Raw genomic sequence first — 69,332 nt, forward strand, 5'->3', positions numbered from 1 at the left:
GGGGGCTGGGGGAGGGGCCAGGATCGGACCCGGACTGGGGGCTGGGGGAGGGGCCAGGATCGGACCCGGACTGGGGGCTGGGGGAGGGGCGAGGAGCGGGGAAGGATCGGACCGGGACTGGGGGCTTGCAGCGAAGGTTCCGGTGACCCGAGCCTTACCCACAGAGCTTGGGGCTCCCTTCTGGCCCCCTCAGGGGGGTGTCCTCGGTCCCCCCACCCCTTTTGCTCCCCGCCCAAGTCCCAGAGGCCAGTACTGAGGCAAGCAGAGATTTCCATTGGAGCCAAGACCCCCACTTTATTGACAGGGAGGCTGGCGCGTGGCGGGCAGCCCCGGTCCTCAGCACAGCTGGATCCCAGGCCCCGAGGGGCCGCGGCTGCCACAGGCTGAAGGGAGACAGAAGGACGAGCTCTCAGCCCCCTCCCCCTTGCAGCGGTGTGCACACCAGTTGCATCCTGGGTGCCTCAGTTTCCTCTTCTGTCAGATAAAGGGCTTTGACTAGACCGTTCTGAAGGCCCAGAATCCTCTGATCACGGGAGAACCTCCGACCTCTCTGCCCCAATCCCTTTCTCTTTTTGCGCTTATTTCTATTCAACACATTGATTAGGCACCTGCTGTGTGCAGGCCTCTAAAGGGGCATGCTGGGCAGGGGAAGGCAGGAGAGTAAGGGGAAGGAGCCCAGACTTTGTACCGGGCACCGAGGAGCACAGAGAGGCAGCCTGGGGCTCGAACCGGGCACCGAGGGGCACAGAGGCAGCCTGGGGCTCGTACCGGGCACCGGGGGGCACAGAGGCAGCCTGGGGCTCGTACAGGGCACCGGGGGGCACAGAGGCAGCCTGGGGCTCGTACAGGGCACCGGGGGGCACAGAGGCAGCCTGGGGCTCGTACCGGCACCGGGGGGCACAGAGGCAGCCTGGGGCTCGTACCGGGCACCGGGGGGCACAGAGGCAGCCTGGGGCTCGTACCGGGCACCGAGGGGCACAGAGGCAGCCTGGGGCTCGTACCGGGCACCGGGGGGCACAGAGGCAGCCTGGGGCTCCTACCGGGCACCGAGGGGCACAGAGAGGCAGCCTGGGGCTTGGGCACAAAGTTGGGAGGAAGCAGTCTCAGAGAACGTACCCCGGGCAGGTGTAGCCCCTGAATTTGGTTCTGGGATTTCCGGCCCTTCCCCTGCGTGCCACGCTCTGTGCCCCTCCCTGACCCACCGCCTGCACTGACCCCCCAAGGGAGAAGGGGCCCTCCAGGAGGCCTGCGGGCCGGGGAGCTGTCCAGACAGGCCAGCTGAGCAGGGACGGGAGGCCCGGGAAGGAGGGGGCGGGCTTACCCAGGAGGCTGCGCCAGAAGGCCGCGAGGGTGGCGCTGCCGGTCACCGCCCCAGGCTCCGCCGGGTTTTCCCTCCGGGTCCGGACGCAGAAGCTCTGGCCGCTGGCCCCCGGAGGTCCCTTCAGCTCCACGTCTATCACGTGCCGGTCGACCAGGCTGGGGTCACAGGGGTGGGGTCATGGGCTGGGGACGAGGGCGGGGCCTGGACGAACTCCCCTCCCCCCGGACCCAGGCCCGGCTCACCTGAGGTCGGACACCAGGATGCCGACCACGCCGTCAAAGCCTAGGCTCGGGGCGGCCAGAGCAGCGGCAGCCATGGTGTTCGAATTGCGGGGGGCCGAGGGGCAGAGCCCCCGGACGGGCCCCTCGTAGAGCACAGTCCGGGGCCCCTCCGGGGGCCTCTCGCCCAACGGCCCCTCCAGGCGGAAGCCGTGAGGGTGCGTGGCCATGGTTATGGAGAGGCTCTGGAAGGGGCACAGGTCACGGCTCTACCTTTCCTTTCCTGTCCCAGCCCCCTCCGGCTCCAGCGCGGGCCCTCCCTTACCTGCAGCCCCCCGGACGCATCCAGCCGCGCTATGTCCTCCGCTCCCCACAAGGCTCCCCGAGCCACAAAAACCCGACGGCCCGACTTCCTCGAGGCCTCCAGCAACCGCCGCTCCGTGTCCCGGTCGGCCAGGGCCGAGGGGGACCCCACCTGGGGAGACCGGAGAGCTGGGGAGGGGGCGCGGGGGCGGGGCCTCAGAACGCAGGGCGGGAGCTTAGCAGGGACTTTAGAACCCAGAACAAAGGGGGGGGGGGCTCAGGGTCCCAGATCTACAAGGGACTGGCCAAGAGCATTAAAGCTGGGTGGGGTCTGAGAACCATCATCAGCTGTTGGGGGGGGAGTCTCACCAAGAGGTCAGCATGGCTCAGGATCTGGGCCCCAAAATCCCGGATGATTTGGGGGTGAGCGACCTCAACCACCAGATCCGGACTCCTGTGGGGAGGATGGGGGAGGGAACAGCCATGTTCCGGCCTTCCGTGTGCCTAGTGCTGTGCCAAGTGCCAAAGATTTCCTGTGATCCCCCTCCCCCGTGAGGCTGCCCATTGGTGGAGAGGCCCCCGGAGCCTCGGCTTCTGCTGCATCAGCGGGGGCTGGATCGGAGGGTGCCCCCCAGTCTCCGGACCCCCCTGAGAGCAAGGTCACTGACCTCTCCCCCAAGTCACTGAGGTCAAGGAGCCTCAGGGCGGGGGGCAGGGTGCTCTGCAGCCTCCCGGGGTCCCGGTTCCAGACAAAGCTGAGTTCCAGGCCGTGCCGCGCCCCCTCGGCCAGCAGCCGAGCCGCCAGGGCTTGACCTGTGGGGATGGGGGAGAGGGCCTGCCGGGTCAGGAGCCTGGGGGAGGGGGCCTGGGGCCAGCAAAAGGGCGGGAGCTGGGCACCTACTCACCAAGGCGCCCGTAGCCCAGCAGGCCGACCTTCTTCAGGCTGCGATCCTGGGCCATTTCTGGCTCTCCTGGCCAGCGCTGACCTTTGGACAGGTGACCTTTGCACCCCGTCCCCGCACTAGAGAGAAGGGGGGCAGATCCCCGAACCTTCCAGACAAGGGCTCTTCCCTCGTGGGCCGGGTCTGGCGGGGGAGCGCCTCCCCGGCTGTGTCGCCAACTCCCCCTTCCCTGGAGGTGCTAAGTCCCTTCCCCCTCCTCATTGCCATTGACGCCTTCGAAGCCTTCTCCTCCCCCCACCCCCTCGCGGGCCCAGCCAGGTTGCCGTGGCAACCTCATCCCATTTAGGGGAGGGGGTTGGCAGTGAGACCCGGGGATGGGAGCTCAGGCTGGCTCTTGCAGGCGTGGGCGCTCTCCTCCGGCCCCTCTGCCCAGCTTCTCCCTTTTCTGACTTTGTTTCCCGTTTGTGTCTGCCCTGGGTGGCGCCCCCTGCCTTGCTCCGAGTGCCCGGGGCTCCTTTTTAGGCTCCCGGCCCTGGCCCGGTCTGGGCCTCCATCTCTGGCCGTCCAGTCCATCCCCTCCCCTTGTCCTTCCGCTCACCCAGCTCCCGCCAGTCCCCTGGCTTGGAGCAGCCGCCCCCTCCCCGGCCCCCCCTCCCCCCCAGGGTCACTGGCTGGAGGAGGACCTTGCCCTCGAGCCACCCGAAGAAGGGCGGGGCCTCGTGCCCTTTGGCCCCACCCCCAGGGCCGGCTTCGAGCCTGGGTCTCAGAAGGCTCTTGCTCCGCCTCCCCCAAGCTCCGCCCGCGGTGGGCTCGGGCCGGCTTCGCTCCTCTCCCGCCAGGGGTGGAGATGGCGGAGGCTGCGGCAGCCGAGGTCCCCCCTCCCCTCTCCAGCCCCTCCTCCCCAACCACCTGGTGTCTGCTGCAGTGTTACCATGGCAACGGGGACTGGCAAGGGGAGAGAGGGAAAGAGAAGAGACGGAGGGAGAGGGATCTAGTCACACACGGGGAAGGAGGGAGGGAGGGAGAGAGATCCAAGGATGGGGAGAGCCCCCCTCCCCCCCATTCAGAGCCTCACAGAGAGAACATACAGGGAACATCACCCGCAGTAACAAGAGATGGAAAAACACAGAGATGGGCGAGAGACAAAAGTTGGAGGAGTCTGGAGGAGAGGCAAGAGTTTTCCCCCAGGGAAGCTGCGTCTTGGAGAGTCCGGGAGAAGAACCGCGGGGCCCCCCAGCCCGAGGTTCTTCTCCACGCTGGGATCTCTTGTCAGCCCCTCCTCATGGGGCTGGGGGGAGGACGGCAAGGAAGGCCATGAGGTCCCCCGCCCATCCTTCCAAGCGGGGCAAGATCCGGCCTCGCAGTGCCTCTCGCCTCCCTCATCCCATAGGTTGGGGAATCTCCGCTATTATGTCTTGGGGTCCCTCTGACTGCGTGCACCTGGGGGTCTCTTCCAGTGACTGTCCTTCAGGGCTTCTCTTAAAAGTCACCCTCTCCACCTCCCCCATCCGAGGGACGGCCCGAGGTCCCGCGTCCTTCCCAGGGCCGGCCGTTTGTCAGGCCCTGGGCCACGGCTGCGGTGCTCTCTCCGGAAGGCCGGGTGGCCATCTCTGAGGAGGCCGGATCTGGACCCAGGGCCTCCAAGGGGACGCCGGGGCAGCCGCCGAGCTCTGCCGCCGAGCGCCCCCCGGGGTCTCTCTGGGGACACGTGCATCTAGAAGCATCTCTCATTGGACCAAAGCTGGAGTCCGACCGTCTCCAGGCTTGTCTTTCAGGGTCCCCTTTTCCCCATCGTCCCTTGCCTGCCGAAGCTGCTTCTCATGGGGATCTGTTCTCAGCCCAACTTCTCTGGTCACACTGAGCACGGGCTACTGCGGATTCTCTCCTTTGTCTCCTGTGTCTTTCTCTCTGTGTCCTCTCTTTGTGTGTCTCTCTCTGTCTCTGTCCCTCTCTCTTATTCTGTTCCTCTGTCTCTGTGCTTCCTCTTTCCTCTGTTTCTGTCTCTGTCCTCCGTGTGTGTCTTTCCCCTTCTGTCTGTCTGTCTCTCTGTTTCTGAGTCTGTCTCTGTCTTTCTCTCTGCCTCTGCCTCTGTATGTATGAGGCTGTGTCTCTGTCCCCTCTTGTCTCTATCTCTCCGTGTTTGAGTCTGTATCTCTCCGTGCCTGTCTCTGTCTCTGTCTACTTGTCCCTGTGGATCTCGGGGGAGAAGTAGGGCCTGGATGAAAAGATGCTGTTTCCAAGCTCATCTTTTGCCCTCCCCGCCCCCCTGATATTTGGGCCCTTCCCTTTCCCACTGAGCGGCCTCTGGCCCTGGTCTCTTCCTCCTTCTTGGTTCCTCTTCTCTCCTCCCTTTCCTACTCCTCTGGGCCCCGAAACGAGGAAGATCGGGGCCCTCCCTTATCTAGGGTCTTCTCCCATCTTTTCCTTTTCCCTTCCTCCCACTGTCGCACGCCCCTCCCCCATCTCTGTCCTCCTCTTTGTCTGAGCCCCACCTGCTGCCTTATTCTCTCCTTTTTTTTCCTCAACAGCCCCTCGACTGTTTCACTCTTGGTTTTCCCATATCTCTGCCCCCTTCTCCCCAACACCACCCACAGTGGTGCCTTCTCCCCCTCCCAATGAGGAGGAAACGCAGAGAGTCGCCAACAGTCTTGAAGAGCCCCCCACGGAGGGGGGAGAGAGGTTGGGCTGGAGAGCCAGTGTGGGAACGCAGAGGCAGGAGCTCTCCCTGGCACCCCGCTCTTCCGTCGGCGTCCTGGGGGGCTCTGGCTGCTCCCTGTCTCCGTGGGGACCTTTGTCATCCACAGACCAAGGGGTGGGGCGACGTCTCTGGGTCCTTCCAACTGCCACGGATTCCAAGGTATGGAGGGCTGGCTCCTTTGGTGTCCCCCAAAGTAAAAGGACTTTTACCAGAAACCCGAAAGGAGGAGTCACACAGAGCTGCACACACACACACACACGCACACACACACAGAGCCTCATTCAAAAGATCTCCTTTCCCTTTCTTCAAACCTCCATCTAAGCCCTGCTCCAAGTAGAAGAATGGACAGGGTCCCGGGGACCCAGGCAGGGAGGGAGCTTCGGGCTCCTCTGGTCTGATGCTCTCTCTTTCCAGTTCGGGAAACAGAGGTGGGCTCAAGGTCATAGAAGGAGAAGGCAGTCTCCAGACAACACTCCCAGTCTGCTCAGCTTCTTCAGCTTAAAATGAGGGGCTGCCCTCAAAGAACTCCACCTTTGCCCTTCTCTGATACTGTACTGGGGGGCATGGGAGAGCCCCAAGCCCAGCGGGTGACCTCACTAATCACCTCATCTTCTGCGGGCTGGAAAGGAGGGGTTTGATAGAGCTCCTCTCTCTCCCTCTCCATTCTCTCTCTCTCTCTCTCTCTCTCTCTCTCTCTCTCTCTCTCTCTCTCTCTCTCTCTCTCTCTCTCTCTCTCTCTCCCTCCCTCATGAATTTTGCATTTCTATTTTCATGACAAAAAAATTTTTTTACTTTTTCTTTTTTTTTTAAAGTAATTACAGAGCAGGGTAGTCATCGACACACACCTCCCTTCAGTATCAAAAAAGTCTATGGAGCAGGTTTGGGGAAGGGAAGGATTTTGGCGGTGGGGGGCAGGAGACTGGGGCTCCCCCTCCCCCCATCCAATGGGCAGGGTGGGCTAGGCCAGGGCTTGGAGCTTAGCATGTGGTAGGGACCAGGCCGGGGGTAGTTGGAGCTCAGGTGATTCGGTCTGTCTCTTCGGTTTGGAGGAAGGGATGGGAGGGGAAGGCATCAAACTGCAAAAATGAACCATAAAAGGGGTTTGTTGGGGGTGGGGGAGGGGGAGAGGGCCCCTCAAAAAAGCTCTCCCCTTGAGGGTTGGCAGGGGGTGGGGATGGGGGCTGGGGAGGGTGAGGAAAGACCCGGAGGGGTTTGGGCCATCTCTTCCGAACCCCACATCCCTCGGGGGCTCGAGAGAGGCCGGAGGGGGGCAGCTCTGTTAGAATCCCCAGCGAGGTCCAGTCTCGATGTGGCTCCCGTCCCCTCCTCCCCCCCAACATTCCTCCCAGGACTTCCCACTACGGGGGGAGGAGTCAGGGATGCAAACCAGGAGTCAAACGGTCAGGGTTCCCCCCCCTTCCCCCTCTCCCCTTCCCCGCAGGGCTTGGGGAGAGTCTCACGTCCCGGAGGACAGGGGCGGGGGTGGGCGAAGGGTCCAAGGGTCCAAGATGGCGCCTTCTCCCCCGCGTGGGGAGCTCGGGGCGTCCGTGTCCCCAGCCGCGTTTCCCCACCCCGCCGCGTCCCCTCGACGCCAGGGAGCTGCCGCCGGGAGGGCCTCAGATCTGTGTCTCTTGCACGTTCTCCTTGGAGCTGCTCTTGAAGAGCAAAGGTTCGTGGATGGAGTTGAGCCCGGGGGGGCCCTTCCCCCCGCAGCCCCCGCCGCCCGGGTTGCTGCTGTAATGGGCCTTGAAGGCAGCGGCCACATAGTGGTGGTGGTTGAGATGGTCACGTTCCAGGGCGGGCAGGGCCAAGTGGCTGTCCCCGCCCCCGCCCACGCCGGACACGGCGGCGGCCGCGGCGACGGACACGGCGGAGGCGGCGGGCAGCTCGTCCTCCACGTTGATGATCTCCACGGTGCGCGTGGGGCCGTGGTGCTTGTGCAGCTGGTGCTGCTTTCGGAGCTTGTAGAAGGCGACCAGCATCACGGCGGCCATGAAGGTGATGGCCACGAAGCAGCCGATGATGATCTTGGTGGTCTTCATGACGTCGTCCAGGTCTTTGAGGGCGTTCTCGGTCACGTCCGTGATGGGGACCGTGAAGGCCTTCTCGGTGGGCCGCGAGGACCTCGGGGCGGGCGCCGTGGTGGAGGAGGAGGCGGGCCCTCCCACGTCGCCGCCCCGGGCCCCGCCCCAGCCGCCGTCCGTGGTGGGCCCCGGAGGTTCCTTCTCCGTCCCGCGGGGCAGGAGGATCTCGTCGCCAGACTGGGTCTCCAGCGTCTCCACCGTCACCGTGGTGAAGTACGTGTAGCCTCCCCCGCTGGAGCCCCCGGGCCCGCCGGGACCGCCCGCCCCCACGGGGTCCACGGCGGAGACGTTGAGGGTGGCGGACGCCGTGGTGTTGCCGGCCGAGTTGGTCACCATGCACGTGTACTGGCCCGTGTCCTGGACCGTGACGTTGGTGAAGTTGAGGGTGCCGTCGTGCAGGACGGAGATGCGGACGCGGTACGAGCCGTGCGTCATCAGGGTCCCGTTGGGGGTCAGCCAGTTGACGGACGTCATGGAGGTGCCCGTGCGGCACTTGAGCTCGGCCGCCATGCCCTCGGTGACGTTGAGGTCCGTGGGCGGCTCCACGATGACCGGCGCGTAGCAGGTGAAGTGCGACTGGTCCAGCTCGCCGATGTAGCGGCCCTTGAGGCCGGCGGGCGCGTGGCAGCGGGCGCAGCACGTGGTGTTGCTGGGGACCGTCTCCTTGAGCCACCAGCTGAGCCAGAGCACGTCGCAGTTGCAGTGCCACGGGTTGTGGTTGAGGTGCACGCGCTCCAGCCGGTGCAGGGGCGTGAAGAGGTCGTGGGGCAGGGACATCAGGTTGTTGTGGGACAGGTTGAGCTCCTCCAGGGACTTGAGGTCGTCGAAGGCGTTGCGCTCGATGGTGCCCACCTGCGCGTGCATCAGCCACAGCTTGCGCAGGCTGGTGAGGCCCTGGAAGGAGCCGGGCCGGATCAGGTCCAGCCGGTTGCCCGACAGCTCGAGCTCCTCGAGCCGGACCAGCGCCGTCAGGTTGGGGATGTCCTTCAGGTTGCACATGCCCAGGTTGAGGTAGCGCAGGTTGACGAGCCCCTCGAAGGCGGCCTCCGAGATGTACTCGAGCCGCTTGAGCTCCCCCAGGTCGAGCCGCCGCAGCGACGGCACCCGGTTGAAGGCGTACGAGGGGATGCTCTCGATGGGGTTGTTGCGCAGCCACAGCTCCCGCAGCTTGGACAGGTACTCGAAGGCCTGCGTGGGCACCGTGGTCAGCCGGTTGTCGAAGAGCTCCAGCGTGTTGAGGCTGGGCAGCCCGTTGAAGGCGCCCACCTCGATCTTCCTCACCAGGTTCTTGCTCAGCTGCAGGATCTCCAGGTGCCGCAGGTGCTTGAAGGTGTCGGTCCGGATCACCTGGAGCGGAAGGGGCGAGAAGCCCGTTAGCGCCTGCTCTGCCCCCTCCCCCCGGGGGGGCTCTCCGGCCGCAAGGCCGCCTCCTCCGGGAAGCCCGGCCCGGGATGCTCGCAGCTCCCCCGGCGGACCTCCCAGCCTTCCTGCCCAATCTACGCGGCCCCGGCGGCTGTGTCGGGGCGGACGCGAGGGCCCCCGAGGACGGGAACCAATCCGGAACCGGCTGGCCTCGCTGCCTGAGGGCTGTTCTCGTGTTCCCCTCCCAGGTCCTTCGCCTGCCCCTCGCTGGTTCTGAGTCTGCTCCCGCCACTGGTCAGCCCCTTCTGGATACTCGCTAACAAGGATCCTAGCGGCAGAGCGGCCCCGCGGGTGTCTGAGCACCCTCCGAAGTTCAAATGCAGCCTCAGGCCCGCGGGTCAGCCTAGGGTACTCTGCCTCAGTTTCCCCAACTGTAAAATGGTGACCCGTACTTCCCAGAGTTATTGTAAGGACCAAATGAGATACTTGGGCAGGGGCGGCATTAGCCCGGCACGTGGTAAGCACGCATTTCCTTCCTCGGAGGTCCCTTATATCTCAGAAGCTCTCGCTCCCATGGCTCGCCACCCTCCAGCCCAGGCAAGGGACTTCTGCTACTACAGCCTCAATCTGGAGAGAGGCAGGGGCAGGGGGACCAGAGAAGCAGCCCGGATGGACGGAATCACATGTGCCAGCGGATGCCAGGCTAGTACGAGGACCCTTATCACAGCCCTCTCCATGAGGTTGGGCCAGCTCACCAGGAAGTGGGCAAGGGGGGGCCCTGGAGAAGGGATGGGCGGGGGAGAGGAGGGGAGGAAATCTGGGATTCTGGAACCTAGAAAGACGCCCTGGAAAGAAAGAGCTAGCCTTGACCCTGACTCGCCACCAATTTGTGGAGGACTCTGGGTAAATCATTTCTTCCCTCACTTTCTCTCATCAGTCAATCCACATGCTATATGAATAGCAGCATGGCCCCGGGGAATGGAGGGTTAGGACTCCCGAAGCTTGTTCAGATCCTGCCTTGGGGGTTATCAGCCGTGTGACCTTGGGGAAATTGCATAAGTAAGCCTCTATTTCCTCTCTGTGAAAGGGCGGGGGTGGTGGTTTGGCCTCTATTATCACCTCCACTTTTACTATAGCCCTGAGCCTCCTTGGAGAAAGTGGATGGGAGGTGTTTTGCCAGGGAAGCCAGAAAGCATCCTCGGGCCTTTGGTTCCCATCCCCATCTCTGAGGGTCTCTCCAACATTCAAGGCCTAGGAGGACTGTTTGGGGAGGAAGGCTCGCAGGCTTGGCAAGGAGGGCCCCGGGGATCTTGGGCCTTCCCATGGGCTGAGCCTTGGGGAGTAGATCTCACCTCCAGACGGGCTCACGGGGAGCTTTCTTTAAACCGGAAAATGCTGCATCCACCACAGCTGCGCCCCAATTTCAGAGAAAGGCTAGAATCTCGGCACTGGAGGTTCAGAGGCCATTGCAGCCAATTGTGCCTGACATTTATGCTAGCTCTGGGACCCTACACAAGTCGCTTTTGAATCCTGGATTTTCTCATCTATAAAATGTGGATAAATGAGGATTATCCTACCTGGATCCTCAGCTTCGTAAGGGAAATGTTTTGTAAGCCTTGATTTACATTATACACACATGTATGTGTATGTATATGTGTATAAACATACACACATGTTATTGTTCAGTTGTGTCCAATTCTTCATGACCCTAGTTGAGGTTTTCAGGGAAGAGACCGGAGCCCTTTGCCATTTCCTTCTCCAACTCATTTTGCAGGTGAGAAAATGGAGGCAGAGGAGACATGACTTTTTCAGGGTCACACAGCTAGGGTCTGAGGCTGGATTTGAAATAAGGTCTGACTATCAGGCCAGTGCCCTCTCCAGCTGCTCACAGAGAGATGGTGGTCCACTCTGGCCCCCAAGTCTTTTTCATAAGTCCTACTGTTGACCCAGTCAATTTGCATTCATCTATTTGAGGTCAATTTCTTGATCCCAAATCTCCATTTGTCTATTGGATTTTTTTTCTCACATTCAGGTGTGGGCTCTAGCTTGCCAAGATCCTTTTGGATTCTGACTCGGTTATCCAGGCTGTTAGTTTTGTGTTATCTACAAATCTGATGATGTACATGCCATCGCATCGTGCAAATCACTGGTAAACGATTTATTCGAATGAAGGATTTTATATCGACACTTACTCAACTTGATCTTATTGGATTTTGCCCGTCACTGTGGCCTGCTGAGATCTTTGGGGGTTCTGATTCTAGCATCCAATTCAATTGAACTCAATAAACATTTACTATAAACCGGCAAATATCGTGCTGGATTTGGAGATATGATGAAGAAAAACTGACTCTTTGTACTCAAGGAACTCAGAACTCATTAGACTGGGAGCTAGCTCCTTGAAGGCAGGCTGTCTCTTGTTTTCCCTTGTATCCCCAGGATTTAGTACAGGGCCTGGCACAGAGCAGACACTTACTAAATGCTTGTTGGAGCAAAGACGGACAATCTAATGACATGTATGTACGATCCCAGAGAGTATTATAGAGTCATCAAATGGACACAAATCCATTTTGTTTCTTGCTTCTGAGCTCATTTTCCATTTACGCAACAAATATCTCGTTTGTATGTATTTGTTTGCTTTTTTTTCTCCCTTATTAGACCAGAATTTCTGTGAAAGAAAGCACTATCTTCTGCCTTTCTTTGTATCCCCAAGGCTTAGCACAGGTCCTGGCACAATGGGGGTGCCCATGCACTGGGAGATCATTGATGAATGTAATGGAATCATGTTGAAAAGGATGATTTCTGAGAAACCTTGGAAGACTTAGATGAACTGATGCAGACGGAAGTTGAGCAGAACTGGAGAACACTCTATATTATAACAAGGACAAACAGCTTTAAGAGCCCTGATAAATGCAAGGATCGCCCATAATTCTCAAGCATCCCTTCCTAAGAGAGAAATGAGACTCAAGGTGCAGAAGGAGACACGGATGGCTAAGATGATAAGTTTTGCTTTCCCACGGATATCTGACGCAAGGCTGTGTTTGTGCATTTTCTAATTTGGTGGGTGGTCTGAGAGAGAAAGGAGATGGGGTGGCAACTTTTTTTTAAAAGCATATATCTATATATATAGATTATATATATATATATATAGATACATATTCATCTAGAAGGAGGAGGAAAGGCTTCCTGAAAATACCTGAAGAAAGAGCAGGATTTCTCATGGCATCATGGAGTCAGAAGAACTTAGATTGAACCTAGTCTTGGACACTTTTCTGGCTTTGTGACCTGAGTCAAATAACTCTCTTGTGCCTCAGTTTCCTCATTTGAAAAATGGGAATCAAATTAATTGTATCATCTACATCTCCCAGTTGCTGTGAGGAAAGCACCAGTGAATTGTGATCATTACGGATGAAAATGAGAGAAATTTCTTGCCCGGATATGGGAGAAAGAAATACAAGATAAGGAAATATTCTGCTGTGTGAGGGAAAGGGATTAACGACAGGCTGAGTTTACATTTCATCCCTCAGGTAAAAAAAGGGGGCATTGAAGGATTAGGGGATGGCATTCCTGTAGCTTGTGTAGACTGAAGTGTCTGGGGTCCATGAAGCCAAGCTGAAGGCTATTACTATGGCGCAGGAGAGAGTGATAAGTGCTGAGTTTAATCTATTGGCTCAGAGAATGGGAGAGAAAGGACTGGACTGAGAGTATCAGGGAGTTTGGATTTAGAAGATTTAAGCCCTCGGAGGTGATGAGAGGTGGGAGTGGGTGAGAGCCCCAGCCCCAGTGGAGGGGAGAGTAGGGAACAGAGACAAGTCCAGAATGGAAAGCTGAGAGTTAAGGGACCAGTAGGTCACAATCCATGATCCGGAGCTTCCAAAAACCAGAAGAGGAGGCTATATATCCCCCAACTCATTAATGAAACTGTAAATAGTCCTCTCTTCCTTATAACTACATTCTGGCTAAATTGAACTATGGTTCAGAACTAAATGGAGAAAGTGATTTGAATGGCCCATCAAGGGACTCTGAGAGTAGCAGCAAAGGCTTGTGGGTACAATAAGGATGAGAACAGGGCAGTATCCAGCAATCCTGGTGGGACAGATATAAGGAAAGGGAAATATCTCGCCTTTCTTCCAAATCTGGCCTTTCTTTAGTAAAGTCTCCCTAGATTGATGCCAGCCAGGATAGCATTCCCAGACTCAGGGATCACCCTCCGGGGCAGGGGAGGGGGGAGGAGGCAACCAATTAACTAGAGCTGGGAGGAACTAGAAGTCAGAGTCTGCCTGAAGTCTTCACTTCTTCGTGGATACCCACTTTATTCTCTGCCTCAGTTTTGCCTCGATGAGTGTGGGAAAGAGATCCTTGGCAGGACAGGGTAGGGCAGGGCAGGGAGGAGAAGCAGCGAGAATCTGGGGAGCGTCTTGGTATCTTTTGTCCTTCTAACTGGGGATAGAGCGGAGGGTAAATGGAGATTTGTAAAAAAAAAAATGGTCAAAGGAGGAGTGAGGAGGGTTAAGAGGAAGGCAGCCGGTGCATCCATATTTCTTCAAAGGAGGAAGGGAAGCTTTGGGAAAGCCGACTCCCCCCTCACTTAAGTGCTCCCACCACCTAACTCTCTAAGCCTCTAAGGCTCCTCTAAGTGGGAGCTGACCAGCAAGGACACAGGGCATTCCTCATCAGGGCAACGTCCTCACTTACCCAATTAAAAGGCCAAGAAATGAGATGCTGGTTAGGGAGCAGCCAGCTGCCACCAGGGAGCTCGGCTCACCTGCTTCGTATGAATGACATCTCAGGGGCTCGACAGAGTGTGGGTGAGCTGCCAGTAACAGAGAGATGGAGGCAGAGAGAGAGACAGAGACAGTAACAGAGAGACAGAGGCAGAGGCAGAGCAATAGAGACACAGAGACAGAGACAAAGGGGCAGAGACAGAGAAATAGACAAAAAACAGAGACAGTAACAGAGGGAGAGAGATAGAGGCAGAGCAATAGAGACACAGAGACAGTCAGAGACAAAGAGGCAGAAACAGAAATAGAGAGGCAGAGACATTAAGAGAGAAAGAGAGAAATAGGCAGAGTGAGAAACTGACAGAAAGAAAACTAGACAGCAATTGAGGAATGAAAGGAGGGAGGGAGAGAGAGAGACAGAGAAAAAGACAGAGACGGAGAGAGAGAAACACAGAGAAAGACACTGAGATAGAAAGACACAAAAACAGACAACAGCAAGAGACACACACAGAGTTTGGCAGAACAATTGCGGCTGATCCTGGCTTAGGAAATTCATTTTCATTATCCCTTCCTCCTGGGATGAAGCCTTTCAAATAGGATGAAAAGATGCTCTCTACCTCTCATCATCCCTTTTTCCTTGTAACTTTTTTCTTGTTTCACTTGCATTCAGATTTCTGAAAGAGTAGGGGGAGCAGCCAGTGGCCAGAGCACACAGGGAGGCGCTAGGAACGACAGTACCAGAGGAACCAGAAGCCAGAGAGACTGAGAAACATTCTCCCCCTGAAGCAAAGCCTTTAAGTTCAGGGGCCCCGAGAAGAGAATGTTGAGAGTTGCTGGGACTGCTGGAATGATGAAGTGAGAAGCCGATTTCTCTTTTAGTCTCTGGTTCTGGACAGAGTTTCAGTGCCTCATTTCCTTTTACATGAGCCACAGGGCTGAAGACCAGAAGGAACTGAGAGGAGCGATAGGAGATGACAGGAGATGGATGTGTTCTATAGGAGAGTGTTAGGCTCTTAGTCTATTCTTTAATCTATGTACAATCAATCAGGACATCTGAGCACCCAGACACTGAATTCACCAGGCAGGGAATCCAGATAGGTTGGGAGTTGAGAGCCGGTTACAAAGAGTAGGGTGTGTATTTTAATATTTAGATAATATTCCATATTTTCTAAATTACATTCAGACCAGAGCCCTGAGAGATAAATCCAAACCATAGTACAGCAGTGTGGTTTGACAGATATTTGCAGAATGAGGGTCCCCTGGGGGCCCAAAGTCATAGTCTCTTAAAGTGTCACCGCTCATGTACTCAGAGTACCTCCTGGTGATCGCTTTCCCCCCTTGCTGGATATGGAATACACGCTGTCTTTCTGGGAATAGTGAAGATGGCTCTCGAGCCACACACCCCGATGGCCTGAGTGACAGCTGTGTCACTGTCTCAGTATGGGATGCCACGTTTTTTGGACTAGGGAACCAGCATGGCAGATTGGGGGAAAGAGCGGAAGTGGATAAATTCGATTTCATTAAGTATTTCACAGAGTTTCTCACACTATCATTATTCTTTACAAGGTGGAGAAACGTGGACTAGAGACGGTTCATTTATTTGGATTTGGAACCGGTTAAAAAGTCCAGAGAGCAGACAGTAAGCGGACAACGTCAGCTTGGAAAGGGGCTTCCAGGGGAGGGCCTTAGCAGTCTGGCCCCTGGCCGCTTTATCGATGCTCTGGGCAAGGCATAGAGAACACGCCGATCAAAGCTGCGGATGAGAAAGAAAACCGGGAACGATGCTAACAGGCTGGCCGATAGAGTGAAGATGTGGAAAGCTCTCGTCGGGCCGGAACGCCGGACGGAATCTAATCAGCTAAAGCTTGAAAGAGATGAAGGGTCCCCCACCCGAGTCCTCAAAGCCCTCTTCACACGTGCGAGTCGGGGGAGAGGAGGCAAGACGACAATATGAGAAAATGGCCGAGCGAGTGGGCTCTGACGCAGCTCAGGGTGAGTGGGCTTGTGGCCAGAGGAGCCGAGCCGGGCTTGGGCTATGCGGAGACAGGACCGGTGCCGGCCGGAAGCAAGAGCTCTGTGGCCCTGACCCCGTTTGGGGCGCCGGCCCTGGCTCTGAGAGGTCACCGGCAAGGAAGTGCCCCACGGTGGGCACTGGTCGGGGCATCCGAGAGCCGGGCGTGTTAAGCTTGGAAAAGAGAGGAGACAAGAGCTGTTCTCCCATATGGCGGGAAGCAGCAGGACCCGTCTACCACGCCCCACAGGGATGGGTGGGGGCTGCAGAGAGCCGGGCTGAGGCCCCATCTCAAGGAAAGCAGCCGTTCCTCGCACTTAGAGCTCCCGCAAGGAGCTGCCTCAGGAGCCGGGGCCTCCCCCTTTCCCGGGGGTCTCCGAGCGACTGCTGGAGGCCGGAGCACCATTTACAGGCTGAGCCAGCCAGCCTCGGAGGGCTGTTCTATGGCAGCAGTGGAAAGGGACGGGGACGGCCTAGAAGGGAAGAAGGGGAGTAGCAACAGTGGCCCCGGGCTGGGGCCTGACAAAGCAGCCCCCAGCTCCTCTCGGCTGATCATCACGGCTCTGGCTGTTGGCGCTCTGGGCCGCGTCACCCTACCTGGAGCTCGGGGATGACCGTACTGTCTCTCCCTGCTCTGGGCATGAAGGGCCTTTATGTAATCCCGGCGTAAAGCGGAACATCAGTGCCCGCTGTTGTTCCCGGTGATCTCATCTGCTCCCACGGGGCTCAGGAGCAGCTCTGCAGAGAGCCTGCTTCTGAATTCCGAGTCCTGCTCCGGGCCCGCGGCCCGGCCGGACGCCGTGGGCTGCACACCTACAAGCACGGCGTGTCCACATGGCCAGACGACCCGGTCCGCCGGTCGCTAACGCACCTCCCATTGTCGAGTCCTCAGCTACACTTGCCTCTGCACCCCCACCCCCTCAAATCCTTAGCTTTTGTGGAGGCCCAAGTCAGATGCTGGCCTCTGGGATGGGGATGGGGAAAATGAAGGAAGGAGAGGGAAGGAAAGACAGGAGGAAAGGAAAAAAAGAGGAAAGGAGAGAGGAAGGAAGGGAAGGAGAGGGGAAGGAGAGAGGAAGGAAGGAAAGAACAGAGGAAGGAAAGGAAAAGAGGAAAGAAGGGAAAGAGGAAGGAAAGGGAAAAGAGAGAAAAGGAGGAAAACAGAGGGAGAGTGGAAGGAAGGGAAGGACAGGGGAAGTAAAGGAAGAGAGGAAAGAAAGGAAGGAGAAAGGGAGCATAGAAGGAAGGGAAGGAAGGTGGGAGGGAGGAAATAGTAAGTTCCTATTAGATGTCGGGTATTATGCTAAGCTCTATTTGTATAATGACTTCATTTGATCCTTACAGCAACCCTACATGTCTAAGTGCTGTTTTATTTCCATTTCACTGTTGAAGAAACTGAGGCAGACAGAGAAGAGGCGCCCAGGCTCACATAGCTAGGAAGCGTCTCAGGCCAGAGTAGGGCTCGAGTCTTGCTGAGTCACTGTGCCCCTCGCCCCCGAGGAGGAAGCTTTCCAAGGTTCCCCTGCCCATTTCAGAGAGTTCCAGCCCCATCTTCCAACCGGCCCGGCTCTGGCGCCAGGACACGGTCCCATCTGGCAGCGAGCGCCGGCCTTCCCGGTGACAAGCGTGCCTCGAACCCTCAGCACGCCGGCTGGAGGCCGCTGAAGGGCCTCGGGCCGGGCCACACGGTAAGTGGCCAGTGAGGTCTGAGCACAAATCCTCTGCTGCCCGTGGGACCTCGCCCCAGATGCTCAATCTCAGAGCCCTCTCTGGCCCTTCGCTCTCCCTCGTCCCACACGTCCAACTCACGGCCCCGTCTCGGAGGTTCTCTTCCCGGGACATCCCAGTCTGTCCCCGTCACTGCGCTCACACGGTGCGGTCTTCAGGCCCTGAACTGGCAGGCTAACTCCCCTCCAAACCAAACTCCCTTCCCCAGTCACCCCAACTTTTTCTGTCTCATAACTCCTGGCATCTGCCCCCTGCCACACAATGCCCCTCCCCTGGCATCTTCCCCCTGCCACACAATGCCCCTCCCCTGGCATCTTCCTCCTGCCACACAATGCCCCTCCCCCTGGCATCTGCCCCTGCCACACAATGCCCCTCTCCCTGGCATCTGCCCCTGCCACACAATGCCCCTCCCCTGGCATCTTCCCCCTGCCACACAATGCCCCTCCCCCTGGCATCTGCCCCCTGCCACACAATGCCCCTCCCCTGGCATCTTCCCCCTGCCACACAATGCCCCTCCCCCTGGCATCTGCCCCTGCCACACAATGCCCCTCCCCCTGGCATCTGCCCCTGCCACACAATGCCCCTCTCCCTGGCATCTGCTCCCTGCCACACAATGCCCCTCCCCTGGCATCTTCCCCCTGCCACACAATGCCCCTCCCCCTGGCATCTTCCCCCTGCCACACAATGCCCCTCCCCCTGGCATCTTCCCCCTGCCACACAATGCCCCTCCCCCTGGCATCTTACCCCTGCCACACAATGCCCCTCCCCCTGGCATCTGCCTCCTCTGTAAGGTTTATATGGTCCCCTCCTCATATTCCAGGAGAACTGAATTTCCGCTACTTTTCATCCATGCTGTTCCATCGCCCTGCCTTTGCCCAGGCAGTCCCCCACACCAGACACGCCATCCTTCCTCACTGCTGTCTTAGAATTCCCAGCTTCCTTCCCATCTCTGCCTGTCGCCCAGGAGCTGCATCCCCCAAGAGACCCTCGGCGCCCTCCACCTGCCAGCCACTCGTGCTGTCCCCTCAGTGACGCACCGTGACCTTCACACACGATGTCTGCCCCCCATCACAGGGTCCAGGTGGTTCCCCAACAGAGCGGCGGCTCCCTGTGGTGAGGGCCTGCTGTCGGTATCCTCAGAGCCTCACACAGAACCTGATATGTAGTTGATGCTCAACAATTGCTGGCTGGTAAACAAGAATCCTGGTTGTCTCCTTCTTGCCACATGCAGTGTCCTCTTCTCCATCCTCCTCATCCTTGGCTCCCTGCAGCCTCCGACTCTCAACCCCCCTCTCTCCCTCCCTGGGCCTCTGGGGCGTCCCTTTCTCGGGTTCCCTGCTCTCCTCTGCCTTCATCCAGGTCACGCCCCGCACTGCCCTCCGGGCTCGTTCTAGGTCCTCTCCTCTCTGCCTTCTCCATCCTTTCTATCTACAAGGAGCCCATCCCGAGCCTTCTCAGCCAGCCCGAGGCAGCATCCCACCAAAATCGGACCCGGTCCCCTTGTCTGTATCGGTAGTCCGGCTCCTCCGATCCCGAGCCTCGAGGCTCCCCGGCCTTCCCGCCTCCAGCGGCCCTGATGAAAACAGGGAAACAGAAAGCTGTCCCACTCTGTCCCGGTGTCGGGCCCGCGGAGTGACTGAGACCTGGAGTCCAGGCTTCTGGGCTCTTGCCATCACACCGCGCCCGTGAGCCTCGGGTTCCCATCCCGTCGGGCCGATTTCGCGCTCTGGGAACGGGGCAATTCTACGAACCTCTGTTTGCGTGTCTGTAAAATGGCAGCAATGAAGGTGCCCAGCACGGGGATCCCACCCAGCTCCAGGTTCCGGTCAGATAGTGTCCTTTGCCTTTTTCTAGCAGCGTTCCCACCTGGCTACAGCCGGCTCCGGCCCACGGCCTTGGCAGCGTCTGGATTACTTAGAGCTCGAGGTTTGCCAAGTGCTCTCCATGCAGGCTTCCCTTTGATCCCCTCGAGGAGTGACTGGGAAGGGAAGGGAAGGCCCGGTGTGGACCCAGCTGTTTCAGAGGATTTGAACCCAGATCTTCCTGCCCCCCAGTTCGGCCCTCGCTTTGCCATTAACTATTCCCCACAGTGTCCGGCCCATAAGAAACTTCTGCTAAACACGAATTCTCACACGCCTGACCCCAGAGGCTGTTACAAAATACACCCTAGAACACAGAGCCTGGAGCCCGGATCGGGAGTCAGGAACACCGGCACCTCCCGTGGCGCAGCCCCGTGGGCTCCTCGGCTGTAAAAGGAGAAATCCTCTCCCCTTGAGTTCTAGGCTCTTTTTCTCCTCCTAGTTTTCAGGAAGCCTCATAATTCCTGGGTGGCCTCTGTCTTGTCCAGGTCACTTGTTTTTCCAGGAGCTAGTTTACATTTTCCTCCCCCTTTGGGTTCTAGGTTCTTTTTCTCCTCCTAGTTTTCAGGAAGCCTCATAATTCCTGGGCGGCCTCCGTCTTGTCCAGGTCACTTGTTTTTCCAGGAGCTAGTTTACATTTTCCTCTTCCTTTTTCCTGGTTTTGTTGGATTGTTGAGGTCTCATGGAGCCGTTCATTCCCATTTGTCCAAGTCTAATTACCTGTTGATTTTTAAAGTCATTAAAGTCTAAAAGCTCAGAAGTGGTGTTATTTTTGGAACTTTCATGGTGCGGTATCGATTTAGAATACAGAGACCCGAATTCAAGTTCTCCTCTGACTTTAACATCTCTCTTACTCTGGACAGATCACTTAACCCCGTCACCTTAAGCTTTCTCATCTGTAACATGGAGGAGCTGGGTCCCTTTGTGGACCCTTCAGCTGATCCTCAGAGCGCATGGATTAAACTTATTGTTTGTTGGTCTCCACGGAAACGGGGCGAAGTGACCGGGCGAGATGGAGCCCCGGAGCCCAGCGACAAACACGGAGCCGCAAAGCTACCGGGTTGCGCTTTCTGGTAACAATGTATCATCGCCCCGAGCCAGAAATCCGATTTTCAAGGGAGTCAGAAGCCTGCCATTTGTCCCATGTTCTGCAGGCTTGGTAAGGGGCTGGGGATTAAGGGAAGGGGGGCAGGCATTTGGGACCAAACCCAAAGGTTCTGAGGACCGCAAACGTTTCCAGAATCCCTGCTTTGCTTGCTTTATAAGTGTCACATGATCTCGGCTACTACTCCTATTTACCCACATGACTGCCGGATCTCCACCTCCAGTCCTGATCTCTTGCCCGGATTTCCTACGTCCATTTGACTATTCCTCCAGTCTCTGACCAAGGGTGTGCTAGTAAATGTTTAACGACTGACTGGGCGGGGAGGGGGGAGGGGGGGGATGTACGCACAACATACTTTTAAGTTTAATCTGCATTCCACAATTTTCTCCAGTAGTCTTAAGTCTAGTCGGTGAACAAAACAATCAATCAGCCCGAATTTATACCGCTTGCCAATTTCCAAGATAGAAATGCTCTCACTGAAAATTTAACAATCAGCTCTCTGCAGCCCATATAAGGTGGCCCCGGCACATTGCTACTCTCAGAACCGAAACCTCTCTACCGCCACCAACGGAAACTTCAGCCCATCAGAATTGCACAGACCTTACAGTCCCAACTTAGCCAAATGCAAAATGGAAGAATCCCTTCAACCACAATTCAGCGAAGCTTCTGCTTGAATACCTCTAATGACAGGGTGCTTACTACTGTACCAATCATTTAATTTCTAGAATCATGGAATTGAACTTCAAAGGAACAATTCGAAATCATTTTGTCCAACACTAGAACTTAACCTGTAAGAATCTGAGTTTATCCACTTTTCCCCATGATTGTCATGGCCCCCTTCCCCCTCCTCTCCCTTCCCCCCCCCCCCCATCATCCTGGTCCTTTCAGGCTTGAAACCTCAGAATCTGTCACCTTTGAGTCCTGCCCTCTTCTTGTTCCTTAACAACCCACTAGAAAGTCCCACTCTTCTTTCTTTAGGATTTCACACCGGCTTTCCCTCAGTTTCCCAAATACCTTCATGAACACACTCCTTAGTTGCATTCCAATCCCTCCACAATCTGGACCCATCCTGCTGATTTTATTTTCTATTTCTCTCCACTATCTGGTGAATGTATCCAGAATTTCCTCCATTCTTCAGTCTACCCTTGCTTAAGCCTTGTGTTCTTGACAAACCTTCCCCCAACTACTTCGGCTCTCGCTTCTCCGTGTTCCCCAGCTCCAAACTCCCACGATTCCGTGATCTTCCTTCATCTGTCCAGACTGTGCCCTAATCTCCGACAAAGCTTTCCCCAGCTACTTCAACTCTTGCTTCTCAATGTTCCCTAGCTCCAAACTCCCACAATCCTGTGATCTTCCCTCATCTGTCCAGACTGTGCCCTAATCTCTGACAAAGCTTTCCCCAACTACTTCGACTCTCGCTTCTCCGTGTTCCCCAGCTCCCAACTCCCAACTCCCACGATCCCGTAATCTTCCCTCATGTGTCCAGACTGTCTCCTAATCTCTCTAACACTGGCTTCCTAGTTTGTTTCCTAGCACCTCTCAGAATCTGGGATGAGGACGTGTTCTATAAATAGCAAAGTATCCGGCTGTTATCTCATATTGCTTGCTCAGGGATCAAGACTGGAATCTCCTTGAAGTCAGGGACTGTCTCCTAAGCCTGCCAGGCCCCCAGAAGGCACCGGCTTAGTATCTAAGACTGCTCGACAGTGTCCTCGTTGCTCTCCAAGTCACCTCCTATATCACTGCCTTTCTCAAGCATCTCCAAGGACTCCTTGGAATCATAGGAACTCGGAACTAGAAGAGCGCAGAATTACCTCAACCCATCCCCACTGTCAGAGCAGCCATTTATCCGAGGCTTTTAAGCTAGATAAGACATTTCATGTGACTCTCACAACAGTCCTGTATAATTGGGAGGCTGGAGCTTGGGTGACTTGCCCCAAACCATGCATCTGGAAGGTGCAGAACTTGAACTCAGGTTCTCACTTGAACTCCACAATCAGTATTCTTACGACTGTACCACGATTGTTCTCCAGGGTATTGAGAAATGTTTTGTTTGCACAACTGTGGGGATGAGGAACTCCTCAGTGACCAAAGAGCCTGTTTTTCCTTAGGTGGAATCGAGATTCCTTATGTTGGCAGGGTGGAATTGGCCGAGGTGAAATCTTCACCTGAGGTGGAATGACATTACCAAGTCTGTCTCTTTGCACCTTCCCTCCCTGGATCCGTCTCTTCCCTTGATGGTACAGAATAAACAGGTGCATCCTCTTTCACGTGATTGAGCACTGTGTCTGTGTTTCAGATCTAAGGAAGGGCTATCTCTGCTCCTCCTCCTCTCTTACCCAACCGAAACATTTCCAGATCCTTCAGACATCTCTTTAGCAGAGTTGGGAGTGCTCTCACCAGCCTGGCTGTCCTCCCCAGACATGGTCCCGCACATAAATTCTCTTCCTACAATACAGTGACCAGAAGTAAATACAATCTTCCATCAGTCGATCGCCAAGCATCTATACGCTCTTGCTACTGACCGGTCATTATAAGCTGCTGAGGTTGGGATCCAAACACAGAACAGAGCCTGCCCTCAAGGAGCTTGCACTGCGCTGGAGAAGAAAACATGGGTGTGAATGTACAAGAGACACAAAGTAGTCAGTGGAAGGGCACTAGCGATTGAAAAGTCGGGAAAGGCTTGTGAATGGTGAGCACAGACTCCAGGCGGCCTCCGTCCAGGACAGAGAATGGCAGACCTATCCTCCCTGGTTCTGAACACTAGACCCTTAGTCCAGCATTCAGATCGGCTCACCTTGTTTGGCCTGTTTGCCTCCCGCTCTATGCAAACTCCTCTGAGCCTCCTTAGCACTCCACAAGTAGCTCCATGGGAGAGGACCTGGAGCAGCCTGAGCAAAGCAGAATGTGGTGGCTCTGCCTGTAAACTCCAGACCGGCCCTCCCCGTCAGGACCTCCTCTGGCCTTCCTCGCTTACTCTTCTGCTCCTTGTTTGAAAGACTCTCTATCCTCCAAAAGTTTCTCCCTCTCTGTGCCGATCTCCTTGGTTGTCTGCTCTTCCGGGACTTCTTCATTGAAATCCTGGCCATTTGCTGAGGTCTGAGATGAGTCTCAAGCCCTTCGGGGCTCCCAAGTCTCTAGGAATTCTTCCGGCTTCCTACAGTCGAAACTGCTCATCCCTCTCACCGATTATTCATTATACGCTGCCAGCCGCTGTCTTTTCCGAGGTTTGTGTCCTATCTCCCCAATTTTCCTGTGAGCTCCTTGAGGATAGTGGCTTTAATGTTCCATTTAGAGGCAGCTGGGTGGCCAAGAGGGTAGAGCTGCTCCTGGGGTCAGGAAGACCTGAGTTCAAATGTGGTTCTTGGTCTTTATTATCTGGGACTCCCATCAGGTCATTTAATCCTCTCTCCACCCTTCCTCTCTTCTTTCCTTTCTCCCTCCTCCTTGCTCCCTCCCTCCCTTCCCTCTTTCATTCCATGTTGAGCACTAGGCCTCAGACTCAGGAAGTGATCAGTATTTGCTGAATAACTAAAGAGACAGATGACACCCGGGAGTTAAAGAACTGGGTCAGCTGTGGAAGAGGAAGGAATTTATGACCAAAGAAGAACTAGAGATCATTACTGATCACAAAATAGAAAATTTTGATTATATCAAACTGAAAAGTTTTTGTACAAACAAAACTAATGCAGACAAGATTAGAAGGGAAGCAATAAACTGGGAAAAGATTTTTACAGTCAAAGGTTCTGATAAAGGCCTCATTTCCAAAATATATAGAGAACTGACTCTAATTTATAAGAAATCAAGCCATTCTCCAATTGTTAAATGGTCAAAGGCTATGAACAGACAATTCTCAAACGAAGAAATTAAAACTATTTCGAGCCATATGAAAAGATGCTCCAAGTCATCATCAATCAGAGAAATGCAAATTAAGACAACTCTGAGATACCACTACACACCTGTCAGACTGGCTAGAATGACAGGGAAAGATAATGGGGAATGTTGGAGGGGATGTAGGAAAACAGGGACACTGATACATTGTTGGTGGAATTGTGAACACATCCAGCCATTCTGGAGAGCGATTTGGAACTATGCTCAAAAAGTTATCAAACTGTACATATCTTTTGACCCAGCAGTGTTTCTACTGGGCTTATACCCCAAAGAGATATTAAAGAAGGGAAAGGGACCTGTATGTGCACGAATGTTTGTGGCAGCCCTGTTTGTAGTGGCTAGAAAGTGGAAACTGGGTGGATGCCCATCAATTGGAGAATGGCTGGGTAAATTGTGGTATATGAAGGTTATGGAATATTATTGTTCTGTAAGAAATGACCAACAGGATGATTTCAGAAAGGCCTGGAGAGACTGACAGGAACTGATGCTGAGTGAAACGAGCAGGGCCAGGAGATCCTTACATACTTCAACAACAATACTATATGATGACCAATTCTGATGGACCTGGCCATCCTTAGCAATGAGATGAACCAAATCAGTTCCAATGGAACAATAATGAACTGAACCAGCTACGCCCAGCGAAAGAACTCTGGGAGATGACTAAGAACCATTACATTGAATTCCCAATTCCTCTATTTTTGCCTGCCTGCATTTTGGATTTCCTTCACAGGCTAATTGTACAATATTTCAGAGTCCGATTCTTTTTGTACAGCAAAATAACGGTTTGATCATGTATATTTATTGTGTATCTAATTTATACTTTGATATATTTAACATCTACTGGTTATCCTGCCATCTAGGGGAGGGAGTGGGGGGAAGGAGGGAAAAAATTGGAATAAAAGGTTTTGCAATTGTCAATGCTGTAAATTACCATGCATATAACTTGTAAATAAAAGGCTATTAAAAAAAAAAAGAAACATTAAAGATGCCCCTGAATTATTAAAAAAAAAAAAAAGAACTGGGTCAGAAAGCCCACCACATACTGCCTGACTCAGTCTCTCTGGAACTCCTTTTTTGCTTCTGTCAAGTTGGGATTCTAGCACTTGTGCCCCCCTCAAGAGCCTCCCTCCCGGGGTTATAGTGAGTTTTCCAGGGTAATATTTACAGAGAAAGCACCGCACTTAGATCTCATTAAAGTCTGGAAAAGGTCCTTGAACAGGTCTACTGCTTCTTTGCCTCTCCTGTCTCCGGAAGCTGCCCAGAATCCGAGAGCTTCGGTGCCTCCTTGAGCTCAGACAACCAGGAAGGCTCAGAAGTAGGGCCGGACCGCAGATCTCCTAGCACCATGGGCAGCGCTCTCAACGCCAGGACCGCCTCTTCCTATATAGCTACCAGGCATGGAAAGCACTAGGTAGGGCAAGTAGGTGGGAATGTTTAAGAAGGTAAATCTGCAAGGACTGTGTGCACCTTCTGAGAAAAGGGGGGCCGTGGGGCAGCTAGGTGGCGCAGTGGATAGAGCACCAATCCTGAAGTCAGGAGGATCCGAGTTCAAATCCAGTGTCAGACACTTAACACTTCCTAGCTGTGTGACCCTGGACGTGTCATTTAGCCCCAATTGCCTCAGAAAAAAAATGAAAAGAAAAGGGGGGCCATACTGGCAGTGGAATAAGAAGTCCTCTGAAATTCCCGCTGGTCTAACAGGCTAATTTTTTTTTGTTTTTTTCTGGAAACCTCCAGTGGCTCCCTAATCCTTCCTATTCTGATACAGTTCATAGACCAATCCATGCTGAGCTGGGAATCTGGAGTTCGAATCCTTCTATCACTGACTAATGGCAAGACCCAGGACAAGACCATTTCTTCATCTAGCCACCATTGTTATGATATTCAAAGGAGATAGTTTATAAAGCCTTGGGCAAATCTTAGTCAGCTAAGGGGTGCAGTGAATCAAATGTTGGCCCTGGTTCTAGGTTTCAAATCCTGCCTCAGACACTTAGTAGCTGTATGACCCTAGGCAAGTCACTTTGGCTCTGCCTGCCTCAATATCCTCATCTGCAAAATTAGGAATAATAGCTTCTATGTCCCAAGAGTTTTGAGAGAATCAAACAAAATATTTGTAAAGCACTTGCAAACTCTAAAACATAGAAATATTCTTTATAGTATATATGATTATAGTAGAAGTATTGGCTATTATTATTGCTATAGAAATGTCAGTGATTTGCATGATAACCAGACATGCCAACCTGGCATTCAAAGCCTCCCACAATCTATTGCCATACCACCTCTTGCCTTCTGTCCCAGTATTCCCTTGCTAAAGTGGATAACTCATCCTGAATTCTCCTCCTGCCCTCTCCCACATTCTACTCTAGCTTAAATCATTCCCTCTTGTCTAAAGCTGACTTCCTATTCCTTTCCCTCACCAAATTTCCATCTTTTGAAATCCACCTTTCATCTCTAGGTTCCCATGTCCTCCAAGAAGCCTTTCTTAATTGCTCAAGCTACAAGCGGTTCCCTTCTTCTCTGAACTCTTTTGTTGCTTCCAGTGTGGACTTTACCTTTCACTTCTCATTGTTTGTCAATGTCTCCACCAAACGGTTCCCAAATCCCAGGACGAGATAAATGTAGGGTCCCTCCCAGTTCTCCACGTACGAGCCTGCTCTCGCCAGTCAGAGTGCAGCAAGATGCTCACTTCAGCCTCTCTAACGCAGCCCAGACTCACATCAGCTTTTAGGTTATTCCATGTCATGCAGACATCTCGTGCGATTTTTTTTTCAGAACTTCTAACCATGTTTCTTCCATCTTGAATTTATGATTTTGATTTCTTGAACCCAATTGTAACATTTACATTTATCCCTACTAGATTTTACCTTGTTAAATTCAGCTGCTGCGCAGGGGTGTGTGTGTGTGTGTGTGTGTGTGTGTGTGTGTGTGTGTAAACATGCATGCCTTTAGCTTGAATCCTCAGTAATAAGAATGAATTTTGCACTTCGGAGCTGCTGAACAAATACATGAAAAACCATCGATTTGGTTCCATTTAAAAATGCATGAGTCGCTGTGGGTAGGACCCTGGGCAGACTCAACGCTTGGGTAAGACAGACCCAGGTCCTTTTCTCAGGAGCTCAGAATTTGTAAGCAAATGTGGGAGGTACGTGGGTCACTAGGGCACCCGGTGATTCCAGGTATTAAACACACGAGCGCAGAGTTCTAAGGGAAGGCTGGGGGAGGTAATGCTGTCAATGACTCTGGGAGTTCTGGGAAGGGACCTGCAGACGGTGCCTGAGGAGACCCTCTGTGCTTCAGTAAGAATTCCACAGGAAAGGAGTCGGGGGAGGCGGACAACATGGACAAAGAGCTGGAGGCAGGAGATTTGGTTGTGACTCCCAGGTTGTGCGTGAGAAGCTTCAGTTTCCTCAAATGTAAATGGAGAAAACCATCCCAGAGGTAATTATGAAGAATATTTTACAAATTTCACACAGCTACCAGAATGGGAGGTGGGGGATGGGGTTCTGACCTGTGGGGAGTTCTCTCCCAATCTTGACATTGCCCCCTAACAAAAGCACAGAGTAGCCCCTGTTCTGCTAAGTGCTTCACAATTATTATCCGATCCTCACAATGATTCTAGAAGGGAGATGCTGTTTTATTCCCATTTTTACAGATGGGGAAACTGAGGCAAACAGGAATACAGTGACTTGCTTAGGTCACACAGCTACTAGGGGTCTGGAGTCATATTTGAACCCCAGACCCCACACTCTAGCCACCTAATTAGGTCAGCTAATTGCCTTATGTCTAGTTAAGTTCTGATCCTGGGCAGGCCAGGCCCTGGGATCAGGGAGGAAGCCTCAGGACCCTCAGTGCCACAGAGACCAGGCTTTTCAGACATTACTTTTCTCCTTCTGCGTGTCTGACCTGACATTTCCCCAAAGTGTTAGACTACGTGCACCACAGCCGTGGAGGGCCCCGCCTCCCGGCCCTCTCTCTCCCTCCTCTCTGGGCTTGAAATGGGCAGTGACACCGGCCAGGAGATCAGAAGGCTGGGTTTGAATCCCAATTCTGAACCTCTATCCACACATCTGGCTGGCCTTGAGCAAAGGCCTTCTCATCTCTGAGACTCCATTTCCTCCCATATAAAATGGGTGCAATCATTCTGAGCTGTCTACCTCCGAGAGCTCTTGGGAGAGGAGTACTCTGGAAATATCCAGGTGCTTGAGGCCGTGCGAGCTCCCTGAGGTGAAGCCACCAGCAGAAGCTACAAGGCTAGTGAGGGTGATGGGCAAAGCTGCACTGGGCTGCTGCTCTTCCTTTCTGGATTCTTTGTTACAAGGGAAGGCTTGATGGGAAGGAAGGAAGGAAGAAAAAGGAAGGAAGGAAGGAAGGAAGGAAGGAAGAAGGAAGGGAGAAAGAAAGGAAGAAAACAAACAAGGAAGGAAGGAAGGAGGAGAGGAAGGAAGGAACAATAGGGGGAAAGAAAGAAAGAAGAAAGAAAGAAGAAAGAAAGAAAGAAAGAAAGAAAGAAAGGAAAGAAAGGAAGGAAGGAAGGAAGGAGGAGAGGAAGGAAGGAACAATAGGAGGAAAGAACGAAAGAAAAAAGAAAGAAAGAAAGAAAGGAAGGAAGGAAGGAAGGAAGGAGGAGAGGAAGGAAGGAACAATAGGAGGAAAGAAAGAAAGGAAGGAAGGAAGGAAGGAAGGAAGGAAGGAAGGAAGGAAGAAGGGAGGGAGGGAGGGAGGGAGGGAAGGAAGGAAGAAAAAGAAAGAAGGAAGAGAGGGAGGGAGGGAGGAAAAAGAAAAGGAGAAAGAAAAAAAGGAAAAGAGGAATGAAGGAAGGATGTAGGAGAGAGGAAAGGAAGACAAGAAGGAGAAAAGGAGGAGGGAGGAAAGGCTAAGTGGCTGCGATGTGCGGGGCACCCTGCAGTCACCTTGCAGACATTGGCTCATTGATCTTCATGCCGACCTGGGGGTAGGTGCTATTCTCACCCCCATTTTACCGATAAAGCCACCAAAGCCCAGACTGGGCGAGGGCCACCCAGCTCTTAAGCATGTCAGACTGAATTTGAACTCGGGTCTTGCTGGCTCCTGAGAGGGGAGAAGAGGTTTAGAAAGGAAATGGAGGGCGCCGGGATCCCAGAAGATGCCTCCGAACTTTGTTTTAGAACCTCCTGGGGGGTCCGGCACAGATCGGGAGGGGGCGGAGGCTCTGTCATTTACTAACTGTGTGGACTTGAGCAAGTCTTCTTCTGAGGGGGGGGGGGGGAATGGGAAGGGCCTTTAGGTCTAATCCAGCATCTCAGATCCAGAAGGGCCCAGAAATCTCCTCTCCAGGATGGCTCAAGAGAGGCTCTCCAGCCACGTGGAGTCCTTCAGGAAGGGGCAGCACACTCTGCTCTGGATAGCCCTCAGCCCCCTAGGCCCCCAAAGGACCCTGGAAAGCCACCAGCTCCCTGCCCCCCCAGGCTCCCAGACAGCCCCCAGTCCCCTAGGCCCCCCCAACCCCCAGACATCCCCCACCCCCTAGGCCTCCAGACAGCTCTCAGCCCCCTAGGATTCTTTGGAGCTCCCCCCAGGCCCCCGGACAGCCTCCAGCCCCCTAGGCCCCCCCAAGCCCCCAGCCAGCCCCCAGCCCCCCCCAGCCCCCAGGCAGCTCTCAGCCCCCTAGGACTCTTTGGAGCTCCCCCCCCCCAGCTCCTGTCTTCCCTCTGGGGCGTTCACAGGCCATTCCTGGAGCACGAGCACTGCAGCAGGTGCCACGGCCAGAGTTTATAGGCCCCGTCGTCTTCCATTTTGGAAACCGGGACATTCGCCCTCCTCCAGTCCTATGACCCTCTCCCATTCTCCAGTCTTTCCCCAGCTGGCCCTGACGGTGGCTCGGCAAACCTTGCCAATTTTTTTGAGAGAGGAGGGTAAAAGTGTTTAAAAAGTGCCTACTATGTGCCAGGCACTGTGCTAAGCCCTTCATAAATGGGACCATTGAGGTGGGTGCTGTAATGATCCACATTTTACAGTTGAGGAAACTGAGGCAGAAGCAGGTTCAGGGATGTGCCTAGAATCCCATCGCTAGGAAGTGCTGGTGGGTGGGTTTGCACTCCGGGACCGACTTAGCTCTGTTCACTGGGCCAGCAGTTGCTTTGTAGGAACTGAGCAAAAACCTGAGGTAAATGGTGGGGAGGACCTCACAACCTGTAAGAGTCTGCGACTGGGTCTGAATCTCTGTCTCCTAAGTCCCACACGCCAGGGTGCCCCGGCTGCCCCTCTGGGCCATCCACCGGCCACCCTGGTTCCCCAAGAGCCTCCCTGTCATCTCCTCAGCCTGAAGCTCCCTCCTGACCACCCGTGCTCCCTCTCCGGAGCAGCGTCGCTCCTCTTTACGAAGCCCTGGCTCCATCCCGTTAGCCTCCCTGGCTTCTGAGGAGTCTGGCCTCCAAGTGAGCTGTGCTGGAGGCCTGTGGGCAGGATCCTTGGCTCTGGGCTCATCTCACTTAAGTGCCCAACAGGACAAACCCGGGACGTGTTACTTCCTCTCCAGGGCCGGCGCCTCCACGTGAACAGCCCCTCCATGACAGCCCCTCTGTGGCAGCCCCTCCAGCCGCTCCGTGACAGGCGCTCCGTGACAGCCCCTCTGTGGCAGCCCCTCTGTGGCAGTCCCTCCGTGGCAGTCCCTCCGTGGCAGCCCCTCCATGGCAGCCCCTCCAGCCACTCCGTGACAGCCGCTCCGTGGCAGCCCCCCCCGTGACAGCCCTTCCATGGCAGCCCCTCCAGCCACTCCGTGACAGCCGCTCTGTGACAGCCGCTCCATGGCAGCCGCTCCGTGGCAGCCACTCCATGACAGCCCCTCTGTAGCAGCCCCTCCAGCCGCTCCGTGGCAGCCCCTCCGTGACAGCCCCTCCGTGGCAGCCGCTCCGTGACAGCCCCTCCGTGGCAGCCCCCCCATGGCAGCCCCTCCAGCCGCTCCGTGGCAGTCCCTCTGTAGCAGCCCCTCCAGCCGCTCCGTGACAGCCGCTCCGTGGCAGCCCCTCCGTGGCAGCCCCTCTGTGGCAGTCCCTCCGTGGCAGCTGCTCCGCAGAAGGTTTGTAGACAATCTTTGGACTCTGCAAAGATCACCTCGTGCCGGGGAGCCAGGCGTAGGGCAGGCCCAGGCCGGGCTCTCTGACGCTGTCACTCCCAGGACGCCCCCTGCCTCGGGCAAACGCTCGGGTGCTCTCTCCTCGCTGCCGGCGGCAGTGGCATCTGGCATTTACACGGCACCTTAGGCCGGGCAATGCGCTTTACGAATAGCTTCTCGCTGGATCCTCACAGCAACCGGGGAGGAGGGGGAGTGCCATCCCCATTTTCTAGAAGAGGAACCCGAGGCTTGGCCGGATTAGGCTACTTGTCCAGGTCCCACAGGCACCGTCTGAGACCGGACTCCCACCGTGGTCCTCCCGACTCCTGATCCAGAAATCCACCTCCCACCCAGCAATCAATGGCTCCCCGCACTTCAAGGGCTGTGCATCCGAGGAGGGACGGGTTCCAGGGAGGCAGATTTTGGCAGGGAATCAGGAGGACCTTGTTATCGACTATAGCTCTCCGAAGTTGGAACAGCTGCCTCAGTGGGTAGTGAGCTCCCCGTCCCTGGAGATCTCCCAGCCGCGGCCGGAGGGCCCCTTTCCTGGAGCTGTGCGGTGGGTTCTCCTCGGCTCCGATTACAGTCTCTGAGATCCCTGCCGGCTCTGGTGATGGCGGGCACCCTGCGCGGGGCACCCCGGGGCCCCTCCACCCTCGGCCACCCCCGCTTTCCGCAGCACTCTGGAACGCTCCCCAAACGTTTTCACAGACGTTCTCGCTCCAGCGGCCGTCCTCCTCTCTGGCCTCCTCGGGGCTGCCGTGGGCCCTGGGCTCCTGGGAGCCCATGCCAGCTGAGCACAAAGTCCTGCGGGCGACCCCCTCCTGGCAACGCCTCCCAGGCTGGCGTCCCAGCTCCCCCTCGCTCTGATCCTGTCACCCACAAGGCAGACTCTGGCCTGGCATTCAAGGCCCACTGTGGCCTGGCCCCACATTCCGGCCTCCTTTCCCGGGTCTCTTCGCCACGTCTCGGACGAAGCCCCTCGGAGCCACAAAACCAACCGCCTCTCCCCACACGCGGAATGGCCGGCCGGCCAGCCTTGGCCTGGAGGCCTCCGGTGAAGGCCGGCCGCCGCACCTGGGACCGCTCTGGCCCTCAGCCGCCTCCTGCACCTCCTTCATGGCTTCCAGGCAGGACAGGCCGGGCCTTTCTCCACACGCTAGCCTCCAAACACTCCAAACTCAGCTCCTCTGAGTCTCCTGCCTCCCACTGCCTCTCCCATGGCACACCCTAGGGAAGATCCCGTCCCGACCATAGCGTCCACAGCCACACGCCGCCCCCCGGATGGGGCCTGGCCACAGTCCCAGAATCCTCTTATCTTTCCCCCATCATCCTTCACGCTGTGACACTGCCCCGTTCCCCTGAAGAACCCCCGACTCCACCCCAAAAAACTCAAGGCCCCCTGACTTCTGGTCCGCTCGGCCAGCCCAGAACAACCCACCCTCTTTTGCCTGAAACTGTCTTAGGCACAAATTATGTGCTCTAGGGGTGTGTGTGTGTGTGTGTGTGTGTGTGTGTGTGTGTGTGAGAGAGAGAGAGAGAGAGACAGAGAGACAGAGACAAAGACATGAAAGACACAAATGGAGAAAGGAGAGAGAGACAGAGATAGAAAGATAGAGACAGATAGGAAGAAAGACACGGCAACAAAGAAAAAGACAGAGACAGACATGAGAGAGAAATACAGAAATAGAGAAAGGAGAGAGAGAGACAGAGAGAGACAGAGAGAGACAGAGACAGAGACAGACAAGAGAGAGAGTGAATGAGTGAGTGAGAGACAGAGACAGAGAACAGCAACAAAGAAAGACAGGCATGAGAGAAAAACAAATAGAGAAAAAAGAGAGAGACAGAGAGACAGAGACAAAGACATGAGAAAAACACAGAAATAAAAGAGAGACAGAGAGAGAGAGAGACAAAGAGAGACAGAGACAGAGAGAGACAGAGAGAAAGACATGAGAGAAAGACACAAATGGAGAAAGGAGAGAGAGACTTAGAAAGATAGAGATAGAGATAGGAAAAAAGACAGCGACGAAGAAAAAGACAGAGACAGACATGAGAGAGAAACACAGAAATAAAGAAGAGAGAGAGAAACAGAGAGAGAGAGACAGAGAGACAGAGAGCAGAGAGAGACAGAGACAAAGACTTGAGAGAAAGATACAGAAATAGAGAAAGGAGAGACAAAGACAGAGACAGAGACAAGAAAGAGATTGAATGAATGAGAGACAGAGAGAGAAGACAGCGACAAAGAGAAAGACAGGCATGAGAGAAAAACACAGAAATAGAGAAAGGAGAGAGATACACAGAGAGACAAAGAGAGACAGAGAGAGACAGAGACAAAGACATGAAAGACACAAATGGAGAAAAGAGAGAGACAGAGATAGGAAAAAAGATACAGTGATAAAGAAAGAGACGGAGACAGACACGAGAGAAAAACAGAGACAGAGAGAGACAGAGACAGAGAGGGTGAATGAGTGAGTGAGAGAGAGACAAAGAGAGACAGACACACGGAGAGAGGGAAGAGCCAGAGCCAGAGAGGTTTCCATGCTTGGCAGCTCCGGGAGAGCCAGGAGGGCCTGGATCCTGCAGCGGGGAGGCCCCGCTCCCGGGCCGATGGGGGACAATCTGGGTGGTGGGTCCGGCCTTCCGGCACCCAGACTTGAGTCTGCCCTTCCTCCTGCCTGTTCCTCCCTCAGCTGTCAGCCTGTGACTCGATACCCCGACCTTGCCGTATAACCTGAGCCAAGGAGCCTTTCCTCCCAGGCCTCGGTTGCCCCCTGTGTGGGATGAGGGAGGTGGGCTCGCGACCGTGGGTCCGTTGGGAGCCACTGAAGTCTAGACAAAGCGGGAGCTGGAAGGAGAAGGGAGCAGAGCGCCGGGGACGGGACCTCCCGCCCTCTGCTCCACAGGGAGCTTCCCGGGAGACCTCCCTACTCCCCAGCCTGACACCCAGAGGAAAAAGAAATAGGCCCATTAAGGCAAAAAGTCTGGGGATCACTGAGCCTGCCGGGGGGCGGTGCCGAGCGGCGGAGGTCCCCGGGGGCAGGGGCCGCTGGGAGGGGCGGGGCTGGCCTGCCCTTATGGGAGGGGTGGGGCTTGGCCCCACCCCCGCAATCCCGGAATCCGGGAGCCGGGCTCCCCAAGAGGGAGGCGTCGAAGGCCCGGAGAGGAATCAGAGGAACACTGCCTCCAACCGGGAAGAGACGGATCCTCTCCCCATTTACAGATGGAAAAACTGGCCCAGAGAGTGGAAGGGCCTTGCTTTGCGGGAGGCAGCTGCAGGTCCCGGAAAGAGCCTGTTTCTGCTGGCACTTGGGGGGGGGGCGGTCACCAATGCCAGGGGGACAGGGCAGGGAGGAGGAGGAAGGCTTTCCTTTCTGGGACCTAAGCGGGTCTCCTTTTCTGTGCTTCTCTCTAGCTTGGGTGAACCTGGGCACCCTATTTCCCTTCTCTTCGTGAGCCTCAGTTTCCTCATCCATAAAAGGGGGAGAACCTTGTCTCCCGCACCTCCCTGGCTCGCTACAGTGGTTGAGGTCCACAGTCTCCTCTCCCCAAAATCTTCTCTTGTCCAGGTCACCTCCCCCCCCACCCCCCAGCTCCGCCCCCGCCCACCCCGCGGCCCGCTTCTCACCTGGATCCCATTCTCCTGAAGGTTCAGGTAGCGCGTGTTGACCGGGATGCTGGCCGGAACCTCAGCCAGTTCCCGCCGAGTACAGATCACCCGGCTGGCCTGGTTGCTGCAGGAACAGGCCGCGGGGCAGGACGTGGCGGGCGGGGCCCCCCCTCCGGCCGCGGCCGCGAGGGCTGCGCCGCTCCCGCCGCCCCCCAGCTGGGGGGAGCAGAGCCAGAGGAAGAGCAGGGCCCCTCGGGGCCAGGACATCCTCCCGGGGAGCAGCAGGGGCCACGGGGAGCTGCAGGGACGAGCCATCCTCAATATTCATGCTCTGTGGGGTGGGCTGCTGTGCTGGGGGGCTGTGGGAGACAGAGACAACAGGAAGGGACCGGGTTAGCCGCCGCCCCGCGCAGAGCCCTCGGGAGGGCGCTCCTCCCCGCCCGCCCGGAAGGTGGCCAGGTGGCCAAGTGAGCTCCCTCCCGCCTCACACCAGAAGCCTGAGATCCCGGGGCCGCCGTGGCGGTACCTGGGCACGTGCTCGCACACGTGTGTGCTTTTGTGAGCACACGTGCAACCGCCTGATCTAGAACCTGGACCGAGTTCTGTCCGGAGAAGGGGGAGGAGGACAGAGATCCCGGGATGGACAGTCAGGGGGACAGAGGGCCGTGTCCCCAACGGGGTGCAAGCCCCGAAGGGGGGCGGAGAGACAAAGACCCGGGCAGGAGAGGAGGGGAAGTGGGGCAAGATGCAGGCGCGGGTGTGCAGGGGGCAGGACAGGGGAGGGGAGGGGAAGGGGGGACAGCTCCAGGCGCAGGTGTGCAAGGGGCAGGACAGGGGAGGGGAAGGGGGGACAGCTCCAGGCGCAGGTGTGCAAGGGGCAGGACAGGGGAGGGGAGGGGAAGGGGGGACAGCTCCAGACGCAGGTGTGCAAGGGGCAGGACAGGGGAGGGGAAGGGGGGACAGCTCCAGGCGCAGGTGTGCAAGGGGCAGGACAGGGGAGGGGAGGGGAAGGGGGGCAGCTCCAGACGCAGGTGTGCAAGGGGCAGGACAGGGGAGGGGAAGGGGGGCCAGCTCCAGATGCAGGTGTGCAAGGGGCAGGACAGGGGGGGGAGGGGAAGGGGGGACAGCTCCAGGCGCAGGTGTGCAAGGGACAGGACAGGGGAGGGGAAGGGGGGCCAGCTCCAGATGCAGGTGTGCAAGGGGCAGGACAGGGGAGGGGAAGGGGGGCCAGCTCCAGGCGCAGGTGTGCAAGGGGCAGGACAGGGGAGGGGAAGGGGAAGGGGGGCAGCTCCAGACGCAGGTGTGCAAGGGGCAGGACAGGGGAGGGGAAGGGGGGCCAGCTCCAGATGCAGGTGTGCAAGGGGCAGGACAGGGGAGGGGAGGGGAAGGGGGGACAGCTCCAGGCGCAGGTGTGCAAGGGGCAGGACAGGGGAGGGAAGGGGAAGGGGGGACAGCTCCCGGGCACTCCGGGCCTTCAGCCCCCTGGCAGGTACCCGGAGGCCCCGCCTCCCCCCGGCCCAATGTCATTGGGAATAGGAGTGTGTGTGTGGGGGGAGAGCAGAGGACAATGGCCTTTTAGTCTTCAGTATCTCAAGGTAGAGTAGAGGGACAGGGAAAGTGAAGGGGACATGATGGTCCCGATTTCAGAGAGGAGAGGTTCTGTAATGAGGAAGGGGCATGGGGGGTGGGGTAAGGGATGGGACAGGAGCATTATGGGAAAACAATAGTTAAAGGGAAGAGGGGGCAGAGAAGAGAAGGAAGGAGAAGGGAGGGGGCATTCGGGGGGAGGAGCAGGGGAAATAGGAAGGGGGAGGGAGGGAGGCTTATAGGAAGGGGAAGGGGCTGGGGGGGTTGAAGGAAGGTATCAGTAGGGAATATGGCATGGGAGAAGAGCAGGGGAGGGAGGAAGGGAAGGCAGTGGGGGCTTAGGTGGGGAGAAACAGGAGGACAAGTGAAGGGAAGGAAGGCCCGAGGGGCCAGGAGACCCCGGGAGAGTTGGCTCAGGCCCCGCTGGGGCCGGGTTCTCTCTTTCCTGACCCGGCCACCTTCCAGAGAGGAAGGAAAACCAGGAGCCCCAACTGGCGTTTGCTTCCAATCTGCCCATTCAGTGGTTCTGGAGCCCTCCCTGCCCCCCCCCCCCAGAGTCTGACCCTCCCATCTGGATGCCCTCGGTCCCCCCCCCCCATCAGCAGACACCAGAGACCAGGCCCGCTCAGAGACACAAAGATCTCTCCCCTGACTCTCCCCCCCCATACATAGATACACTTACACACAGATATACACACACATGGATACACTTACAGAGATACACACACAGACATAGATACAGACACACACAGATAGATACACACATGGATACACTTACAGAGACACTTACACACACACAGATACACTTACACACAGACACACACATAAATACACACAGACACACAGATACACTTACACATAGATAAATATACACAAATACATGCAGACACACAGATACACTTACACACAGAGACACACACAGATACACTTACACATACATACACAGATACACACAGAAAGACAGATACACTTACGCATAGATAGATACACAGATACACTTACACACAAATAGATACACACAGACACAGATACACACACACAGATACACTTACACATACATACACAGATACACACAGAAAGACAGATACACTTACGCATAGATAGATACACAGATACACTTACACACAAATAGATACACACAGACACAGATACACTTACACACAGAGATACACAGATACACACACAGATACACTTACACACAAATAGATACACACAGATACTCTTACACACAGAGACACAGAGACACACACAGATACACTTACACATACACAGATACACACAGATACACACAGACACACAGATACACTTACACATAGATAGATACACACATATATGCAGACACATAGATACACTTACACACAGAGACACTAACACATAGATACACAGATACACACAGACACACAGATACTCTTACACACAGAGACACAGAGACACACACAGATACATTTACACACAGAGACACACACAGATACACATACATACACAGATACACACAGACACATAGATACACTTACACATAAATACACACATATATGCAGACACACAGATACACTTACACACAGAGACACACAGATACACTAACACATAGATACACAGATACACACGAATACACTTACACAGATACACACAGACACACAGATACACTTACAGAGACACACACAGATACACATACATACACAGATACACACAGACACATAGATACACTTACACATAAATACACACATATATGCAGACACACAGATACACTTACACACAGAGACACACACAGATACACATACATACACAGATACACACAGACACATAGATACACTTACACATAAATACACACATATATGCAGACACACAGATACACTTACACACAGACACAGAGACACACACAGAGCCACCCCCCAACACCAGCCCAACCCAACAGACGGCCACATGGCAGATCCTTGGTCCAGAGCAGTCGGGGACCTCAGAGATCACAAAAGTAACCCTTTCATTTTAGGGATCAGGACGGGAGGGGACCTGGCCACTGGCTAGAACTGGGACTAGAGCCGGGGGAGGAGGGGCTCTGACTCCACTCTGCTCATAGGCACTAACGCCCCCCCCCAAAAAAAAAGGCTGGCCCAGCTCTGCTTGAACACACAGATGTGCAAAACCACGCACATCAGAGCCTACTCAGGCAAAACTCCCACTACATAGTAACACAATGAACTCACAACAGACACCACGGAGAGGCTCCCGCCAGCCCCACATGGTGCCCCCGACCCCGGGCCTTCAACGTCGCCCGTCCACGCTGGCACCCGGCTCCTTCGCGACCCAGAGCCACACACAGCGGGGCACCCTGACCTCCCCTCCCCTCCCCCCGCACACCGGGGCTGTGCCTGACGGCCCTTCCTCCAGCCTCCCCAACAGCCCAGACTGGGCTCCCCAGCACCTGAGACAGAGACACATCGCACTGGACTTGTGCATCTGCTGGCACAACTACTCCCGATCCCCCGGGCGAGCCCACCCCCACACGCTCACACACACACTCACACAGGCAGACACTCTCTCCTTGGCTCCTCTCTCGCACACACACCACAGTCACACTCTCACCTAACACAATCACACACACTGTCCCTCACACACACATACACTTCCTTACACACGCATTTCCCTTCACATACACTCTCTCCCTCACACACACTCCTATACACTCTTCCTCACACTCACACTCACACACACTCTCCCTCACACACCCTCCCTCTGTCTCCTCTCTCACACACACTCATTCCTTGCACACACATTTCTCCCCCCCCACACACACACCTCTGCGATTCTCCGAGCCATGCGCCATCTCGGCCTGCCCCCCACCCCCCACCCCGAGTCTCTGTTCAGCTGCAGATCTCCTGTTCTGGGGATGACACTTAGGTGTGTCGCTGGTCTCCCCCATCTGGAGCCCTCGTGGGGGGAGAATGAAACTCCAGACTTGCAGGGGGTGGGGGTGGGCTCGGCCCTCCTGCTGACCCCCCACGACCCCCCCCCCCCAGCGTCTCCGGCTCATCTCCCGCCCTCCTTCCCCGCCCCATCTCTAGCCGCTTTCTTCAGCTCCCGCCGCCCTACCTGTCTTCTCCCCGCCTTGCCTTTCGCCACCCAGCCACCTGCCGCCCCCACAGTGAGGTGCACTCACCCCAGCAACTCCGGCTTCCTTCGGGGCAGGAGGTCGCCCTGTCCCCGCCCCCGGGCCCCCCCGGCACATTCCTTCCCGAGGGGTTCTTTGCGCTTCCCTCGAGCTCCGAGGAATCCCCACTCGGTGGTGGTTGGGGGGAGGGGCGCAAGGGTATCCTGGGTCTCCCCACGCCCCCCCCCCCCGGTCGGATGGGAGACTTGTGGATACTGCAGCGGCCCCTTTCTTTCTCCTCCTCTGCCCCTCGCGGCTCCTGCCGCCGCTCAGGGGCCCCGCTTCCTCTCTCGCCCTGACCCCCAGCCACCAGCCGCCCCCTCCTTCTCTCTAGCTCCGGCTCCCTTTCTCCCTCTCCTTCCTCTCGCTCTCCCTTCCCCCTCTCCTCCTTCCTCTGTCCTCCCTCCCCCCTCCTCGGGCTCTCCCTCCTCAGTGGATCTGCCTCGCTCTCCTCCCCTCGGCTTCCCCTGCTCCCCCCGCCCCCTCCTTCCCTGTCCCTCCATCTCCCCGGAGCTTGTCCCTGAGCCTCGGCCCCCTCCCCTGGCCCGGCGGCTCGGGGCCCCTCAGGGCGCCTCCCGGGCCGCGCTCCCCCGCTCCCCTCCGCCCTCCCTCCCCGCCTCCATCTCCTTCTCCTTCAGTCCTTCCCCAGCCCTGGGCTTCTGGGGGGCTCTGGGCTCCTCGCCGCCTCCCTCAGCTGCCGCCGCTGGCCCTGGTCCCCGCCCCGCCCCCACTCGTCCCTGCCTCCTCCGGCGCCCAGCCCGCTCTCCCTCCGCCGCTCGCGCTCTCCCTTCCTCTTTGTGCAGTGATTAGGGTTTCTGGTCACACGACAGTGCAGAGCCAAGCCGAGACCCAGTTCTCTCCCTCCCCTCTCCTCCCCCTCCGGCCCCCTCCCCCTTCCTTGGGGGAGGCTCGAAGGGGGGAGGGCCCGCGGGCCCCCCCCTCCTTCCTCTGGGGCTGGGGGGGGGGCGGCGGAAATAACAGGAGGAGAAACCTTCCCAGTCCCCGAGCCCGCCCTCCCTCCATCCTTCTCCGCTCTAATCAAAGACCCTGTTATCTAATTAACCCGTTGGTTCTGGCTGGGCAGCTGAAGAGAGGAGGAGGGGGCGGGGCGGGGTGGGGGTGGGGGCCGCCTTCAGGCCTGTGCCGGGCCTTCCACAGTGGCTCTGAGTGGGCTCTGCGGATCCCCCCCCCCCCACGCTGGGCTGCGAATGAGAGCCCCCTCCCCAGTCCAAGGACCCCCCCTCCATACTGTACTCTGCAGAGTGTAGGCGCGTACACTCTCACACACACTCACATACAGGGGCAGCCCCCCCCAAGCATCCTCACCCACAGTACTCCAGGGAACACTTCCCTCCTCCTTCCTCACTCCCACCCCCCTCCCCCGGCAAAAGATTGCTCCTCCACCCCAAGAAAGCCAGACAGTGCAAGTCCTCTGCCCCCAGCCCCTCCAGGTTAGCCCCCAGGCCCTCTGGGCTAACCCCCAGTCCCCCAGACTAGCCCCCAGCCCCTCCAGGTTAGCCCCCAGCCCCTCTGGGCTAACCCCCAGTCCCCCAGGCTAGCCCCCAGCCCCTCCAGGCTAGCCCTTCAGGGTCCCATACTCTGTGGCCCAAAGATCTGCCCTGTCCACTGGGCTCCCACAACCCGAAGCCAGCAGAGCTCCCTCGGGGGCTCCCCCAGGCCAGAGGGCTGCACATCCTGCCTGACATTGCCCAGACCTTGGTAACCCCACCCCCAAGAAGCCGCCAGCTACTACTAGTGCACAGGGCATCCAGCCATCCCACCGGGCTCTCCACAGACCCCCGAGGGCAGACGCCCCCCCAGTGGGTTCCCCTCTCCCCCTCCTCCCGTGGATCCGGCCCCGGGCCCCTCTTGAGCTCTGGAAGCATTCTTCCAGAACTCCCCCCCCCCCCCGCAAGCCTCCGAGCTCTCCCCCTGCACCCTAAGATGGCCTCAGTTTTCTCATCTGTGAAGTGAGGGGGTGGGACTAAATGATCTCAAAGGTCCCTCTTGGCTTTCAATCCTATGATCCTATTATCACAAATTAATTCGCCCTCCTCTGCAGTAGACCTCTCCCAAGTGGTGCCCCACGCCACATCCCCACCCCCTTCCGAGCAAGACAGGGGAAAGGCCGCGGTCCCAGGACCCCCCAAACCTCCGCATCCTGGGCACGGATACTCAGCTCCTGCCACACCCGGGGATGGCCAAAGCCCGTCCTCCCCGTGTCCCAGACACACACACTGACACACTCACACACACACTCACATACACACTCAGACACGCACACAGATACATACACTCATACACACATGCACACACATTCACATATAGATACATACACTCAGACACAGACACACAGACACACACACAGATACACACACAGACACACTCACACTCAGACACAGACACACTCACACTCAGACACACAGACACACACTCACACACAGATACTCAGACACAGACACACTCACACTCAGACACACACTCATACACACAGACACACACTCACACACAGATACACACACTCAGACACAGACACACTCACACTCAGACACACTCACACACAGACACACTCACAAACAGACACACACTCAGACACAGACACACTCACACTCAGACACAGATACACACAGACACACACTCACACACCAATACATACACTCAGACACAGACACATACACACAGAGACACAGACACACACACACTCACACCACACACACACTCACACAGATATACTCACACACACGCATACACTCACACACTCATACACATACACTCACACCACAGACACACACACACACACATCTCCAAGTCCCAAATTCATTCAGACATCCCACAGAGACACTCTTTCCCTTACACACGTCCCATGGGGGTACTCCCACACCACAAATGACCCCCACTTCCCAGCACTCCCTGCACACCCAACATAGCCGTCCCCAGGAATGCACGTGGCCACATCCTAGCTGCAGCGGGAAGCTCCAGGGACCTGTACAGCTGCCCCCTCCCCAATGACCTGTCCTCCTCGCTGGGGTCCCGGGCCCCATCTCCAGGAGCCCAAGGGGCCCCGTGTCTCTGCCGAGGCCGAGTTCTCCTGCTCCCGAAGGAGGGGAGCCCGGGGTCGGCTCATGCCTGGCGCCTTCCCTCCCTGCCCCTTGGTCTCTCCTGGGTTCTAAGCGGCCTCCGGCTCTGAGCAGGCAGAGGTGCCAGGCACTCTGGGCAGTGCCCCGCTCCCCACGAGGACGCCGCTACCTGCCCACGCTCCCCTCCACGCCGCAGTGTCCTTGGCTTCCCAGCTCTCCTAACGGGGTCTCCCATAACCCCAGTGCCTTTCCCCTTTCTTCATCCCCTGAGAGGAGAAGCAGAGGGACCGGGATGGGAGAGGGGACAGAGAGTCAGAGACCTCTGAACCCTGAGCCGGAGGGAGCAAGGCCTAGAGACGGGAAGGAGACCCTTCTGGAGGCGCAAAAAGGAAGAAATAGATAACGGGGACCCAGAAACAGAGGTGGAGGGAGGGGGCAGCAGAAGAGAAGGGAAAGACCAAAATCCCAGAGGAAGAAGCCAGATCGAGCAGGAGGAGAGGGGGGACCCCAGGCTCTCAGAAGGATGGTGGAGACAGTGGGGTGGGCCAGGACTGGAGCCTGGGGAGGACCTCAGGTTTAGTGCATTCAGATCTAGAGAAGCTGGGCGGAGTCAACAAAGGAGGGCCAGGGGGCGAGGTATAGACCCTCAGGCTGGCAGAGCACTCGGGAGAACAGACCTGTCTCCTCCCTCTCTCTGGACCTCCTGTCTCCTCCCTCTCTCTGTTCCTCCTGTCTCCTCCCTCTCTCTGGACCTCCTGTCTCCTCCCTCCCCTTGACTTTCAATACTGACCTGAGGATCCTCACTCTTGCATTCGTGACCCTATGGCTTCCCTAACTTTAGGGGAGCCCCACCTCCACCAGTGACCTCGAACTGACGAGTCCGATGGCTTCCCCGCTTGGGACACTGCCCCCTTGGATGCTGTTGGTCACTCTCCCTTCTCTCCAGGTTTTCAGGAGCCTGCTCCTCCTCCCGGCTCTCCTCCCTCTCTGACCACTGCTTCTCTGCCTCCCTTGCTGGGTCCTCTTCCCGTATGCTCTCCAATCAGGGGTCCTCCTCTCTTCCTCGAAACTAGGGGATCTTCTCCCCTCCCACAGACAGAATGCCCAAGTCTGGGCTGATGATCCTCAGGTCTCCCTGTCCTGTCCCAGTGTCCAACCGCCTTTCGGGCATCTTGCGCTGGATATCGAGCTCCCCTCTCCAACGCCCCCTTTTCCCTCGGCTGCTCCCACACCCCGGGGCAGGCCCCCACCCCCTCGTTTCTGGATTAACGCGCGGGATCGGTTACCCTGTCTCAGATCTCTCTCCATCCCCGATCCACCCAATCCCGGAGCAGGCGCCGTCATTTCACCTTCCTACTCAATGAACTCCAGTGGCTTCCCCCTAATTCTAGCGTCAGATAGAGTCCTCTGTTTGGCATTCAATGCCTCTCCTAACGGGGCTCCCTCCTACCAGTCTTCTTACACCCCGGTCCCATGGACAGCCCCGGACTTTTGGATCCAGCACCCCCAGACTGTTCCCCAAGCCAGCTCCAGGCTCTCTCTTTGGCCCTCCCTCCTGCCTGGAATGGTCTCCCTTTCCATTGCTGCCTCCTGACTTGTGTGGCTTCCTTCAAGGTCCCAGGTAAGGTCTCCCCTCCTCCAGGAAGCCGCCTGGGCTCCTCTGGGCCCCAGCCCCTCCCCTCTGTTCTTTCTTTCCTATTTGTCTCGCTAGATTTGGATATATTTGTTTATACGCTGCCTCCCCCATTCCATTGTGAACTCTCCGAGGGCTTCTTTTGCCTCCTTTTATATCCCCAGAGCTTCGCTCAGTGCCTGGCACATAGTAGGTGCTTCATGTTTATCGACCGCCTTTAGAATAAAACATAAATACAAGCTGGCGTGTGCAATCTGGCTCCAACCTCCTTGTCAGCCTTATCTCTCACACGCAGAACCGGGGCGTTCTCCTGCTCTTTGTTCTTGTCCTGTAGTTTTTTAAAATTCCGCTCTTCACCCCCCCCCCCCCACCATTCAATTTTGATCTGCCAAAGCCCCTCCCTCCCTCCCAAGTCCAGCTACAAGGTTCCTTCCTTTCTGCCAAAGCCCCCCTCCCCCTCAACTTCTCAAGTGAGGTCCATTCCTTCCCAAGTAAGGTCCACTTCTCCCGGTCCTCCCCTCCTCCCGGTCCTCCTCCCCTTCTCCCGGTCCTCCTCCCCTCTTCCCGACCCTCCTCTCCTCCTCCCGACCCTCCGACCCTCCTCCCGGTCCTCCTCCCCTCCTCCCGACCCTCCTCACTCCTCCCGACCTTCCTCCACTCCTCCCTCGAGGGCCAGAGGTGGCTCCTGGGGCTGGACGCGGAGCTTCCGAGAGCTGGCTGTCCCCAGCCTGGACACGGGACATTATGCGCGATGACAACCCGAGAAGTGTGTGTTAAGTTCAATGAAATGTCAAAGCCGGAACGGGCTCTGGAACGCGGAAGGTCACGAAGCCCCAGAGGAGGGGGTCTGGCCCGGGGGGCGGCGCTAGAATCCGGGGGAGGGGAGGTCCCCCGAGCGCCAGAGCCCGAAGGAGCCTCGGAACCGAGGCGGGCAGGGCCGGGCCCCGGGAAAGGGAGGGGAGAACGGGAGGGATCCCAGAACACAAACACAGAGGAGCACGAACGGGCCGGGAAGGGCGCGAGCCGCCCGGGATGTCGGAGCCGGAGGGACCGCGGAGCCCGGATCCCAGAGCTCCAGGCCCCCGCGACTCCTCGCTCGGGACTGAGTCTCGGTCCCTAACCACCAGCTCTTTGCGGCACCACATGGAGCTGGATGTCAGCGCGGGAAGGGCCGCCGGCACGCGGGACCCACGTGGGAAAGGGCCCGGATGTGGAGCGCGGGAGCCGGGCAGAACCTTCCCACAATGCCCCGGGAGTCTTCGCGCTCTTCTCGGGTGAGGGAGGGGGAATTCGGAACCGAAAGAGGAAAATTAAGTTCTGAGTAAAATGACCTCAGACACACACATTAAGCAGAACCCGTGTGCCCGGAGACCTCCGGAGGGCGCACTAGCACACAGAGACCCAAGAGAGCATCGGTGAGACCCGAAAAAGACTGGGCCAGACTGGAGGGGAGGCGGGAGGCCGGGAGGCCGGGCTTGGGGGCTTCCTCCGACAGAACGGGCTCCACAGGAGCCGCAAAGCTTGCCCGGGTCCCGCAGCCCCCAGGGCTGGCTTCTCCGACCCCCGCCTCCCCTTTTCAGAGAGGACCCCCTCCCGGGGGGCAACTGCCGGTGCTCGAGACGGAACAGCGGGGAAACCCCTCCTCGGGGGGGCTCGCGCCTCCCTGTCCTCAGTTTCCCCATCTGTAAAATCCAGGGAGTGGATCGGCTCCGGAGCGCCCTTCCCCCCGGAGATTCTAAGTAAGGAGCCTCATTACCAAGCCCACTTCTATAATTAGTGGGTCAGATGAAGCTGGGAAAGAGAAGGAAAATATAGAAGTGTTTGTTCATTCAACAAGCGCGGAACAGGGCTGAACCCGCCCCCTGGACTCGGCCACCACGGGAGGGGCTGCCGAGGCAGCCTGTTCTGAACCTCAGTGTCCTCATCTGTAAAATGGGAGAATGGCCCCGGTCCCGAGGCTCCATCTCAGCTCCAGCGGCCTCTGTCTGGGGGCTCTGCCTTCCTCCCCTGTACCGTGGGGACACTGGCCTCCGTGGCCCTGAGGAGCACCCCAAGTATACATACAGAGGCAGAGAAAGGCCGAGCTGGCCTCGGGGAGAGTCCGGGGAAGGATGCCCCCTGGTCATCTGCACCCAGCCCTGCCCCCGGTTTCCCTCTCACCCCAAAGCCTCTTCTCCCTCCTTCCCGTGCCCTCCCCTGCTCACACAGACCCCAGTGGGGGGGGCTCATCTACTCCCACCTGCCCCTGAGCAGGAATGCTCAGTCTGTGAGGGTCCGACAAGGCCCCGCCTGTATCTTCCCTCCCCCATCTCCTTCTTCATGCTCAGGTGTGTTCTAAGCAAAGGAGAGCCCAGAAGCCCCGGACCCCCGCCTGGGCGTGCAGTAGGCACTTCATGTTTGCCATGGTAGCAGCTCATCCTACTGTGGGAAAGCTCTGGCCCAGAATGCTGGGAGAGGGACCCCTGACATTTACAGGCAGGGTGACCTTGGGCAAATGGAACACTCACACACTCACGCACACACATACACACACTCATTCACAGTCACACTCATTCACAGTCACACACACACTCTCAGTCACACATACTCAGTCACACACACTCACACACAGTCACACACACACTCTCACAGTCACACTCACTCTCACACACCCTCACTCTCACAGTCACACACTCATTCACACGCAGTCACACACACTCTCACAGTCACACACACTCACTCTCACAGTTACACACACTCACACACAGTCACACACACACACAGTCACACACTTACACACACTCACAGACACACTCTTGAGGGACCACTTCCAGCCCCTTGTTCCCGGACTCCTCCTTCTCCTCAGTCCCGCGGCTGCCGCGGATCCTGCCTGCGTTTCCGTCTCTGTCCCTGTCCCGCTTCCTCAGGGCTCAGCTCACCCCAGCTCCTCATGCCCTCTCCTGTCCCCCTCCCCCGCCTCTGATCACCCCAGGGTAGCCTCTGTCCCCAGCCCCCTCCCCACTTCTCCCAAGAGCCCACACTGGTTCCTGACTCTCTACGGCCGGGCCCAAGGAGTCCCCACATCCAGCTTTCTCCTCTCCAACTCCTGATGCAGCTCTCGGGCTCTCACTCTGAGCTGCCCCTGCTAGTGGGCCGTCTGACCTCCTCCTCTCTTCCTCCAGACTGGGTCCGTCTGATTTCCGGGTCACTGGCAAGTGGCTCAGGTTCCTAACTCGTCTCTCCCCATTGCCAACCTGCCCCCACCCCAGGCGGATAGTGAAGGTGCTGGCGGAAGAAGGAGAGAGTGGGGGATGCGGGGAGATGGCCAGAGGCCACAGATTACCCGCCCCATCCCCCCCATTGGATCCCATTTATCCAGAGGGCACAGAGCGGCCTTCCCCGTTAATCAGACCCCGTTAATCGGACCCCATTTATCCGGGAGGCTCCTGTGCCTTTGTTTGTAGATTAGACCTTGAGCTCCTTGAGGGCAGGCCCAACACACGCGGTGCTTAATGCCTGAGGAGGAAGCTTTCCCGGAGATCCAGCCAGCATCCTTGGGGAACTCCCCCTTCTCCCACAGAGAACGGACCCTTCTCCACGGGGCTCCCGAAGGCAGTGTCCGGCCCTCTGGGTCCCCCCTCTGTCGTTCCCTCTTGCAGCTGCGCCCCCCATGCTTCTCCCATGAGCCTCTGACTGCTGTCCAGCTCCTCCACTTCCTGGGATGTGGCCCCGGAAAGGGACACCTTAGGCTCTGGGCAGTCCGGGGTGCCCCCATCTGTCCCAGCCTCTCCCCCGCCCCTGCTCCCTCCTTCCAGGACCAACCTGTCTTCTCCCTCCCAGCTGGGACAGGGACATTCCCACCCCACCCCCTCCATTTCCTAGGGCAACACCACAGCCCCCTCCCAACTTCCTCCTCTGTCTCCAACTGCCATGACAACACTCCAGCAGGTTACTAGGCAACCGAGGGGGGGGAGAAGGAACTGCCTGCTTTTCTCCAAACATCCCGGCCGCTCCCCCCCCCCCCAGTCTGGCAAATTCACCCTGCCTTGCAGGGTCAGGGACTTGGGAGACCCAAGGAACAGGGGGAAGGGCAGAGGGCCACCCGCGTCCCCACCTGGTCCCGAGTGAGGGCCCGTCCGTCACCTTGGACCAGACATGGCCTGACATTCCCACCCTTGCATGGCGGGGGAGGTTGGGGAACAGACCTCCTAGAGAAGTGAGGGGGCCCAGGTCCCCCAGGCCCTCCCAGCTTCCCCTCGGGGGCCCTGAGCTATGCCCCCTCGTCCCACCTGAGCAGAAGTGTCTAACCTGGGCTCCATGAATGCTTTAGGGGTCAGACTTCAGGAAGTCCATGAACCACAGAGAAAATCCATTTTGATTTCAATAAAATCAGTGTCCTTTGTAATTCTGCATTTTAAAATCATGGTTCTGAGAAAGGGTCCCCGGGTTGCACCAGATTCTAAAAAGGTTCATGACATGCAAAAAAGTCAAGAAGTCACAAGTGGGGGCTCCTCCCCCCCCCGCCCGTGACCTTATGCAAATGGGGTGAGGGAAGGAAGGGATCTGTCCAAAAGTCCCCATCAGGACCCCTATCTCCCACCCGGACTCAGGGACACCCTAGCCAGAGAGCAAAGCACCCGAGATTGTCCACCTCAGATGAGTCTCCTAGCCCTGCCTTTGGAGGTCCTGTAGGAATTCTGAGCCTCTTCTAAAGAAGAGCCGCAGGTGGGGGACTTGCCTCTGTTCACAGCAGCAGGAAGTGACCCGGGGGTGGGAGGGGAGGTAGAGATCTGAACTTCTCTCTTCCTAGCTCCAAGTCCAGCCCTTGAACCCACTTGGCCCCGAGCCGCTGTTCTGCACTGCTCTAATTATTGGGAAATTCTCCTTATATCTAGGTGAAATCTGACTTCCTTCAACTCACACAAATGTCCCAGTTTTGCCTTTTGGGGCCATGAAAATAAATTTTAATTATAATGAAGGGAGTGAAGCAAACAGAATTAGGAGCACAATAGACACGAGGAATATCAAAAACGTGAGTGGAGAGAACAGCAACCACAGAAAACCCTGATGATGAGCCCCATAGAATTCTCATGACCAAACTTGACCCAGAGGAAGAGATGAGAAAATGACCTTCCCCTCCGTCTGCCCCTGCCCCAGACTCCTTTGCAAGAGTGGGGCTCTCTGAGTGTGAAAGACCGCGTGTATCGTCAGGTGGACTTGATGGATCGGTGAGTTTTGCTGCGATTAATTTTCCTTCGCTTCTTTTGTTACAAGAGCTGGTTCACTGGGTAGGGATGGGGCAAAGGCAGCGATGCGCTTGAAAATAAGGGTCATGTAAAAACAAAAGCTACCAACAAAACACAGAGAAAAGTAAAATTTCTATTCCCTAGCAACAGGGACATGACCAAGACTTTGGACTCAGAAGTCAAAGGAGCGGCGGTCAGCCAACTGTGACCTGCCACCAGGAACAGCAGCTGACACCGAGACAGAGGACGGTGGGGGTTTTATGGGGCTACAAAGCCCTCTCCATCCATCAACTTGTCTGATCCTTGCAATAACTGACTGTGAAGTAAGTTCTCAGTGTCTTTTTTCCTTTCCATTTAACAGATGGGGAAACTGAGGCTTGAGTGGTTCATTGGATTTACCGTGATCGCACAGCCATCCTCGGAGACAGTATCTGAACTAGGGTCTTGCCTAACTCCAAATGGGACACTCTACATTGCTTCTCTATTGCGGTGTAAGCAAGCTAAGGGAATCCCTAGATTTGGAACCAGAAAACATGGGTGCAAAAACCGGCTCTTCCGTTTACTGAATGATCTTGGGCCAAACTTGTGGGGCTCAGTTTTCTCATCTGGAAGATGAATCTTCCAGAGGAACCCCAAGGCGCTCCATCCCCATTCTAATTCCACTATTCTGTGACCTGCACCTGGACAAAGGGGTAAGTCCTTCCAGGAAGGAAGGCCCTACAGCGTGTCCTGAGAGAGAGAAGGGCAGGCAGTCCCTTGGCCCTGGACACAGGGAGCCAGTTAGCAACTTTCTGACCCGAGGAAGTGGATTGTCACCTTCACCCAGCTGACGTCTGGAGCTTGGCTGTGGAAGGGAAAGGGAAGGCTTCCTTGACAAAGGCAGTCTGCCAGGGCTCGCCTCCTCCCGGGGCTCACGGTCTCCCCCTTCGGGAGCGCTGTCTCCCCCAGATTCCCTTGTCGCCTCTCCTCTGACAGTCCCCTGAATGCCGGTGGAGAACCAGGAGGTCAGCTCCTCCGCCAAGAAAGCTTGCCTGCCCTTTAACATGACCAGAGAAGCAGCGGCCGCAGCCTATCACCTCGGTCTGACAAGAGCAGGAGTGAATCATACAGCTTCCCACCACAACATCCCATCATCTGCTCTGTTCGTTCATTCATTCATTCAACAAGCAGTTATTAAATGCCTACTGTGTGCCAGGCACCAAGTCAAGCCTTCTGTAAACGTTTCCTGATTTGGTCTTCATCTACCTGGAGGCCGGCTCCCATTTTACGGAGGACAAACTCGAGGCAGCTCAGGTTAAGTAATAAAAATCATAAAAGCTAATGCTGACAGAGCACTGAGCCTTTCCCCATGAGCGTCTCATCTGATTCCTCTGGGAGGGAGCACCTTCATTGTACTTTTTTTTTTTCAGATGAAGAAACTGGGGCAAACAGAGGTGAAGTGACGCCCACAGCTAGTGAGTGTCTGTACATGGATTTGAACTCAGGTCTTCCCCCCTCAAGGTCCAGGGCTCTATCCACTGACCAACGCTATGCACCGTTGAGAGAGAATCAGTTGTCGGCCGTGACACTGGGCATCCAGCAGCACGGAGCCCAACAGCCGTTCTGCCACAGATCACAGTCACACCTCCCCTAGATCACAATCACATCTCCCCAGATCACAGTCACATCTCCCCCAGATCACAATCTCATCTCCTCCAGATCACAGTCTCATCTCCTCCAGATCACAGTCTCATCTCCTCCAGATCACAGTCTCATCTCCCCCAGATCACAGTCTCATCTCCCCCAGATCACAGTCTCATCTCCTCCAGATCACAGTCTCATCTCCTCCAGATCAGTCTCATCTCCCCCAGATCACAGTCTCATCTCCTCCAGATCACAGTCTCATCTCCTCCAGATCACAGTCTCATCTCCTCCAGATCACAGTCTCATCTTCCCCAGATCACAGTCTCATCTCCTCCAGATCACAGTCTCATCTCCCCCAGATCACATTGGCTAAGAACGGACCCCTGGGAGTTCCTCATATTTGCTTGATTACTCTCTGGGGGCACTTAGGGTGCCTCAGGCATCTAGACTGGTCCACTCCACCCCTAGACTAAGTTCTCTGAAGGTAAGAGCCTATCTTACCTCAGTTTTAGATCTGCCCCAGAACCCCAGAGCACCCTGGTTCTTTCTGGTTTGGGGCCAAGTGACAGCGACACAGAAGAGTGAGAAAGAGAGAAGGGAATTGAAGGGAAGAATGGTAGAAGAGGTCGAGAAAGACAAAGACCCAGAGATGGAAGGGAGGTCAAGAAGGGCAGAAGGACCACAGAGATGGAAGGGAGGTCAAGAAAGGTGGAGAGACCCACAGATGGAAAAGAGGTCAGGAAAGGCAGAGAGACCCACAGATGGAAGGGATGGAAGGGAGTCACAGAAGAGGAAGGAGAACAGAGAAAGAGGGGCAAGAAGACCGGCAAAAAGGAAGCCAGGGGGCCAACAGCGAGACTGAACTGAAGGCAGTGTCCTGAGATGAGAAGTTTCAAATGGGGCTAGAGGAAGGACCAGCAAAGGATGGATGAGAAAAAGGGAGCAGGGCCAGCAGGGGAAGGGTCCAGACCAAGGAAGATGGCTCAAGGAAAAGAGCAGCAGGAACTGGAGAAAGGGAGTGGGACCAGGGGATGGAGAGTGGAGGAAGACTGACAGAGCCAGGCAACTCAGGATGCCACATTGAGACAGATGGGCGATAAGAAGGGAAGGATGAGTGACAGAGGTGAAAGAGGGGATGAAAGATGGAGATGGATGATGAAGAGGGAAAGGGGAGGGGGGAGAGAGGGAGAGAGAGAGAGAGAGAGAGAGAGATCAATAAAGTTGAATTGCAGAGAAAAAACCAAGGCAGACAGACCTAGCAATGAATTGGAAGAAGCCCAGAGAAGGGAGGGAGGTCACTGAATGGGTTGGGGGTGGGAGGCAGCAGGGGGCATCCAGCTCCTCCTCCCAGCAAAGGCTTCTTGGACCCAAGCTCCAGGTCTCTCTCTACACAGCCTCGGGAGAGGGAAGGCCCCCCTCCCTCCCCCCTCCCTCCCCTCTCCCTCCCCCTCACCTCTGTATGTGTGAGCACCATGGGCAGTGTCAGGGCCCTCAGCACCAGGGCAGCGCTTTCCTGGGTCCGAGGAGCCTCTGCCCTAGTGGGCTGCTTCTCTTAGCTGAGCATGGCGGGCTGACTGCTGTGATTGGTTGTCTCCCTGGGATGCTGGGGTGTGTGTAAATGTGAGTGTGAGTGTGTCTGGGGTGTGTGTGTGATTGTATGAGTGTGAGAGGGTGTGTGTGATTGTGATTGTGTATGTGTGTGATTGTGATTGATTGTGTGTGAGTGCGAGTGATTGTGTGTATGAGTGTGTGTGATTGGTTGTGTGTGTGTGACTGTGTGTATAAGTGAGTGTGTGTGATTTTGATTGTGAGTGTGTGTGATTGTGAGTGTGTGTGTGATTGTGTGTGTATGTGTGTATATGAGTGAGTGCGGACACCAGGTCTGGCTGCAGTCTCTCTCTGATCCTCCCCCCCTCCCATTTTATGATCCCTCGCTATTTTTTCTGTGACTCAGGGTTGTAGGAAGGAAAGGGGCCGAGCTCCGAGCTGAAGGATCCGGTTCCCAGTTGTGAGTGACGGGGCCGCGGGCACACCTGTAAAATGGACTTACCTCCAGGCTCATTCTGAGAATATACTGTAAATGACGCCCCTTCTAAAAGCTGGGCTATTGTCTACCCCATCATCCCTCCCAGGCGGGGCATGATTGAGCGCCTGCTGTATGCACAACCGCGCCGTTCCGGCTCTGTCCCCGTGTCTGGGCCCGTGGATTTCTTCCACTTTGGCGGGTGCGTGTTTGCTCCCTCAGAATGTCTCCAATGCTAAGCATGTCCTTTCTGTGTGTGCGTGAGTTTGCGGCACGGAGAGCCGGCCCTCCCATGTGGGGAGGCTGGGGGCAGAGGCCGGGGGGCGGCCGGGGGCCGGGGCGAGCTCCCTCTGGAAGCGCGCAGCCTCTGGGGGCCCTGGCCGAGTCCGGGCGGCGGAGCCGCTGCCGGGGGCCGGAGGGAGGCGCTCCCACTCCTCCCAGAGGCTGCTGCCGCTGCCTCGGTTCCTGTCTGGCGGCTGCGCGGGCTGGGACTAGGGATGTGAGGTGCATAGCAATGGGGCGATGCAGAGAATATGACTGCAGCTCCTGGCCCGGGGCTGGGGGGGCTGGGGGCTCGGGGAGAGCCTGAGACTCCCCTCCCTTGGGCCAGCCCCTCCTCAGGGGATTCCCCACCCCAGCAAGAGATAACTGTCCGAGGCAGAGGGAGGAGGAGGAGGAGGGCGTCATGGGGAGGGGGAGGGGGAGGGGCCGTGAGGAGGCTGGAGGAGCATGGGGGACAGAAGGAGCACTTTGGGCGGCTTGGGTGAAGGCCATGGGGAAGGAAAGGGAGCAGAACAGGAAGATCTAGGAGGAGGAGGGGGTGGTGGTGCAGTGAGGCACAAAAATGGGGGAAATGGCCAAATGGGGATGGAGGGCCCGAGTCTGGGGCCCTGGGAGGACCTTGGGGAGAGGCGGATGCTCCTTCTGGGGAGCAAGGACGGGGGCTCTGAGGAGGAGAAAGATTGTGGGGGGAAGTGGCCGCGTTGGGAATGAGGCCTGGGCTGGGGCGGGAGCGGCTGCAGGCTCTGGAACCAAGGACGGGTCCTCGGGAGAGAACGGAGCAGAGAGAGGGGGAGACGCAGGGCGGATCTGGGGGAGAGGGGCCCTATTGTGGAGGAGCTGGAGGCCTGGAGGAGGGGCAAGATCCCAGGGAAGACCGAGCTGGGAGAAGGATGGAGCCGAGCCATAGGCTAAAGGAGGGACTGAGGGACCAGGAGGAAGGATGGGAAGAGCAGCGATCATGGAGAGCTGGAGGAGGGTGGAGGAAGGGAGGGAGGCTCGAGCAGAAGGCTAAGTGCTGGGAACGGAACGGGGACATAGGGACATACAGAGAGATAATGAGCGAGGCAGGTACGGAGAGAGGAGGAGGAGGCGGCCCAGGGCCGCGCCGAAGGCAGGCTCGGGCAGGGCTGGCAGGAGTGGGAAGATGGATGCGGATGGAAGGGAAGCGGCGGGGTTTGTGGAGACGTGGGGAACGGGCAGAGCAAGGAGGATGAGGGAGAAGGGAAAGGGTCGGGCCGGGGGGGAGGGGAGCCTGAGGACGGACCGATCGGATGCGGCCGAGGGGAGCAGATGGGGACTGGGGGGGGCACAGGGCCAAGGACTGAAGTGGGGAGAGCAGGTTGGGCCCTCTCTCTCCGCATTCACCCCCACCACCTTTTCCATTCTTACTTCCCAAACTCCCCGGTTCTCCTCGGTTGCCGTAGCAACGGCTCCTGCCAGGCACGGTCACCAAGGAAACCCCGTGCCCGCCTCTCTCCTCCCCCCTCCCCATCACCGGCATGGCCCCCCCAACCCCCAACAGCGGCGGCGGAGAGGGGACTTCGCCGCCCGCCCCGGAAGAGGGGGGCGCGCAGTAGCCCACATGTGTTGTCCTCAATTCAGGCCCCCCCTCCCCGAGCTGGGCTCGCAGCCTGCCCCCTCCCAAGGACGAGGAGGGTCCCCCTCCAGACACACACACCTGGCCCCGAATCACCCCCTTTTCGGTTCTCTACGGAGATCCGCCCCCCCATCCAACGCCCCTCCCTCATGATAAAGAACGGGGGGGGCACAGGGCCCCCTCCCCAAGCTACTCACAGCGAGAGGCGGGGCTCCCTCGGGGACGCTGCATGGCCAGCCCCGGAGGGGGGGTGACCCCCCAGAGAGGCGCAGGGGTCTGGGGGCGGGGCTGCGGCGGGGCCGGGGTCTCTCCTCCTGCTCTGGCTCCTGTTCCTCGGTGCCCCCTCCCCAGGCGGGGCGGGGCGGGCGCGGAGGTACAGCTTGGGGAGGGGGGCGCTCTGAGCCTGCCTTCCTGGCCCCCCCCCGGGCTGGCTCCTGCCTGCCTGCCTGCCTGCAGCCTCCCTTCTCGTCTCTCGGCCGCCTGCCTGCCTGCCTGCCTCCTGCCCGCCTTCCGAGGGCCCCGGCGGCTCGGCTCTCCCCCCCACCCCACCCCCCAGGCCCCGGCCCCGGCCCCGGCCCCCGCCTCGCCTGCCTCGGACGGTGCGGTGCGGCAGCCACGGAGAGCAGCCGAGAGCGGAGGAGACGGGAGAGGAATACTGATGAAGGGAGAGACGGGAGGGAGGGAGGAAGGGAGGGAGGGAGACAGAGAGAGGGAGAGAGAGGGAGGAGGAGAGAGGAGGGAGGAGAGAGAGGGAGGAGGAGAAAGGAGAGAGAGGGAGGGGAGACGGGGGAAAGAGAGAGAGAGAGAGAGAGAGAGAGAGAGGAGAGAGAGAGAGAGAGAGAGAGAGAGAGAAGAGAGAGAGAGAGAGAGAGAGAGAGAAACAGAGAGAGAAACACACAGAGAAACAGAGAAACAGAGAGAGAAACACACAGAGAGAAACAGAGAGACAGAGACAGAGACAGAGAGAAGGGAGAGAAAGAAAGAGAGAGAGAGGAGAGAGGAAGAGGGGGGAGAGATGGGGAGAGAGAGAGATAAGAGAGAAAGAGTCAAGAGAGAAAGAAACAGAGAGAGCGAGACACAGACACACAGAGACAGAGACACAGAGAAACAGAGACAGAGAAACAGAGAAGAAAGGGGGGGAGAAAGAGAGAGGGAGGAAAGGAGAGAGGGAGAGACACAGAGACAGAGACAGAGACAGACAGACAGACACAGAAAAACAGAGAGACAGAGAGATGGACAGAGACAGAGAGAGGTAGACAGAGCCAGGAGAAAAGAGAGAGAGAGGAGACAGAAGAGAGAGAGACAGAGACACAGAGTCAGAAAGACAGAGAGACAGGGGGGAGAGGGAGGGAGGGAAGAGAGATTATGTGTAGAGAGACGGGGAAGGGAGAATAATTCAAAGGAGAGAGGGAGGGAGGCAGAGCAGGAGGGAAGACCAGAGGGAGGAAAGGGGGTGGGCTGGGAGAGATAGGAAAGGAGAAGGGGGAGGTAGGAGAAGGAAGACTAGGAAGTGCGAAGACAAGGACCAGTAGCGTGCAGCCTGAGGGTTCGGGTCCAGTCTGGGCTACAGACTGACTTGTGACCTTGGCCAAGTCCCTTTACCTAATCGGGCCTCAGGTGCTTCATCTGTAAAATGCGAGGGTGGGGACTGGGAGATGGGGACAGAAAAGGAGGAAATAAAGGAGAAAGGAAAAGAAGGAAAAAATAGAAGAGGGAAGATAGGACCAGAGCTTTAAAGCTGGAAGGGACCTTTGAGCCTCCTCACTTCACAGCTGAAGAAGCTGGGTCTGGTCCAGGGAAATGACTGGTCCAAGGTCACAGCATCAGCCTCAGTTAGAATCTGCAGCCGGGGACCCCAGGGTCAGTGTCTTTCTGCAGCACCTCAGGGAAGAAGGCAAGGGCAGGGGGAAGTGCCGGCACAGGGGAGGGAGAGGAAGGATGAGGAGAAAGGGGAGGTGTGGAACAGGGAAAAGAGAGACCAACCTACCAGCATTTATTAAGTGCCTGCTGTGTACCAAACACTGCAAATCAGGACCAGTCCCCGCCTAATCTCAAGAAGCCCCAAGTCTAATGTGGGTAGGCAGAGAAAGGAGCCTGAGAGACTGGGGAAGGGGAAGGGGGGAGAGAGGAGGGAAGAGAGGGGGGGCTGGGAAGGGGGTAGAAGGCGGAGGAGCCAGAGAATGGGCAGCCCAAGGAGGGAGAGAAGGGGGGCCCTGCAGCTGAGCGCCCGTCCCCGTGGCTCCGCCTGCACGCCCAGCTTGGGGATCCTCAGCAGATGATGGGAGCTCTCGGGAGCCCAGACATCTCTCAGAGAGGGGCTGAGCTGCATTGGGGAGGGACTCCCCACAGCTGGGAGCTCCCAGGGAACCAGAGCTGGGCCCTCCTCCCCAAGCCTGGCCAGATCCTTGCAGCCCGGGGCCATCTGGAGTCAGAAATCTAGCCTCACTTAACTCACAGGACACTCACTCTGTGCCTCAGTTTCTTCATCTGTAATATGGGAATGGGGAGAGCAACAGCAGGCCTGTGGAGCAAGGATCAAAAGAGAGCACTCTGCCAGGGCCTCGCACATAGTGGGTGCTTAATGTTTGCTGTTACTCTTGATAAATATTGGAGAGAAGGAGATTTAGAGAGAGGAGGAGGAGAGAGAGATGAAGGTGGGGAAGGGTCTGAAGCCGCTTTCAGGGAAGCCCAGAGAAACAGACCTGCATCTCCCCGGAAGCCGAGGGGTCCTGAGCCCTGGCTGACAGAGGGGTTGCCCGGGGCTCTCCCGGGCTGGCCCCAAAGGTCAGGTCTGAGCCGGGAGGGAAGCCCCCGAGGCCGAGCTTGCACCGGGTCCCCCGACTCCCAGGCTCACCCCTGTGAGGGGGAGGTGGGGGGGTGGAACTCCTGCCCCCCTTGCAGTGCTCTGAGGGTCCCCGGGGACTGAGGGGGGGCTCGGGTGGGGTGACCTCCAGAGGTCCAGGACCTTCCTGCTCTAAACCTCTTTGGAGATGATGGTGTAGACGAGGGAGAGTGTGGCCAAGAGCTCATTTCCCCTTCCTGGGCCCAGGTTTTCCTCCTGTACAATGGGCTCAAGATGACAAGAGGAGGAAGGTCCTTGCAGCTCTGGGGGGTGGGGCGGCAGGAGCCGAGGCCCAGGAACCCAGGACCCTGCCCCTCCCCGCCTTCTCACTTCCCGGGGTGCGGAGGATAAATATAGAGGCGAGAGCTTGGCTCAGCAAGCGGGAGGTGGGGAGGGGGAGGGCACTCTCAGGTCTGCAGGTAGGTCACGGTGACCCTCCCCCACCTCTCCCCTGCCCCAATTACCAGGAGCCTGAGAACGGGCAGGGGTGTGTGTGTGTGGGGGGGGGGCTAGAACCCTGCTTTCCTCCAGCTCTCCCCCATCCCAGACCCATCTGACCAGACACCCGCCTCCCTCCTAACCCCCCGCCCCAACCGGGGGCCCAGGTTCCCTTGCAGTGACAGAGAAACCCAGAGACAAAGCTCCCATCTGGGTCTCCCACTTCTCGTCTCCGTGGTCACCGTCAGACAAGGAGGGCGCCGGCCAAGTGACCCCAAGGGGCGGCTCGGCGACCTCGGGGGCCCCTCCGGCCTCTTCGTCTGGGGCGGCAGGAGCCCGTGCAGCTGGTGCTCCTAGAGGCTCCCGGCGCGCCCCACCCCCACCCCCCCGCAGCTGCCCCGGCCTCCTCTGCAGCCCCCTTCCCCGCCCTTCCTCCCTGGGCGGCACACAGTAGGCACTTAATAAACGCGCAGTCGTAAGTACACCCTGTACCGGATTGCTCATTGTATGGGGGGGAGGGGAGAACTTGGATCTCCGAAGCTAAAAAAGTAGTTTTAGTGAGTGGCCGGGAGAACCTGGAAACCGTCGGGGCGGCCGAGTCACGGCCAAAGCTAGGGCCTCCCTCCCTCCAGCCCCAGCCGGGGGGCGTCCGGCGAAGGGAGGACCGGGAGTTCCGGGGGGCACAGAAATGGGGGCCAGGAACCCTCCCTGAGGGAGTCCCGAGGATGGGGACCCCCTTCATGACCCGACAGCCCTGCGGCTGAGTCCGGCCAGCCCGCCCTCCTCCCCCTCCGCGCCCGAGGGTAACGGGCTTGGGCTCACAGCCCACGCGAGGCCCGAATCAGCCTCTGAGGCTCCTCCCCGGGGCGGGGCCTCAGCCTCCTCTACCCAATCAGCGGCTCCTGAGGTCCCGCGGGCCTGCGACCCAGCAGTCCCCCAGCCTCCTCCCCCTCGCTCCCACTGCCCACCGGCAGGCCCGCTGCCCAGAGCCGCTCTCTGGCCCTAAACAGGAACTCGCTGGGGCTGCACTCAGACCCCCCCTCCCCCGACCTACCAGGTGGGTGACCCTAGGTGCAAGGGCCTAGATGGGCCTCAGGGGAAGGACTTCCTCGCTGGGAGTTCCGGGAAGTCACGGGTCCAGTCCCAGCAGAAACGATCGCCCCTCTCCCTCTGATCCTGAATCTGGGTCTCCTGCCTGTGGAGATCACCTCCGCGACTGGCCCAGCTGCCCACGGGGCTCCCCTCACCCAGTGCCAGGGGCCTGCCCCCGCCGGGGAGACCCTCCCCGCCTTCTGTGGGCAGCCATCGGGGCATCCCCCGCTCCCCCTCGTGACCTGCCCGCCCCGCACTCGCCCGGACACCCCTCTGGCGAGCATCCTGAGCGCTGGGCGTCCGGGTCCCTTCTCTGGGACACCCGGGGCGAGCAGGAGCACTGGGCGGCCAGCCTTGCCTGCACCCGGCCGCTGCTGGTGAGGGTCCGGCCCTTTGCTTCAGGGAGATGCTCCAGATGATGCCGAGAACTGTTCCCTCTCGGAAAAGCGCTCCCTCCCTCCCCCTCCTCCCTGTCACTTCTGGGCCTGGCACCTCCACCCCTTGTCCGGTCCCAGACGGCCCATTTCTGTGGCCCACTCAGCCATGCCCAAAGTCCCCCAGGGGATGGAGGACTCGTGTGGAAGGCTGCTGGATGTTTCAGGGCCCAAGGCAGCCCCTCAGTGTCACCGCGGTGCAGGACGGTGCCGGACGGTGCAGGACGGTGCCGGACGGTGCAGGACGGTGCCGGACGGTGCAGGACGGTGTAGGACGGCCTCCTCTGCAGGGAAGCTCCTCTGCATCCAGTGAAAAACGCTTTCCCTTGTCTTGTGGCCGGCACCATTTCCAATTGTGTCCAGCTCTCCGCGATCCCATTAGGGGTTTTCTTGGCAGAGATGCTGGCGACAGTTTGCGTTTCCTTCTCCGGCCCATTTTACAGGTGAGAAAACTGAGGTAAACGGGGTTAAATGGCCTGCGCAGGGCCACAGCTAACAGACAGCTGAAGCTGGCATATCTCCCTCCCCCGTGCACGGCTGCCCCCTCATTTTGTGCCTCAGTAAGTAACCGGAGGGCGCCCCATAAAGCTTCCTCATCCATCTTGAGGAAATCTTGGATAGCTTCCCCTCCCCCTCACTTGTCAGTGCTCTCAAACTGGCTGAGGGTCTCCTCACCCTCACGCTGGGGAAAGTGTCCCCGACCTCCAAGGTCGGGAGCCAGGACCTCTCTCCCCTTCTCGCATCTCTTCCTGTGGCTTCCATGAGGAGTCCGCCCGCTTTTCCTCTGACCTTCTTTTCTCAGGCTCCTGTACTGTTCCTTGTCCTACCCCCCACAAGCTCACAAGCGTGAGCCCCCCTGCTCCTGGGTGCTGGGGGCCTTCTAGGCCCCAAAATACACCCAGGATAGCCTGCATCTGGATGGTGCTCCTTCCTGGGGACACCAGGCTGAGAGTGCTCCTTCCTGGGGACACGAGGCCAAGGGGGATCCCGCATCTGGAGAGTGCTCCTTCCTCGGGACACCAGGCTGAGAGTGCTCCTTCCTCAGGACACCAGGCCGAAGGGGATCTCTTATCTGGAGAGTGCTCCTTCCTCGGGACACCAGGCTGAGAGTGCTCCTTCCTGGGACACCAGGCCGAAGGGGATCTCTTATCTGGAGAGTGCTCCTTCCTCGGGACACCAGGCCGGGAGTGCTCCTTCCTGGGGACACCAGGCCGAAGGGGATCTCTTATCTGGAGAGTGCTCCTTCCTCGGGACACCAGGCTGAGAGTGCTCCTTCCTCGGGACACCAGGCTGAGAGTGCTCCTTCCTCGGGACACCAGGCTGAGAGTGCTCCTTCCTCGAGATACCAGGCTGAGGAGGATCCCGCACATTCCTGCCCCCATCCCTGTGATCCAAGGTGACCACTCTCTCCCCTTGCTCCTTCTTCCACCTCTCTTTAGTCTCATTCTCTTCAGCCGAGCTCTCCTTGGTCCCGATCCTCCTCTGCCTTCCCTTCCATGGTGCCGTAGGGGATTCCCATCACATCGTTAAATAACTGTCCCCGATGTCCGAGCTCTCCCTGACGGGTTCTCCAGCCGTTCTGACTCACAGAGCCCTGGTCGTCCCCAGACTCTGGGGCTCCCTCTCCCCTGCAGGTGAGCTCTCCTCTTCCTTCCTCTTGGACTGGCCTGATTTCAAGTGTGGCCGTGACATTTAGCAGCGGTGTGACTACATCGGGTCCGGTGTCACGAAGCTCTGGGTTCAGATTCTGCCTGTGTGATTTTGGGGACGTCATTGATCTCCGACTGCAGAGAAGTTTCTTTATTGGCAAAACGGGGTCAATGATGGCCCCCTCCTCCCTGGGTTATTGGAGGATCAAAGGAGATGTTTGTAAAGTGTTTGGCAAACTCTGAAGCACTGGCTAATGAGAGCTATTATTAATAATTAGTTATATACACAACAGGTTGTTGGGAAGCTCAAATAAGATAATGGATGCAAAATGTGCTAAAAATGTCGGCTGTTATTATTATGCCTTCGATCGCCTCATCACCTACAACCAACCACCTACATTAAGCTGAACTCGATGATCACCTCCTATCCCGCCCTGTCTCCTCCTGCCTCACGCCCAAGCCCCCGCCCTCCCTCAGCCTTGCTCTGGCCCTTTCCCTCCCTCCCTTCAGTCTTCCTCGTCCTCCATCCCCAGAATCGCTCGCTTCCTGGTCCCGTCCCTACGGATGTCTTGCCAGACCTGGGCGCTGGGTGATGCTCCATCATCCGCTGCTCCCTTCACAGCCAGCTGCCACGGGCTGCCACAGGAAGTCACACGACTGTGCTGAGTGGGGCTGTGACAAATTGAGAGGATCTAATCTTGACTGAACCTTCATCGTTGCAAGACTTTTTTCTTCCTTTTTTTCTTTTTCCTCCTTCTCGGCTGATTCACTGCGACATTCCCAAAAGAACTGAGCTCAAATCTTCTCTCCTCACATCCCTTCAGAATCCGTATCCCCCTCCCCTCACAACATATTCCAAAGGAGACCTCGGCTTCTCCTTTGGGGAGATAATCAAGATCAGCCACCATGAAGGTGTTCTACTCCCTCCCTCAGAACCCTTCTCCGTCATCTCCCCTCCTCTTCTCCTTTTAGGCTGGTCTTTAATGAAGAAGTGGACCTTCTCCTTGCCAAATCAACTCCCATAATTTTAGCCTTGCAGTCAAATGACAAGGCGGATAGAGTGCCAGTCCCAGAGATAGGAAGATCAGAGTCTACATCCAGCTTCAGACACTTAGAAGCACTGTGAAACCCTGTCTGCCTCAGTTTCTTCAACTGCAAAACGGGAGCAAAAATTGGGCTATTGTGGGATAATAATTGTCAAGCACTTATAGCACAATGCCTGGCACACAGTAGGCTCTCTATAAATGTTAATCAGCATCAGCATCAGCAGCATCATCCCCTTCTCCTCCCTTCTCTCAACTTATGTTCTTGATTCTCTTCTCTTTACTCACCTTCAGTGTCTTCATATCTACTTTCCTCTCTCATGGAAAGATAACCAAGATCCCCTTTCCTTCACAGCATCCTTCGCTAAATCTTCACTTGACCTTCCTGTCTCCTTAAGCCCAATAGCTCTCCTTCCCTTCACCGCCAAATTCCTGGAAAGGGATGATCTCCTTCCACCCACCTCCTCTCCTCCTGCTCTCTCTTCTACCTCTGGTTGGTTATTCTCTTTTGTTCTTAAAGGAGACCAAAACAGCTCTATGTTGGGGTCAAGGTACATTGTGTCCAGCTGTGGCTGATCAGCCTAATATGGGCTCAGGAAGCTCTGTGACAGGTCAGACACAGATAGTTCATGTGAACATCGGGGATGGAGATGTCCCCAAAGTTGCCTATCTCCCCTTTCCTTTGTGCTACTGCAGTTCTGCTTTGCTCGTGGAGCCCAGCACCTTCTTTGAACAGACACGCCGTGCTGGGTGGTCCAGGCTCCCATGTCTCACAACCGAGCCAAAGTTCTTCAGAGAGACTTTGGGAATGTCGTTCTTCTGACTACTCTGCCAGCACTTGCTCCGGGTGAGCTCTTCATAAAACAGACTTTTGGGTGAGTGCACACTTGGCGTTTGAACGGCGTGGCCAGCCCATGGGAACTGCACTCTCTGTAGTAGAGTTGGGACACTCGGTGTGAGTTCTTCATAAAACAGACTTTTCAGACTCCCAAGAAACTATTTTAATGACCTAGAAAAATAACAACAAAATTAATCTGGAAAAACAAAAGGTCAAGAATTTCAAGGGAACTAATGAAAAAAAAAATCAAATGAAAATGGCCTAGCTGTACCTGATCTAAAACTATATTATAAAACAGTGGTCCCCAAAACCATTTGGTATTGGCTAAGAAATAGACTAGTTGATCAGTGGAATAGGTTAGGTTCACAAGACAAATAGTTAATCACTATAGCTATCTAGTGTTTGACAAACCCAAAGATGCCAACTTTTGGGATAAGAATTCATTATTTGATAAAAACTGCTGGGAAAATTGGAAATTAGTATGGCAGAAACTAGGCATGGACCCACACTTAACACCATACACCAAGACAAAATGGATCCATGATTTAGGCATAAAGAACAAGATTATAAATAAATTAGAGGAACATAGGATAGTTTACCTCTCAGACTTGTGGAGGAGGAAGGAATTTGTGACCAAAGAAGAACTAGAGATCATTATTGATCACAAAATAGAAAATTATGATTACATCAAGTTAAAAAGCCTTTATACAAACAAAACGAATGCAAACAAGATTAGAAGGGAAGCAACAAACTGGGAAAACATCTTCACAGTTAAAGGTTCTGATAAAGGCCTCATTTCCAAAATATATAGAGAACTGACTCAAATTTATAAGAAATCAAGCCATTCTCCAATTGATAAATGGTCAAAGGATAGGAACAGGCAATTTTCAGATGATGAAATTGAAACTATTGCCACTCATATGAAAGAGTGTTCCAAATCATTATTGATCAGAGAAATGCAAATTAAGACAACTCTGAGATACCACTACACACCTGTCAGATTGGCTGAGATGACAGGAAAAAATAATGATGAATGTTGGAGAGGATGAAGGAAAACTGGGACACTGATGCATTGTTGGTGGAGTTGTGAATGAATCCAACCATTCTGGAGAGCAATCTGGAATTATGCCCAAAAAGTTATCAAACTGTGCATACCCTTTGATCCAGCAGTGCTACTACTGGGCTTATATCCCAAAGAAATACTAAAGAAGGGAAAGGGACCTGTATGTGCCAAAATGTTTGTAGCAGCCCTATTTGTAGTGGCTAGAAACTGGAAACTGAATGGATGCCCATCAATTGGAGAATGGCTGAGTAAATTGTGGTATATGAATGTTATGGAATATTATTGTTCTGTAAGAAATGACCAGCAGGATGAATACAGAGAGGCTTGGAGAGACTTACACGAACTGATGCTGAGTGAAATGAGCAGAACCAGGAGATCATTATACACTTCGACAATGATACTGTATGAGGATGTATTCTGGTGGAAGTGGATTTCTTCAACAAAGAGAAGATCTAACTCAGTTCCAACTGATCAATGATGGACAGAAGCAGAGAAGGAACACGGGAAATGAGTGTAAACTGTTTGCATTTTTGTTTTTCTTCCCAGGTTATTTTTCTGAATCCAACTTTTCTTGTGCAACAAGAGAACTGTTCAGTTGGGCACATGCATATTGTATCTAGGATATACTTTTAACATGTTTAACATGTATGAGACTGCCTGGCATCTAGGGGAGGGGGTGGAGGGAAGGAAGGGAAAAGTTGGAACAGAAGTGAGTGCAAGGGATAATGTTGTAAAAAAATTACTTTGGCATATGTTCTGTCTAAAAGCTATTTTAGAAAATAAATAAATAAAACAGACTTCTGGGTGAGAGTCTGCTTGGCGTTTGAACGGCGTGGCCAGCCCATGGGAACCCCGCTCTCCACAGTGTTGTCGGGACGCTCGGGAGTTCGGCTCTTGAAGGAGATCGGCTCCTGGTCCCTGCTCCTGCAGGCGATCTTCAGAACCTTCCTAAGACAGTTGAAACGGGACAATTTCGGTTTCTTGGCCCGGCCCTGATATTGTTTTCGTAAGATGCTGATGTCCCGCAAGGACGGTGGTTCTGTAGCCCTTCTAAGTCTTCAATCCCTCTGCTCTCTCCCACTTTCTCCCGGAGCTTCCCAGCACTGAACCAGCTCGGGCAACGCATGAGTCAACCTCCGGGCGGTGGGGACATCCCTGGGAAGAACATTGCCAAGGCGGTTCAAGGCCGCCATCTCTCCATTGGTTGCAGCGGACGCCGCCACGTCTGGATGAGGTGGTGCTCGCTGGAGGATCCTGGCCCTGCTGTTAACTGGAAGGCCAAAATGAGCCCAAGCCCCAGAATCGCCCCGGACTTCATTGTGAGAGCACCTCGAGACCGCCGAAGTCCGCCCCGGCTCTCCGGGCTGTGTCTCGGCCTGGACCTTCCCAAGTTACTTCCCTTCAGCGCGGGAGCTGACCTCGCTGCTCCCCGAAGCCGAAAGCCTCGTGCAGCTCTCCTCTGCTCCGGGGCAGCGCGGAGGGAGAAGTCTGCGATCGGCCTCCCTTAGCCAGAGCCCCGCCAGCGAGCCCTCGGAAGCGCGTGCTTTATCGCCTGCCTGTGCCCGGGACTCGGGAGAAAACAACCGGAAAGGATATGGGCGGCAGCTTTGGATAGAAATGAGCTTTCAGCGAGGCGAGGCTGCCTCAGCCTTACTCTCTCTTCCACAACCACTGGGATCCGCGGCGAGACACCGCCAAGTCACCTGGTGGCGGCTCAGCGCGCAGTGAGTGACCGGAGTCTTGACCCAGCTCGAGGGCTTCAGAGCCCGCTCGAACGCCTGCGTGGGAGCGGATCTGCCATTCTTCTGAGGGGAGTCTTTACGCGCTTGGGGTGGACATTCCCATAATTCCCTTAATTCACCTGTCACCTGCCTGCCATTGCAATGGAACCCCAACTGGACTCCTCCATTCGGCCTCTTCCCTCTCCAATCTGCCCTCTATAGGAATGCTGGAATAATCTTAAGTCACAAATCCCATCGGGTCCCTCCCCCTCTCTATAGTCCTGTATAATTCCCTAGTGCCTCTGGGGTCCAATAGTGAAGCCCTCCATGGCCTGCTACCTCCACTCCATCCCTTTCTTTTGAGCATTTATTCACTCTCCTTTACTTCCTAGAATCTGGAGCTCCTCCGGGCTCCGTTCTGCTGCCGAAGCCGCTGGCTTGTCTTGGATTCACCCTGTCCGTCTTACACGCCCCCAGTAGAACGAAACTCTTGGAAAGCAGCTGCCGTTTCATTTTCGCTTTGTATCTTGGGCATAAGGTCTCGCACACAGTAGGAACTTAATGTGCACCGAATTAAACTGAATGAGATGTGTGACTCCCGTCAAGTTCCCATAAGACTGTTCCCTTACCTGAGGGTAAGAAGATCTATGAGGACCCCTGAGAAGCCAGTTCAAGACCAAGCTAAAGCTCAATCAGCATCCAAGAGTGCCGCCATGACTCAGGGGAGTAGTCCTCTCATCTGCTCCCATGGGCTTTGCCCAAAGAGAAATGCCTAGTAAGCCCTTTCTTTCTGCCCGCTCCAGCCAGGTCGGATTGTGGGGACTCTGGGGCAGGGAACAGAGGCTTCCAGTCTAGTCCTTTTGTGGAGCACTCCGGACAAGGGGACCAGAGACATCCCTAGCAACCCTGGGGATTCTGGGGGGCCAGGCTAGTTGTTGGGGGCAGGATTAGCAGGAGGCCAAACTTGACCTGTGGAAGGAGCTCCGGATCCAGAACACCTGTCCTCCATCTACTCAGGGAAAGTGGAAGGTCCACCGGGAGGAGGTCGTCCACTCTGGGAAGTGGTGGGGAGACTCGGTGGTGACTGTTTGAAGCTGGTGCTTTCCAGTTTTTTTTGTGCTAAAGCTTGCTGCCTTAATAAATCAGGTGGCCCCTCAAAAGTCAACAGTCCATTTTATGAATGAGTCTGGTCAATGAGAGTCAACTTCCCAGACTGTGGCGGGGTGGGGTGGCGCGCAGTGGGAGAGCGCCTTCAGAATGTGGTTAGACAAGTGCCTGCAAACCTCTGAGATCAAGCCCCCTTCTCAGCCCCTCCAATATAAGTGTATCTATTTATAAATATGCATAGATATCTCCACACACAAAAAAAAACTATGTATATTTTAACATATATAATGTATGGGACTACCTGCCATCTAGGGGAGGGGTGGAGGAAGGAGGGGAAAATTTGTAACAGAAGGTTTTGCAAGGGTCAGTGGTGAAAAATTACCCATGTATATGCTTTGTAAATAAAAAGCTTTAATTAAAAAATAAACAAATTAAAAATAAAAAATAACTATGAAAAAGGGAATTTAGATGGTGCAGTGGATAGAGCACCAGCCCTGAAGTCAGGAGGACCTGAGTTCAAATCTGGCCTCAGACACTTAATACTTCTTAGTTGTATGACCCTGGGCAAGTCACTTAACCCCAACTGCCTCAGCAAAAATAAATAAATAAAAATGAAAAAATAACTATGTAGGTTATAAAAGTTGGACAAAAACAGAAAAGAGGAAATAAAAGTGAAATAATATTTGGTCCTCTAGCCAATGAGGCAGCACTGAAATTTTTTGAGGAGTGACATCTGGCCAGCAGTTCTAACTAGAACTACCCCATCATTGGCCATCATGGCAGCCTCCACCCCCCACCTACACTGAACTCCAGTGTTCTAGATCATCTTCTTTGATCTCCATCATTGGCCATCATGGCAGCCTCCACCCCCCCACCTACACTGAACTCCAATGTTCTAGATCCTCCTCTTTGATTTCATCATTGGCCATCATGGCAGCCTCCCCCCTCCCCCCCCACACTAAAGTCCAATGTTCTAGATCATCTTCTTTGATCTCCATCATTGGCCATCATGGCAGCCTCCCCCCTCCCCCCACCTACACTGAACTCCAATGTTCTAGATCCTCCTCTTTGATTTCATCATTGGCCATCATGGCAGCCTCCCCCCTCCCCCCCCACACTAAAGTCCAATGTTCTAGATCATCCTCTTTGATCTCATCATTGGCCATCATGGCAACCTCCACCCATCCCACCTATGCTGAAGTCTAATGTTCTAGATCATCCTCTTCCATCTCCTTTGAGCCCGGGGCCATCGGTACGGCAGGCGAGCCCTGGGGAGGCAAAGTTTTGGAAGAATTGTCAGAGTAATTCCCACTTGGGGAGGGAAGATTGACATGTGCAGGTTATCCAGGGGCAGCCTCGTGACCAGAATATGTAACTACACTCCCTCCCCACTTAATCTCCAAAGGACTCTACTCTGTAGAGCAGAGAGAGCAGAGCAAGAGCTGGATGTGGCCGTTGACAGCTTCTGCAGGTCTCCCAGATCTGTACCTAGCACCCACTAGCTATCACTGACACAAAGGGGGAGAATAACCCTTGCACCACCTACCTGCCTCATCAGGATCTGTAGGGAAACACTGGAAGTTTGGAAGTGGTGGTAAGATTGTAAGCCACTTCTCTTCCTCTTCTTCCTCCTCTTCTGTCTCCCCCACCCTCTCCCTTTCCTCTCTTCCTCCTCCTTTCCTGATTATTCCACCATCTAAGCTTCAGGATGAATTGAAAATCTCACTGATGTGGGAACTTCCTCTAATGATGGAGATTTCACCCTTGCCATCTGCATCCTTCCACCCTTATGCCATTGTGCCAGAGGCAATCCCCCAGTGGGTTCAGAGCCTTCTTTACACCCTTTGGTGTTGTGTGGATGTCCACGAAGCACACGGGCTGTCCATCAAGCTCTCCAGGCTCCTCACTTTTTCCAGCGGGCTCCCGTCCACCCCCATATGCCTCTCTGTGGCCCTCTGGATGGTGGTCAGCCTCCTTTCTTTGAAGATGGCGGCATTATTGCATGACTTCTAGACG

The 69,332-nt window shown here is 56.2% G+C and overlaps 2 protein-coding genes and 1 long non-coding RNA gene across 6 annotated transcripts; 1 reads left to right on the forward strand and 2 right to left on the reverse strand.

Moving 5' to 3' along the window:
- Positions 1-264: 264 nt before the first annotated feature.
- On the reverse strand, positions 265-2,862 carry ASPDH (aspartate dehydrogenase domain containing). Its single transcript, XM_051990313.1, has 7 exons — positions 2,748-2,862; positions 2,511-2,655; positions 2,212-2,296; positions 1,865-2,014; positions 1,564-1,784; positions 1,322-1,476; positions 265-383 (listed from the first exon to the last, which is right to left on the reverse strand). Exons 1-7 carry the CDS (start codon positions 2,800-2,802, stop codon positions 337-339), a joined length of 858 nt encoding a protein of 285 aa, XP_051846273.1. The 5' UTR covers positions 2,803-2,862; the 3' UTR covers positions 265-336.
- A 3,333-nt stretch (positions 2,863-6,195) lies between these two features.
- Positions 6,196-55,797, reverse strand: LRRC4B (leucine rich repeat containing 4B). 3 transcript variants are annotated; one of them, XM_051990298.1, is made up of 3 exons: positions 55,681-55,797; positions 34,916-35,256; positions 6,196-8,873 (listed from the first exon to the last, which is right to left on the reverse strand). In XM_051990298.1, exons 2-3 carry the CDS (start codon positions 35,210-35,212, stop codon positions 7,059-7,061), a joined length of 2,112 nt encoding a protein of 703 aa, XP_051846258.1. In that variant the 5' UTR covers positions 35,213-35,256; positions 55,681-55,797; the 3' UTR covers positions 6,196-7,058. The 3 variants fall into 3 exon arrangements, with proteins under 3 accessions (XP_051846258.1, XP_051846256.1, XP_051846257.1); XM_051990296.1 differs by lacking the exon at positions 55,681-55,797 and adding an exon at positions 55,287-55,587; XM_051990297.1 differs by lacking the exon at positions 55,681-55,797 and adding an exon at positions 39,639-39,905.
- On the forward strand, positions 35,663-36,674 carry LOC127556853 (uncharacterized). Of its 2 annotated transcripts, none has more exons than XR_007952542.1 (3): positions 35,663-35,872; positions 36,037-36,088; positions 36,307-36,674. It is a non-coding gene; the product is annotated as an uncharacterized LOC127556853 (long non-coding RNA). The 2 variants fall into 2 exon arrangements; XR_007952543.1 differs by having other exon boundaries at positions 35,663-35,820.
- Positions 55,798-69,332: the final 13,535 nt, after the last annotated feature.

Source organism: Antechinus flavipes, chromosome 3, assembly GCF_016432865.1.
Source record: "Antechinus flavipes isolate AdamAnt ecotype Samford, QLD, Australia chromosome 3, AdamAnt_v2, whole genome shotgun sequence".
Taxonomy (NCBI): Eukaryota; Metazoa; Chordata; class Mammalia; order Dasyuromorphia; family Dasyuridae; genus Antechinus; species Antechinus flavipes.

Coding starts and splice junctions, on each gene's coding strand:
- ASPDH (XM_051990313.1), bottom strand. CDS start 2,802: ATGGCCCAGGATCGCAGCCTGAAGAAGGTCGGCCTGCTGGGCTACGGG. Junction 1,785..1,864: donor ATGCGTCCGGGGGGCTGCAG/GTAAGGGAGGGC, acceptor TGCCCCTTCCAG/AGCCTCTCCATAACCATGGC. Junction 384..1,321: donor CTTCTGGCGCAGCCTCCTGG/GTAAGCCCGCCC, acceptor GTCTCCCTTCAG/CCTGTGGCAGCCGCGGCCCC.
- LRRC4B (XM_051990298.1), bottom strand. CDS start 35,212: ATGGCTCGTCCCTGCAGCTCCCCGTGGCCCCTGCTGCTCCCCGGGAGG. Junction 8,874..34,915: donor TTCAGGAGAATGGGATCCAG/GTGAGAAGCGGG, acceptor CTTCCGCTCCAG/GTGATCCGGACCGACACCTT.